Genomic DNA, 72089 nt, shown 5'->3' on the forward strand with positions numbered 1-72089 from the left:
TCTGTGACTTCCGAGGACACGGCCGTGTATTACTGTGCGAGGGACACAGTGAGGGGAAGTCAATGTGAGCCCAGACACAAACCTCCCTGCAGGGGACAGGGGGCTGGGCTGCAGGGGAGACTCAGGACACCAGGGGGCGCTCAGGACACCAGGGGGCGCTCAGGGTCCACGAGGCTGTGCTCCTATCACCTGGGGCACTTGTGACATTTGAGATCAGGAAGGAGCCTGAGGGCAGGTGTCACAGGGAAGGAGGGACAAAGGGAGAGAGTGTCCTGTCACCATGTAGCCACCTTAATTTTATTAAAAATATGTACCACTAGAGACCTCACCACTGCATCTACTCTAAACCATGACATACTGTATTAACTATTCAAACACAGTAGATATTTACACATGGCATATATATATATATATATATTTTTTTTTTTTCTTCATCTCTTAAATTGGGTCTGTATTGAGAGTAGGAGTCACAGCTGACACTGAAGCAAATTCTCAGCATGTAGGTTCCTGTCTTGGTAGTCTTAGGAATCTTCAGCTAAAATAATAATAATAATAATAATAATAATAATAATATAGCATAATAATAAATTCCACATGTTTATTTGTATAATATTAGGAAGAGTTAACTTTTGGCATATAAAATTAATCTGAATTGGAATGTAAATCTCCAATGTTGTTTTCCCACAGACCCTGAGAACATAAACCACAGTTTGCCATGTACAATGTGCACCTTTTTGCCCAAATGTGTGAGGGAAAAACAAGGATGAGCATTATACACGGGAAGGACTAACTCCGTATCTGTATGAATGTCTTTGATTCTTTTATTTATGTTTGTGAATTAATGGTGTAACACTACAAATCCATAAAGCTATCCTTATGGAAAATAACACTCTGGAATAGGACAGTCAATGTTGCTGAACTTACGACGAACTTGCAACGACGAAGAGATCCTGGCCTTCTGTGACGCATAAATATCATAGAGTTGTTGCCAGTACATAAAAGTTCTTGTACCTTGTATCTGTTCTGTGTTTTGCAATTATTTGTTATGTGAAATTTCTTGTACCATAATATGTTTTTAAAATGCTGAAATTCCTCTGTAATACAAAATCAAGTACCTGTAAGTAAACAAAGAAAACTGTGAATTAAAAAATTAAAACAAAAGATTTTTCCCTGAGAGTTTGGACCAAAACATGGATGCACATTATACACAGCAAAACATGGTACATCCCTATTCGCTCAGCACCTTCAGGGATGCTGTTTCCCAGGCCGAGTCCCCAACCCTATGTAGAGTCTCGTGTCCTCAGGAGAAAAGAGAAGAAAGAGAGGAAAGCCTAAGTGTCTGTGGATGAAGCAGCTGGTGCCTCATTTGATTTTCTCCATCTTATGTGGCCTCGAGGACCAGGTCCCTGGGATTCCTACGAGACAATGACTAAATAAATGACTTTATTTTATGCCATGTTATTATTGTCATACACACAGTCACACACACACACACACAAGTACACACAGATGTGTTTAATGTACGTGTTACTAGAAGATATATTCTTATAAGAAGAAACAACAGTAATTGATTTGACAGCTGTGGAGTCTAGAAAGTTCAAAATCAAGAGTCTGCCTGATTTAGGTCCTGGTGACAGGTCTGACCTGGCTTGCAGCTGACCATGTTCTCACTGAGTCCTTACACGCCTTCAATGATGGAGGGAGATCTCTCTTCCTCTTTGTACAATGCTCCAATCCTATAGGAGTTCTACCACCACATTCTGACCTCGTGTAACCTTATTTGCCGACTCAAAGCCCTATTTTACACACCGTCATTGAGCATTAAGACTCCAACATACAAATTTGGGAGGACCCAATGCGACCCAAAATATCCTACAAATTATATGCCCGAATATATGATCGCCAAAATATATGTCCTCCCCACATGACAAAGACAGTAACTTTACCCAACAATCCAAAAATTCGTACTCATTTCAGCACCAGCTCTAAGGCTAAGGTCCAAAGTCTCACCTAAGTGTAGTGTCATCAGATCCTGGTGACGTGACCTGTGATTCATCCTGAGGCAAAATTCCTCTCCAGCTGTGAACCTATGAATCCAGACAAGTGACATGATTCCAAAATGTGATGGTGGGTCAGGCATAGGGGAGACATTCCTGCTCTGAAAGTGATGAACAGGAGAGAAGGAAGGACTGATGGGCCCCAACCTGGTCCAATGACTTCCAGGCATCCCATGTGATATTAAGTTTGGAAAACAGTCCTCTTTGGCTGGATGCCCCTCATTCTGTACCCAACGGGGTGGCGGTCCCATGTCCTGACTCCACTGAAGTGGTGTCTCACTTTATGGACCGACTAGGGCTGTCTCACCACGGCTGTGAATGCGGGGTCACACGTACCAGAATCTGCCTTGGGGGTCCCACCCCAAGGCTGTGGTTCCTGGTTGTGTCACCTTTTGAAATAGAGAAGATCATTTAAATCTTTGAAATCAAAGAGTCAGCCCTGATGACCTCTAAGGGTCATTATTTCCTTTACTTACATGATATTGCATCTTCACTGCCAATATGAGTTATGATCTGTTCTGTAGAATCCAAATAAACCTTCTTTCTGCCACACCCCTTGTCCCTGTGTATGATTAAATGACAGTGTCTGCTGGTATAACCCCATCTCTACTCCTGGCTTATACTGAGACACCTGATGAAACCAGTGAGGCGTGCCCATGATTTTATTTATCAAAGGGTTTTACAGCAACAGTTTTTGTGCCATCTTCACAGCAAGCTTTCTTGATTTTGGTTATATGGATAGGCTGACGTTGTTTCAAATCTCCAAATTCAGATTAGCATTTGATTAATACTGTCACCATTTACCCATCAGTCTCTCCTCACCTTTTACTAGAAGCAGTAAGAGGAGCCAAGCCCCTCCTACACTTTGCTTAGAAATCTCCTCAGCTGAACACCCAGTCCCATTGCTCACAAGGTCTACCTTCCACATAACACAGAAAACAGCTCAGCCAAGCTCTTTGACACTTTACAACAAGGATCACATTCCTCAGGGACCCATAACCTGCTCCTCATTTCACTCTGAGCCTCAGCAGGGTGGCTTCTTAGGTCCACATTTCAACCCCCACTGTGTTCATGACGACCTACGTATTCTCCTAGAATATGGAGCCTTCTCGACAGCTCTCCGGTCTTCTTTCTGAGCTCTCAGCACAGTCACCTTTAACGTCCCGTCACAGCAATCTTGGAATTTTCACGTGGGCACTTGAAAAGTCTTCCACCTTCTACCGATCACCTGCTTCCCAAGTCACCAACACCTTCTTAGGTCTTTGTTACAGCAACTCCCCACCCTCAGTACCAAATATCAATCTCCATCTGCTAAAGCTGCCATAGCAGAACCAATGACCAGGTGGCTTAAACAACAGACATTTATTTTCTCACATTCAGGGCCTGGGAAGTCCAAGGTCAAGTTGCCAGAGAATCAATTACCAGTGGGAACTTGTCGTAATGGCAGACAGCTGACGTCTCACTGTAATCTATGTGGTGGAGACAGAGACAGACATCTCTCTTCCTCTCCCTCTTCTTATAAGGCCCAGATTCTAGGGGATGAGGACCCCAACTTTATGACCTCACTTCACCATAAGTACTTCCTATATTCCCTTCTCCCATACAGGCCACTGGGTCTGAGGGCTTCCACCTGTGAATAATAGGGGGGATAGAATTAACTTCATAACAAGGTTCCCAGTTACAAACATCTGTGAAGCAGGTTTCATGACCAGAAGGAAATAAGTCACATTCCTGATCACCTGACACAGCCACAGGTTTCAAAGGCAGAGCTAACGAGACGTCCTCACACTTAGATCAGAGCCTCTCAGATGGGATTTGGGGCCCCGTGTCCAGTGCATCCTGGAAGCCAAGGGCACCTCCATCTCCCCACCCTGCTCTGCACCCACCTGGGAAACAGTGTTTTCACTGCTTGGCTTGTGATTAAGGAGTGGGAGCTCCTGTCCCTTGTGTGAGGATGCAGGGGCACCTTTTGGGTCCAGCCAGGGCGGATGCCCTTCCACATGTGACATCACCTGAGCCTTAACAGGTTCCTGGCCTGTTGTACTTTCCATGTTCCAGCTTCCTGGGAGGGACTTGAAATTGCACACTTTCGGTGACGTCATGTTCAATTCTGTCTATCCAGGTGCTTACTCTTAGTGAGGTGAGATTCCCACCTCTAGTAACAGGTCAGAGATGACCTGTGAAGGTCCATCTGCTTTCTGCACCAACATAAAGATCTTGGAAATAAACACTCCCATTCTTAGAAGAGAACCTAGTAACAATAAACATCAGTCTGTCTCCTGAACCCATCACAGAATAAAATTGCAAGAACAGTGTGGGGACAGAGCCCCAGAAAGCAGTTTCTCGGCCTCACAGGAAAGGTGCTGGCTCAGGTAGTTGGCCATCAACTGTGATTGGCCATCAGCTGTGACTAGTTGACTGTCAACTGTAACCAGTGAGCCATTGGCCAGTAATATAACTGCTGTGGCTACACATAAAATAGGGCTGGAGATGGTGGCTGAGCTAGCAAGAGCGGATTGCTGTTAGCAAGTGGGGTCGGTTGGCAGGCAGAAAAGCGGACAGCAGGTCGTATGTCGTGTGAATCCAGCCTCCAGCGAGACTATAGTGGTATGACTCCCCTACCTATGGCTCCTGGGTGTTCCTTTTGGCCTCACCATGTCCTGCATTCTTATGTGGGGAGCAGGACTAGAGACCCCACAGCAGGACAAATGGTGCAGAGCAGGGTCTCCCACATGACAAACAGCCTCCACTGTGATAACTGGAAACACAGGCACATCCCGAGTCCAGGTGACTCTGCTCACCTGGAGCAGAAGCTGCTGGAGGCTCAAGCTGGTAGGAGCACTTCCAGGGGAGTATTCTGAGTGGATGGAGCACACGGGTGGGCTCCTGTGGGGGAGGGGTCCTGGGGCCACACCCCACACTTCTGGGGGCTTTCCCTCCAGACACCTCCAGGTTCTCCAGGGAGGATGCATGTGGGTCCCCTCACGTCCCTGACAGGGGGAGGGGAGGACTAAGCTAAGAAATCCACCCAGAACTTCCCTCAGGCAGACCCTCCAGGGGAAAGACATTTCCAGAACCCTATTCTGAGTGGTGGGTGGGAATTCTTACCTATGACAGACCTAGGGAGGGGGCACAGTTACCAGGGTAACAGAGTCAGGAAGAGACTGTGGGTGCTGCAGGGGGGAAGGGGGGTCACAGGGAAGTGAGCTGACCACGGGAGAGCCCTTGAGGAGGTCACAGCCAGACCCAGGGGACCACCTCACAGGTGTTTAATCCCAAGGATACATAACACACACACACACACACACACACACACACACACACGAGGAGCCTCACCTGAGTCAGCTGACAACAGTGCTGCCTCCTCCTCCTCCAAATTCTCAGGTGCCTCCTCCTGCAGATGTGGGTTCTCCAAGGGACGCCCTCTGCAGGTGCCGTGAGTGGGCAATAGTGTGATTGGGCCTTGATTCTAACAATCTGGGGGACAAGATTGGTCCATCTCGTGGGTCCTCTGCAGGGGTCCCATGGGCTGTGAGAAAAAGCAGAGCCAGAATGTAGGTTCTTCCCAAGTGTGTGCATGTGTCACATTTCCTGGGGTTCTATTGACAAGAGAAGTCACACACCCAGGCCTTGGGTCAGATTGGGGGATGGCCCGTGTATTACATACAGGGCGAAAGGACAATTAGGGGTTCATTACTGCTAAAATCGTCCACTCTCTATGTGTGTCTAATCTATTCATGAGCAGAGGTAGAGTGGGCTGTGAGATAATGTGGGATTCTCAGATGTCACCTTCAGCCAGAGGAATTTAAAGGACGTAAGAGGCCCCCAAAGTCCCTTAGTTTCTGGACTCAGGACTGTGTCAGTGCATCTGGCAGCCCCAGGGAATGGTCTCCCTGGTGGTTATGAAACTTTTGTTTAAGGTCTCCCTGCAGTGTCATTGGGGTTTAGGGAGGCCAATTCACTGTTTCCAGAGATGAGGTCAAAGCTTACGGTGTCCCTGAGGCAGCATTGTGAGGTCAGGGCACAGACATTTAACACTGGACTAGAGACACTAGAGGTCATGTCCTGTGAGCTCTGACAGGACCCTCCCCTGCAGGGCACAGGCTGGGCTGCAGGGGGCGCTCACGACCTACCCAACTCCTGCTGCAGCCTGAGGAGCAGGTGGGGAGGGAGCGAGAGAGGGGCTTCCTCTGAGGGCCCAGGGCTTCCTTCCTCTTTATAAAAACATGTAAAACAAGATTTGGCCAAAAACTGCTGAAGTGTCAGTAAATATCCCACTGTATTGGGAGAATTTACGAAATATGAGGGGTAATAAAATCAAACTTAAATTGGGGTTTACATGACAACAAGATGTCTTACAGCAAAAATCTGAATGGCAAAAATGGCTTTACTAACTTGAAATTTTAAAAATTGGGCACACATACTGAACCCCGGATTGAGACATTCAGATCAAAGCCCAGAACAGGGTAAGATGGCAGCCATTTCATTCAAAAGGTTTCTGAGCGGGACTTGACCTCAGTGGGAGGAGCTCTGTCTGCACAGATTCAGAGACTTGGCAGGGGACACATATACCCCAACAAGGACTAGGACTTGGACCCTCAGACGCCCACTGAGCATGGTCCTGTGTCATTGAGCTTCTCTCAGTTGGGCCAAGTCTTCAGCTATGAAACCCTCTGCTCATGAATATGCAAATGAGCCCAGGTGGGCGGGGTTAAATACGGACATGTCTGTGCCCTGAGAGCATCGCCCCACAACCACACGCTACAGACATCCTGACAGCACAGCCCTCACCATGGACTGGAGATGGACAGTCCTCTTCCTGGTGGCAGTGGCTACAGGTAAGGGGCTCCCCAATCCCTTGCTGATGAGGGGACCTGGGCCAGTCATGGGGGATCCACCCACTCCTGTCTCCTCTGCACAGGTGTCCACTCCGAGGTCCAGCTGGTGCAGCCTGGGGCTGAGGTGAGGAAGCCTGGGGCCTCAGTGAAGGTGTCCTGCAAGGCTTCCGGATACACCTTCACTGACTACTATGTGAGCTGGGTGCGACAGGCCCCAGGACAAGGGCTTGAGTGGATGGGATGGATCTATGCAGGCAGTGGTAGCACAAACTACGCACAGAAGTTCCAGGGCAGAGTCACCATGACCAGGGACACATCCACCAGCACAGCCTACATGGAGCTGAGCAGTCTGAGACCTGAGGACACGGCCGTGTATTACTGTGCGAGGGACACAGTGAGATGACCCACATCCTGAGAGTGTCAGAAACCCTGAGGGAGAGGGCAGCTGTGCGGGGCTGAGGAGATGACAGAGGCAGCTGGGCACAGCCTGTCTTTGACTTAGGGTTATGGACATAGAGACGAAGGAAATGCTTCCGTTAATTATCTATGAAAGATTTTCAGTTCTATGTTAGCAAACCAACTCCCAGGAGGAGAAAAATAACTAACCCTTCTGTAGTGATTTCTTATTTTCATGGTGTAAGTGTGACCATCATGGTGACTTGAAACATGACATCCATGGACTGAGTCCTCAAAAGATGCCGGAATCTTCTCCTTTGGGCAGTCGCAGGCGGCTCCCTGTCTGTGGTCAGAGAAGATAAACTGCATTACAGTCTAAGGGTCACAGCAGGAAGCAGAATGGAGGACAGAGAACACAGAAGCCCTGACGTATGTCCCCGCCCCTAATAGTCATGAGAACACAGGTATCCACAGTCGTATGTGGACATGTACGACCTGCACGTTGGTGTCTCTGGAAACTGTCCCAAAACATCACACACGGGTTTGAAAGGCAGACTTATCCTCTTACTGTTCAGGAAAAGAGCTGAACTGGGTCTAAATCAGTGTCCCCAGGGCTGTGCGTCTCCCAGAGGCTGCAGGGCTCGTTCCACCATCAGAGCTGCATCCCTTATATTTGGGGCTCATGGCAGGTCCCTACACGTCCCATCCATCCCTGTGTGGCTTTTGTCCCTGGAGCAGAATCTCCCCCTACTTTGTTGTCCCAAGGACGGTGTGTGGGCATCAGTGTCCATACAAGAGGTCCAGTTGGTCTCTCCATCTGAAGATTCGTAATGTATCACATATTCAAAATCCTTTATCATATAAGGTGATAGTCACTATTTTGGGGCTCTAGGCCTTGATCCCTTAGGAGCACTCACCCTAGAGCAAGGAGGGCCCAGTTTACAGGGAGATTTATTTCCTTCATTTGAGGACATACTGAGGGTTCAGGTGCTGTTCTTACTCTGCCTGCTTTTCAGTAACTCATTCTAAATAGTTACACCCCATTGTGGGGTATCCTGGGACCTGCCCTGGCCCCAACAATTTTCCTCCTCTGAACGTCCCTGGAAGTCTTATAGTGAGAGCTGAACTTCTGGCTGTGGAGAGAGAGAACGGGAGGGAAGCTGAGTGCTAAGACATCTGCAAAGGAGAGAAGGAGACAGAACAGGATGGACAAACAGGAAAGGACACTTTGCAGCTCTTTCCGCAAACCCATCAGACCAGTCCCCGTCCCTGGGGACAGGCCAGTCCAATGACACCTCTGTGTCACTGATCTGATGGAAAGTGTGAACGGTCCTTTTAACAGATTGAGTGAGTTTCCCTGTGTCCCGTTCACTTTACGGAAAAGCAGCATTTTCATCAGTGACCACACAGGCTCCTCCTCCTGGGTGGTCAGTGTACCTGAGGCACCACAGAGACTCAGGGGTTCACGTCCTGCAGTTTGCACAGTGGTGGGGAGCTCTCGTTCCATTGCCCTGGAGAGACTTAAGGTCACTTCTTCCAATTCATAGTCTCCAAACTGTGGGAATCAGACCCTCAGCGCTGAAAAGAACTTGGACTTGGGATACACAGGTGGACGTCCTACCATTCTCACCTGGCAGGTGTGTGGGGCACAACATATGAACACAGGGGCCTAAATGTGTAATGTGGCTGCTTTCAGGGTGGCGTGTGGAGGGACAGAAGGAGCCAGATACCCAAGTCCACATTGTTCTGTTTTGTTGGGATCCCTTTAATACTTTAATCACACACACAAAAAATAAGGACCTTGGATCAAAGACAGGGTCACAGTAGAATCTGTAGTTCTCAGGATCTGAAGTCTTACAAGAGTCATGTCAGTGTCTCCAGCCTCCACGTACTGTGTCAGTGTGTGAGAGCAGAACGGGTGTGAAATAGCTGCTGTAGAGGGCCTGTCGTCGGCCTGTGGCAGCTGTAAAGCTGGGTCCTGCCGCCTGGCTGAGCTAGTGCACATGTTTGGTGCACACACACACACACACACACACAGTACATGTTAACAGGCAGCTAACTTGGGAGCAGCTGGAATAATGAGTCATTTAGGGGAGCAGGGGAGCCACCAAACACCTGGTGAGCTGGCAGGCACCTGGGCCCAGAAGGTGGTGCTACAGTCACTTAGCCCTGGGGAGGTTTGGACATGCCTATTGTGGACTCAGACCACTGAGTTTGATTGTAATGCTGTCCTGATATGTCACCAGGAAAGTCCAGTGTCATATCTGCTTCCATTGCTCAGGGAATGTTTTTCTTATGGGTCTTTGTCTGAGTAGCTACAGTCTTTGAGCTTGTGTAGAATTCCCTGTGCCCGAGTGACTGAGCAGCAGAAGAGGCCTAGTGATGTCTGTGTTGTCATGGATACCACACCCTGTCTGTCACCAGCATGTCCCCGGTCCCCCAGGTGTTCACATCGGCAGCAACAAAGCCTGCTGCTTTTGCACTATTGAGGTGTCGACATAACCAGCAATCACATTGGTTAGTTAATGTCACCAGGGTTTGGTAAACTGGCATAAGAGGGCGTTTGGTGTCATCACAACCTATTGAAAAATAGACAGTTAATAAAAGCGGGACACAGGTTGTAAAGGAGTCATAGTGGAAACGCAGAGATGAAGGTGGATAGAAAGAGACACGCACTCCCCAGGCAGCCTTACAGCCAATGACTAGTAAGTGTGGGAATGTTAACTCATAAGAGAACGGTTTCCTACATTTTCACAGAGTGTCCATGATGGTTATTTTAAGGAAGAAGTGAAAGCCAAGTCTCTCGACCTGTGACCTTGGGAAAGCTGTCACATCATGGAGCCATCTGCTCTGTGGCCTGGCCAGTGGGCCTGGCAGTGCCAGGATTCAGGTCACCTGCAGGGACAGGCTCCAGTGGTCTTGGGGTGATGACCTGGGTCTATTTAGAGTGGGCGGCATGGATGCAGGAGGCCTTCCCTGTTCCTTGGACGGCAGTGCAGGTGGTCAGCAGCCCCTCGTAGGTCCTCCCCAGGGAGCTGACCTGGTGTTTTCTTCTAAAGACCTGACGGACACCTGGTCCTGGGTTCAAATGGACAGCAAGCCCTGCCGGTCAGGGGAGGTCACACCTCTTACCTGCTGGCGACACGCCTCACACACAGTAGGTAGCTGTGCACTTAGCCCTTCACTGCATCCGATCGTTCATTAAGCTCCTATCAGGTTCACTTAATCCAGGAATGGAAGGTAGACAGGAGCCCTGGTTCCCTGAACACTATTTCAATGGGATCAATCCATGTCCCCTCAGTATCAGTCATGTTTGCTTTTGTTCTGTTTGTCAAGGCAGGTCACACACCCAGGCCGAGTGTCAGTGTGGGGAGACAGCACATGTGCTAGCTACAAAGAGGAAAGGGAAATTTGGAGTTCCTTAACACGAAATTCAGCCTCTGTATGTGAGTCTGAGTGTGTGTGTGTGATTCTGTGAGGGTGTGTGTGTGAGTGTATCCCACTGACGACCAGATGTGGATGGGCTATCAGCTCCATGAGTCTGCACCTGCAGATATATGTCAGATGTGACCTTCAACCAATGGAACCCAAGGGCGATAAAAGGCCCCCAAGTCCCCTGAGCTTCGGAACTCAAGACTATGTCAGTGCATCTGGCAGCCCCTGGGAAAGGGCTCCCTGGGTGTTTCATAAAGCCCTTGCATGGACACAACCTTCAGAGTCATTGGGGTTTAGGGAGGACAATTCACTGTTTTCGGAGATGAGGTCAAAGCTTATGGTGTCCCTGAGGGAGCATTGTGAGGTCAGGGCACAGACATTTAACACTGGACTAGAGACGCTAGAGGTCATGCCCTGTGAGCCCTGACAGGACCCTCCCCTGCAGGGCACAGGCTGGGCTGCAGGGGGCGCTCAGGTCCCAACAGCAGGGGCTGCAGCCCCAGGAGCAGGTGGGGAGGGAGCAGGGCACGGGCTTCCTCTGAGGGCCCAGGGCTTCCTTCCTCTTTATAAAAACATCTAAAACAAGGTTTGTGCAAACACTGCTGAAGTGTCTGTAAATATCCTACTGGGAGAATTTACCGAACACAACGGGCAATAAAATCAAGTTTAAAATGGGGTTTCCATGACTTCAAGATGTCTTACAGCAACAATCTGAATGATGAGGATGGTTTTACCAATTTGAAATTTTCAAAATTTGGGGACACACCCTGACCCCCAATTTGAGACACTTAGGTTAAAGCCCAGAACAGGCTCGGGTGGTCTCCGTGTCATTCAAAGGGGGTTCTCAGTGACGATCGCATCCTGGGCGTTTGTTCCTCAGTGTGAGGAGCTCTGTCTGCACAGATTGAGGGACCTGGCAGGGGACACATATCCTCCATCAGGGATTAGGACTTGAACCCTCAGACGCCCGCTGAACATGGTCCTTTATCATTGAGCTTCTCTCACGTGGACCAAGTCTTCAGCTATGAAACCCTCTGCTCATGAATATTCAAATGAGCCCAGGTGGGTGGGGTTAAATACAGACATGTCTGTGCCCTGAGAGCATCGCCCCACAGCCACACGCTCCCCTACAGACGTCCTGACAGCACAGCCCTCACCATGGACTGGAGATGGACAGTCCTCTTCCTGGTGGCAGTGGCGACAGGTAAGGGGCTCCCCAGTCCCTGGCTGATTAGGGGACCTGGGCCAGTCTCGGGGGATCCACCCACTCCTGTCTCCTCTGCACAGGTGTCCACTCCGAGGTCCAGCTGGTGCAGCCTGGGGCTGAGGTGAGGAAGCCTGGGGCCTCAGTGAAGGTGTCCTGCAAGGCTTCCGGATACACCTTCACCAGCTATGCTATGCACTGGGTGCGACAGGCCCCGGGACAAGGGCTTGAGTGGATGGGATGGATCAACCCTAACAGTGGTGGCACAGGCTACGCACAGAAGTTCCAGGGCAGAGTCACCATGACCAGGGACACGTCCACCAGCACAGCCTACATGGAGCTGAGCAGTCTGAGACCTGAGGACACGGCCGTGTATTACTGTGCGAGGGACACAGTGAGACGACCCACATCCTTAGAGTGTCAGAAACCCTGAGGGAGAGGGCAGCTGTGCGGGGCTGAGGAGACAACAGTGAGAGCTGCTCAAAGGCTTTCTTTGACTTAGGATTAACGATACAGAGATGAAGGAACTGCTTTGATCAATCATCTATGAAATATTTTCACTCTGTGTTGGCAAACCAATTTCAGGAGGAGAAAAAATAACTAAACTTTCTGTAGTGTTTTCCTATTTGTATGGTGTAAATGTGACCATGAATGTGGTTTTGAACATGACGTCCCTGAACTGGGTCCTCAAAAGATGCCAGAACCTTCTCCTTTGAGTAGTCGCAGGCGGCTCCCTCTCTGTGGTCAGAGAAGATAAACTGCATTACAGTCTAAGGGTCACAGCAGGAAGCAGAATGGAGGACAGAGAACACAGAAGCCCTGACATATGTCCCCGCCCCTAAGAGTCATGAGAACACAGGCATCCACAGTCGTGTGTGGACGTGTAGGACCTGCATGTTGGTGTCTCTGGAAACTGTCCCAAAACATCACAACACGGGTTTGAAAGGCAGACTTATCCTCTTACTGTTCAGGAAAAGAGCCGAACTTGGTCTAAATCACAGTGTCCCCAGGGCTGTGCGTCTCCCAGAGGCTGCAGGGCTCATTCCACCATCAGAGCTGCATCCCTTGCATTTGGGGCTCATGGCAGGTCCCTACACGTCCCATCCATCCCTGTGTGGCTTTTGTCCCTGGAGCAGAATCTCCCCCCTACCTTGCTGTTCCAAGGATGGTGTGTGGGCATCAGTGTCCAGTAACAGGTTCAGTCCGTCTCTCCATCTGAAGATTCATCATGTATCACATTTTCAGAATTTCTTCTATTTTGGATTCAAGAACTTGATATCATAGGAACGATCCATGGAGCAAAGAGAGCCCCTTACAAACGGGAGATTTATTTCCTTCATTTGAGGACAAAATGGAGGGTTCATGTGCCCTTCTTGCTCTGGCTGCCTTTCAAGTCACTCATTCTAAATAGTTATACCTCATTGTGGGATATCCTGGGGAGCCTGCCCTTGGCCCCAACCTTTCAACCATTTCCTCCTTTGAACAACCCTGGAAGAGTCGTGTAGTGATGGCTGAACTGCTGGCTGTGGAGAGAGAGAACGGGTGGGAAGCTGAGTGCTAAGACATCTGCAAAGGAGGAAAGGAGACAGAACAGGATGGACAAACAGGAAAGGACACTTTGCAGCTCTTTCCGCAAACCCATCAGACCAGTCCCTGTCCCTGGGGACAGGCCAGTCCTATGACACCTTTGTCATTGATCTGATGGAAAGTGTGAATGGTCCTTTTAATAGATTGAGTGAGTTTCCCTGTGTGTCGTTCACTTTACAGAAAAGCAGCATTTTCATCAGTGACCACACAGGCTCCTCCTCCTGGGTGGTCAGTGTACCTGAGGCACCACAGAGACTCACTCAGGGGTTCACGTCCTGCAGTTTGCACAGTGGTGGGGAGCTCTCGTTCCATTGCCCTGGACAGACTTAAGGTCACTTCTTCCAATTCATAGTCTCCAAAGAGTGGGAATCAGACCTTCAGCGCTGAAAATAACTTGGACTTGGGATACACAGGTGGACGTCCTACCATTCTCACCTGGCAGGTGTAGGGGGCACAACATATGAACACAGGGTCTAAATGTGTAATATGGCTGCTTTTAGGGTGGAGTATGGAGGGACAGAAAGAACCAGAGACCCAAGTCCACGTCGTCCTGACCGTTTCGGTGGGATCCCTTTAATACTTTAATCATACACACAAAATAAAGGTCCTTGGCTCACAGACAGGGTCACGACGGAATCTGTAGATCTCAGGATCTGAAGTATTTCATGAGTCATATCAGTGTCTCCAGCCTCCATGTGCTGTGTCAGTGTGTGACAGCAGAATGGGGGTGAAATAGCTGCTGAAGAAGGCCTGTCGTCGGCCTGTGGCAGCTGTAAAGCTGGGTCCTGCTGCCTGGCCGAGGCAGTGCACAGGTTTGGTGCTCACACACACACACACACACACACACACACTCAGTACATGGTGTCAGGCAGCTGACTCGGGAGCAGCTCTAATAACCAAGTCCCATGGGAAAGGAAACATTGAAAGGAAGACATTATGGTGACATTTAGGACATCAAGGGTAATACGATGACAGCTCTGATGGCCATTCCAGAAAAAGAGTTCCAAAAATGCTTTGAAGGGTGGACGATGTGCTGGCATCGGTCATAGCTTCCCAATGGGAGCACTTCAACGGTGACCGTAGTGATATTCAGCAATGAGGGATGTAGCACTTTTTCTAGGATGAGTTCATAACTTAATTGTCAGACCTCGCATGCGTTTACACCTGACATTCAATAATTACACATTCCTATAATAAATTCTGCTTTTAAAAAAAAACAAAAATAAATAAAAAACAAAGATGATGCCCAATGCTGAGTTATCTTTCCAGTCAGAAATTAAGGGGGGGAAGGAAACAACACTTATTATAGAAAAATAAATAAATATATAAAAAATAAAAATAATAAAAGGTCAGAAGCGTGACTTATATGTCACATTAGTGGGTGGTCACTGTATTAATAGAATCTTTTTTAAAAAGTACATTTTTTAACAAACTAAGGTGAATGAAGACACAACTAAAATCATTTGAAAATAAAATGATAAATTTGTACTAAATACGTAAACCTGTAACAGGGTCACTTATTATCATTATCAAGAATTATGTGCTATGCATGAGTGTATCTGCTATACTTGTGGACAAACTTGACCAGGCGTTAGTATGGACGGGCCATCTCAACAGAACCAAAGAGCTGTTCGTCCAGACAGTGGGGAGATTACTGAGCCATCTGAGAAGAAGGCAGGACCTTGTGTCCACGGCAATGGAAGAACGACCCTGAAGGGATGGTGGAGGCCACGGGGCTGCCCCTTCCATCACAGGCCAGACTGAAGAGCCTGCCTCCCAGAACAGTCTCAGATAGGGCCCAGTGGGCCAGGTCCTCCTCACAGCAGGGCTCTGCTCAGGCACTCCCTAGCGGGGCCCCTGGCTGGACGTGGGACTTCCAGCCTTTAGAACAGCGAGAAATGAACTTCTATCGAAATAAGCCACTCAGTCAGTGGTACTTTGTTATAGCGGCCTGAACAGACTAAGACATCCTGTGATGTACCTTCTCTGATGGATCTAAGCAGAGTTGCTGATTTTCAGTGCTTCAGCTCCTTATTTGTGGCGTGGGTGGGAGTCGTGACCTCCAAGTCTCCAACACACCTGACCAGAAACCAGCACTCTTCATGTCACATCTGAAATACGAGGCTTTTATTTGTTTTTCTCACATTTATTACTTGTCCCTTCCCAGACGCTGGTGCACAGCGTCTGACCCCCCACCCCCAGGCTTGCTTCTCCAGGTCCTTGCTCCTGAAGCAGCACATGCATTGGCTCCTGGGGAGACAACACGTCCAGTGCCCTCCAGGGTCCTGACATTGGGCTCCTGTCTGTGCACTCTGAGAATGGGGACCAGTGTGCTGTAGGTCTAGTGTGACCCCCCCACATGCCAGTGAGAGGTCATTGTAGGCTGCACTGACCTGACAAGTGTCACCTGGGTCGGATCCTCCCCAGGAAAAGCCTGAACCCTTCTCACAATGGCATCTACAGGCTCCAAGTGCTGGGAGAACAGGGAAAACCAACGTGCAGACACATTTCAGCTGCTGCTTCGACGTGCTTTTGTTTCTGTTCTGTTTCTCAAAGCAAATCACACACCCAATTCTAAGGTCAGTGTGGGGGCTCTGCTCATGTGCTAAGAACAGGGAAGAGGAAATTATTGGGCCCACTTTGCAAATATCTGACACAGAGTATATGAGTGTGTGTGTGTGTGTGTGCGTGTGAGTCTGTGTGTGAGTGTGTGTGTGAGTCTGTGTGTGTGAGTGTGTGTGTGAGTGTGACCTACTGATGACCAGATGTGGAGTGGCCTTTCAGCTCCGAGTCTTCACCTGCAGATATAGCCAGACGTGACCGTCAACCAGATGAACCTAAGAGAGATTAGAGCACCCAAAGTCACCTGAGCTTGTGGACTCAGGGCTGTGTCACTGCTACTAGTAGACCCAGGGAAGGGGCTCCCTGGGGTTTTCATCCAGACCTTCCATGGGGACAACCTGCAGAGTCATTGGGGTTTACTGAGGCCAATTCACTATTCTGGAGCTGAGGTCAAAGCTTGTGGTGTCCCTGAGGGAGCATTGTGAAGTCAGGGCACAGACATTTAACACTGGACTAGAGACGCTAGAGGTCATGCCCTGTGAGCTCTGACAGGACCCTCCCCTGCAGGGCACAGGCTGGGGTACAGGGGCCGCTCATGACCCACCCAGCAGGGGCTGCAGCCCCAGGAGCAGGTGGGGAGGGAGCGGGGAAGGGGCTTCCTCTGAGGGCCTGGGGCTTCCTTCCTCTTTATAAAAACATGTAAAACAAGATTTGGCCAAAAACTGCTGAAGTGTCTGTAAATATCCTATTCTATTGGGAGAATTTAACAAACTGATGGGCAATAAAATCGATTCAAAATGGGTTTTCTAGGACTTCAAGATGTCTTATGACCAACAATCTCAATGAAAAGGATGGTTTTGCCAATTTGAAAATATCAAAATTTGGGGACACACACTGACCCCCTGATTGAGACATTCAGATCAAAGTCCAGAAAGGGCTCAGGTGGTCTCCGTGTCATTCAAAGGTGGGTTCTCAGTGAGGAGCACTTTCTGGATCTTGTTCCTCAGTGTGAGGAGCTCTGTCTGCACAGATTCAGGGACCTGCAGGGGACACATATCCTCCATCAGGGATTAGGACTTGGACCCTCAGACGCCCACTGAGCATGGTCCTGTGTCATTGAGCTTCTCTCACGTGGGCCAAGTCTTCAGCTATGAAACCCTCTGCTCATGAATATGCAAATGAGATAAGGTGGGCGGGGTTAAATATGGACATGTCTGTGCCCTGAGAGCATCGCCCCACAGCCACACGCTCCCCTACAGACGTCCTGACAGCACAGCCCTCACCATGGACTGGAGATGGACAGTCCTCTTCCTGGTGGCAGTGGCTACAGGTAAGCGGGTCACCAGTCCCTGGCTGATGAGGGGACCTGGGCCAGTCTCCTGTGTCAGGTGGGGACATAGCTGTCTGCTGACCACCAGGCACCACTAGCAAGTCAGAAGCTTTATGACACAGGACACCCCAATAGACCACATTTAGAGAGAATGACGGTGGACACCTCATGGGTGCCTGTGTCGAGACACTGGTCAGGGAGCACAGTAGGTGTGTTGGTCACTTCTCGTGTCACAGTGACCAGTCTATGTGCAAATTCAGATATTCATGAGCTAAAGTTATGGGAAAAACATGAAGTACAACTGACAGGGAACCCACAACTGAAAGATTGTTTAGGACATTGAATTAAAAATACCACAAGGGTATAAGAGCTGAGTGTACTGTGGGGAGCCATGGTTAAAGCTAATTGCAAGCCTTAATGGCTCTGCTAATGCATAACCGGTTTGTGCTCCTGAGGCATTGTCTTTGCCTGCACCTGGAGGGTGCTTACGAACTGTTAAGGAATGTTGTGGGAACAACCAGTTTTAAGACATAGTGATGCTAATCAGGATAATTGATGGATTCTGTCATGGGACAATCGTTTTGGGGAGTTTCAGTGATTAAGTAAGTTTCTGTGAAAAAGTTAAAAAATCAACTGTTAATGATGTAATGCATTTTTGTGATTGTGAGCTTGCACGTACTCAAAAGGTATAAATTCAGCAGAAAAAATAAACCTGGTGCTTCAGGACCACTGAAGACCGGCCGCATTAGCATGTGTGTGAGTGCCTTTTTTCATTCCCACTCCCCTTGTCAGGAACCGTTAGACTCGTGGCGGCTGGCTCGCCACAGTGTACTTAAGACGTTGTACAAACAATAGCGAAGAATTGAGTATTACTCTCAGTACACACTTTTAAAATATAACTTTCTCACTTTATATTCACTCACATTCTCTAAAAGTTTCAATCAATTTAATTGTAGAATTAAAGAAATAACTACAAAAAATGAACATACAGAGGGTGCCAAAAAAATATATACACATTTTAATAAAGGAAAAAAGAGCATTAAAATTGTAGTACTTAACATATACCAATAATAAAAGATAAATACAAGCCATGTGTGTACATTTTTTGGTAGCCCCGATATATCAAACGAAACAGCTATCGTCAAATTATTACAATTAAAAAGAACTGTGAGTGCTAAAGGTGTTCACATCATCTGTCTCCATATCCTATTCTCTTCTTTGAGCGAAACACTGAGCTTAGATGTCAGCCTTTCATCCCAAACTCTTTGATGGAAGGAAAGGAATCATGACAACGTGCCTGCCTCATGCAGCCTGTGTGGCTCAGCGTGACCACTAGGGGACAGGTCACTTCCACAATCTTGCACCAGGACACCTGGTGGGATGAGCCCAACTTGGTATCACAAGAGGAAGAGACAATTTATTCTTGCAGAACGAGGCTAAAGATGTGGGAGTCATTTTGAAGCCATTTAACTGAAGAGACTGAAAAACAGGATTTGTGCATTACTGAGAGTGTCTGCTGTGCTCTCAGTGTCACTAAATTCTTAAACTTTAACAAGGGCCCCTCACACTGATTTGCACGGGGCCCTGACATGGCACAGGTGGTCTGCTGGTGACTTCGGCTTTAGACCCACGTAAAGGTCTTTGCTGTAAGGCCTCACCATACTCAGGAAGACGTCCATTCAGAAGGGTCAATGCAGGTGGGTGTGATCAGAAGTGCTGAGATTTTCCATATAGGGAACCCCGTGTGTTTGGATTTCTCTCTGGGTTTCCTGGTCCAATTGACGAAGGAGATTTTAAGCTTCCCACAGAAGTGGCCTCTCGTTACTCTGAAGAACATTTCTGTGTCCACTCCTCACAGGGACGGCCCAGCATCACTAACCCAAGGTGAACAGGATTAATTCACTGTGTGGTGTAGACTGTTCCACCTGTTAGATCTGTTTTTATAGAAGCTAGCCTTCTCTCGTCCACCCCATTGTGTCCTGGATAAATATGGTTCATCTTCTTTATCAAATAGAAATGAATCATGGGGGAGGGGAAGAGAACTCACACACTAGACCCACGAGTTTATAGGAGCCCCCGCCCAGCACACAGTGTCCAGCCTACAGCCCCACCCACACGCCCACGTGAAGCCTGAGCCCGAGCTGACAAGCAGAGGGGAGCTGAACCCCGAGTCTGGAGAGGAATTTGGGTGCTGGTACCTGGTGTGCTCAGGGGTCTGAATAGGAGATTCCTGGGGGTACGACTCTGTTTCCCAGGCCTGTCTCCATGGTTCATGGTAGAGGATAGAGGACGATGGTTTTCCCGCATAAAATGGGGACAGAACAGGGCAAGGAGCAGCTGCTGGGAATGCAGACAGGCACCTCCTGCATCGTGTGTGTTCATGCATTTTATCACCTTATCTACTTATCATGTTTCCACATCTTTACAGACCTTTCCTGCTGGGGAGAGACAGCCCCTCGTGGGTCCCCAGTCCTCAGGGCAGCACAGCCCAGGCTGGAGCAGGCCTTTCACACACACACTAACCCACCCAGAGCACCGCCTCGCTCTGGCCCGCACACCAGGACACACTTCCTCTGCCTTCATCATCCCAGGCCCAGGTGCCCGGCACAGGGAGACGCCCCTCATCTCTGAGCTACTGACATTACTCACCTGGTCCATCCAAAGCTGATCACCTGCCTGCCCCTCCTTTCCCAGGGAAAGGCCAGTGAGACCAGGTCCTCAGCTGCCCCTCGCTCCCTGTCTCCTGCCTGCTGACCACCCTGGTCCTTCCATGTGGTCTCACGTGGCCCCGAGCTTCCTGTTTGTAGGACCTGTGAGTGTGATAAACTCTGTTTGCCCCTGGTCCCCTCCTGTGTGTCCTCTGGTGGCCGTGCCTGACTGACATCTCATGGAAGAATGCAGACACTTGGTACTAAAGCAGGAAGGTCTGGTATTGAGAGGGGTCTTAGAGATGTCCCGTAACTGCCTGTCTTCACAATTGGCTGTCTCGGTTGGCCTCTGTCATCTGGGAAACTTTGGTGTCACGGGGAGTTTCCTGTGTGTGTTCTTTGCTGCTCTCTGTGACCTCATTTGGAAAGAGTCAGAACCTCCTATCCTAAACTGTTGTCAAAGGTAGGTGTCTCTCTCCAGTCAGGGTGTTGTGGGGTATCCTGGGGAGCCTGCCCTGGGCCCTAACAGTTTCCTCCTCTGAACGTCCCAGGAAGTCTTGTGTAGTGAGAGCTGGACTCCTGGCTGTGGAGAGAGACAACGGGTGGGAAGCTGAGTGCTAAGACATCTGCAAAGGAGAGAAGGAGACAGAACAGGATGGACAAACAGGAAAGGACTTTAATCACACACAAAATAAAGGACCTTGACTCACAGACAGGGTCACAGTAGCATCTGTAGTTCTCAGGATCTGAAGTATTTCATGAGTCATGTCCACCATGGACTAGAGATGGACAGTCCGTTTCCTGGTGGCAGTGGCTACAGGTAAGGGGCTCCCCAGTACCTGGCTGATGAGGGGACCTGGCCAGTCACTGGGGTTCCACCCCTTTTTGTCTCCTCTGCACAGGTGTCCACTGCGAGGTCCAGCTGGTGCAGCCTGGGGCTGAGGTGAGGAAGCCTGGGGCCTCAGTGAAGGTGTCCTGCAAGGCTTCCGGATACACCTTCACCAGCTACTGGATGCAATAAGTGTAACAGGCCCTGTGACAGGGGCTTGAGTGGATGGAATGCATCTATGCAGACAATGGTGTCACAAGCTATGCACAGAAGTTCCAGGGCAAAGTCACCATGACCAGGGACATGTCCACCTGCACAGGCTACATGGAGCTGAGCAGTCTGAGATCTGAGGACACGGCCGTGTACTACTGTGCAAGAGACACAGTGAGATGTCCCACATCCTTAGAGTGTCAGAAACCCTGAGGGAGAGGGCAGCTGTGCGGGGCTGAGGAGACGACAGGGACAGTGAGACTCCTGACTTCCTCACACAGAATCAGGAACATGAGACGAGGAGTGAGACTCTCACGGGCACCTCAGTCATTCAGGGGAAGGTTTCCAGTGTCCAAACATCCTGAAGGAAGAACTAGAGAAAGCCTCTTCTGAAAGGACCTGTCATGTGTCATTGTGCTTGCAGAGGGCACATCTGGAGCCTCCGTGTTCTCTGAGTGAGGGAGGTTATTTCAGGCATCACCTGGGATCACTTGGTGGGACGATCTGGGATTGGCCTGCAGTGTCTCCCTATAACTTTCTCTCACTTTCCCCTATTTGTGAAAAATGGAAATGAGTTTGGGAGAAAGTGTACATATAGAATTCAAGGGTGAATTTCTGCTCCTCACCTGTGATCAAGCACCACACACATGACACGTGATGGACCATCATGGCACGTGGTGACAACATCATGGGTGACAGGTGTGTCAGGTCTAGCACAGTATACATTAGCTCACAGTCCCCTCAGCCTTTCCTGCAGGGGTGAGTTCCTGAAGAGGCTTCTCCCCTCAGACCCTAACCTGCAGGTGTCCCTGCCCTGGGGAGTCCTGGGGGTCCTCACACAACAGGGAGCAGCAGGGGGAGACCCTGGATGATGTGAAACTCAGTCCAGCCTGTTACTTTCCCAGGACAAATGAATCTAATTACCTCACACTCGGGGCTCAACTCTAGTCACATTTATTCCCTCACAGTCTGGAGCTCAGAGCATGTAGGCAGTTTCACTGTGAGACATCAAGGTGTTGGCAGGACCACACATGCCCTGGAGGGTCTGGGGAAGCGCTGTGGTCTGACAATGAGTGTGTTGAAATCCTAAACACCAGAGAGGTTGTGTTAGCAGGTGGGGACTTGGGCGGGGGCTAGGTCATCAGAGCGCAGCCCTCAGGAAGAGCCTCTATAATGAGACCCAGACAGCTTACTTGTCCCTCCCACCCTGTGAGGACACAGCAGGAAGCCACCAGATGTGAACCAGGCAGAGGGTCCTCACCAGTTGTCACCATGTGGGGCCTGGGTGTTGGATTGTCACCTGCAGAACTGAGGGGAATAAATGTATGTTGTTTATAATGTACCAGGATATGGAACTTTTTATAGCAGCCCAGATGGAATAGAATGGTAAAGACTGTTTATTTTTATTTTCCAGCTTCTAGAGGTGCTTTCCTTGATCTCATGTCCTCTTCCTCCAACGTCACATCAGGAGGAGGTCACCTTCCATCAGAGGTCACATTGCTTTCTTCTCCTGGATCTAGTCTCCCTCTGCCTCCCTCTGCTATGAACACTGTGGTTGAATTAAGAGTCACTCAGAAAACACAGGAAAAGCTTTCCTTCCCATGGTGCCTAAATAAACCAAGTATGACAAAGGCCTTTTCCCATGTTACGTTCACAAAGTCCAAGCATGACTCAGACCATCTCAGTGCTCCCTCACCTTCCTAATATTCACTTCCAGGACCCAGGCCAATTACAGCTACAACATGCCAACAGCCCCTCAAAAGCTCATTCATGAAAACATGAAATCCAGTCTGAAATGTACCGGAGTGCGATAATCTCAAAAGTCCCAAATATCACCTCGGAATCAGTTATGGGTCATAATTTGGTGGCTCTATCCTGGGGTAAAATCCTCTCTGTCTGTGACACTAGAAGACAAGTTGTCTCTTAAAATACAACAGCAGGGCAGGCAAAGGGTAAGAGTTACGGACGCTTACATTCCAAAGAGATGAAATGGAGGGGTCAGGTAATGAAAAATTCTGTGCACAGGAGGGTACACAGCACTTGTGCTCCAAGCGTCCCACACTGATGCTGGATAAAGGGGAGGGGACACAGTCTGTCTGCAGGGGCTTTGGGACAAAGGCGCACGCGCACCACCAGGGGGCGCTCGGGACGCGCTCAATTCACGTCCTGGGAGGAGTTGGCTGAGGGCTGCTCTCCTGTCAGGGTTTGGTCTCCGTGCTCCTTAAACCTCCTCCTGACATTCACGCAGCAGAAACTGTTTTCTAAACATTCTGGAAACACAAACGTGTCCTCCAGTTTTTATGTATTAGAACATTATTGACTATATTCCCCATATGACACTACACATCTACGTGACTACTTTCCAAATTATAGCTGACATTCTGTACTGTTTTATATTAGTATCAGGTGTGCAGCATAGTGGTTACACATTATATACTTTATGAACGAACCCTTAATAAGCGACTACCCATCTGACACTACACAGTCTTCACAATCCTGCTGACTGTATCCCCCGTACTGTACTTTCCTATTTAGAATACGCTGTCGTCATGGTGATGTGCACAGTTCCCAAGGGCCAGGCTCTGCGATGACTTCCTCTCCTATAATCATGTAACAGCCATGAGTGTGGGACAGCAGTGACTTCTATGTCATAGATGAATAATCACCTTAAATAACAGCATTCCTCCTGATGTTGGGTATTCCTAATTTACTTCACCAATTATTCTATTATATTAATTGCTGAAGCTGTTTCATGACAGTCTAGTCAGAGAGACTGTGGAAATGGCCCTTGTGGTTACTGAAAACCCACAGCCTCTCCATCAGCTCCATGACTCTCTCTCTAACTTCTCAGCATCTCCAAGTCCCAGGGATAGAAAAGCATCCTGTCAACACGTCCGTCTTCTTGGTCTCCCTGAAGGTCAGGAAGCCAGAGGTACCCAGGGGCGAGGGCACCACCACCACGTGTACACCGAGTGCACTCTCACAGGATGTGCAGCCCGGGGCCCCTTTCCCAGGGGCACATGTGTCCCCAGACCCCAGGATCATCTCCCAGGAAGAGGAGCACATCCACCCCTCACTGCTGTCCAGCTGCCCGTATAGCTCAGCATGTGCAGCTCAGGAGGCAAACACTGAGGTCTGGGCCTGACGGTGATGGGAGGTGAGGGCAGGTGTCCTCCTCCTCAGTGTCCTGGTGGAGACCCAGGGGGCTGTTTCCTCAGGGTAGTGACGTGGTGTGGGGATGCTGCAGGCTGGTGAGGACACACCATGCCGTTGTCAGAATTGACATGGACTTTGAAATTCAATTAGGGATCTAATTTATAATACTGACAGATTAGGGATTCTGGTGGATTGTCAGTCAGAGGAGAATTAAGGGAGTTATTTTATTTTTCTGCTTTGAGGAACATGCATGTGGAAATTTCACTAGATACAATGTGGCTGACAATATACATTTACATCTTCCCACTACTATGTCCACACACCAGTAGATTTAGTTATCAATCACTCAATTATATTGGCACTTGTCCGTATGTCATCAAAACAGAGCAGCTCCACATATACCCTCCTTTGTTCACTAAGAGTTAAACATGTTCGTTCCCCACTGTGAAGTCACAGTTCCACACCACTGACAGGGTCCCTTGTCCCTGCCATGGTGGCTCTTTCCCTGCCTGCTGGTCTCCTGCACGAGAAGCCCCCTGAGCTGGGCATCACCACAAGTCCCTCAGGTGGGACACTGGGAATGACCCAGTGAGAGGACAATGGGTGGGGTTGTTCCTACTCGTGCTCCTGCTTCCAGGTCCAATAAAATGCCTATAGATTCAGGTAAGACCTGCATCGTGCTGAACTCTGCCTTTTACTATGGAGAAATATGCATCATTAAAGCTACTATAAGTAAACAAATAGACAATTGGTAAGGAAAGACTTACATGCAGCAGAGAACAATATGCAAAATGTCACACTTATGAAGTTAATGTGCATGAACCCCGATTCTCTACATTCTTAGGTAAATACTACAATGCAGAAAATCACACATGTTCTCATTATAGGAAAGAGGTTCTGGAACCTCACCTGGCATGTCCATCCCTGCCCTGGAGTGGAATAGGGGAGCAGTGGGTCCATGGGGAGGGTACTGGGTCTCCCTCTCAGCTGATATGTGCCCTTGGACACGTCACACGGCTCCTCTGGGCTGCCGTGTGTAGCTTTATCTGTGCAACATGAAGGTGGATTGATACCTCGGTCACTTGTTCTGGGTGCTCACATACAAATGAAATGAGGTAATGGGTGCTGAGCACTCACTCCAGCACCGTCATGTATAGAAATCATGTTTTCCTGAACTCTCACGTGGCCACCAACTAACCAGGACACTCACGCCTGCATGAGGCCCTGTCTGTGTGTAGGTGTCCAACCCTGAGCTCCCTATATGGAAGGAGGACATGCAAATAGGGGCCCCTCTGCTGATGAAAACCAGCCCAGCCCTGACCCTGCAGCTGTGGGACAGGAGCCCCAGCCCCGGGATCCCCAGGTGTCCCCATTCCGTGGTCAGGACTAAGCACAGACAACACACCATGGAGTTTGGGCTCAGCTGGGTTTTCCTTGTTGCTGTTTTAAGAGGTAATTTATGGAGAACAGGAGACTCTGAGTATGTGAGACAATGTGAGTGAGAGAAACAGTGGATGTGTGACAGTTTCCTGACCAGGACGTCTCTGTGTTTGCAGGTGTCCAGTGTGAGGTGCAGCTGGTGGAGTCTGGGGGAGGCTTGGTGCAGCCTGGGGGGTCTCTGCGCCTCTCCTGTGCGGCCTCTGGATTCACCTTCAGTAGCTACTGGATGTACTGGGTCCGCCAGGCTCCAGGGAAGGGGCTGGAATGGGTCTCACGTATTAAACCTGATGGAAGTGAGAAAAACTACGCCGACTCCGTGAAGGGCCGATTCACCATCTCCAGAGACAACGCCAAGAACACGCTGTATCTGCAAATGACCAGCCTGAAAGCCGATGACACGGCCGTGTATTACTGTACGAGCCACACAGTGAGGGGATGTCAGTGTGAGCCCAGACACAAACCTCCCTGCAGAGGACAGGGGTCAGGGCTGCAGGGGGCGCTCAGGACACCAGGGGGCGCTCGGGACACACCCAGCACAGGGACCAGCCCCAGGAGCAGGTGGGGACCTGGGGGGGGGGGAAGGGACTCCCTTTAGAAACATGTATTTCCTCTGAAATTTCTCAGCTGCCCCAGGGACAAGTCTTGAATCACCTTTCTGACTCTAATGTCTTCTATTCTAGCAGCCAACACATGGAAACAGTGTTTACAATGACATGTCACCAGTCCCTGGGGACCTTTACTTCACCAAATTCCCGAGCATCCTAGTTTTGTCACAGAGAGACCATCCTGAACACAATCATCTCCCCTGTGGCAGGGAAACATTTCCCACAAAGAGAGACCCCAGAACATTCCAGACCCCTGTGTGCTGAGCTCAGGCTCTCTGCCTCCACACGCCCACAGTATCCCCACATGGGCACGTCCTTCCCACAGGTGCACCTGGCCCCACATGGGCACGTCCTTCCCACAGGCACACCTGGCCCCACAGGGGATCAGCCTCCAGGACTGTTTACCCAGGATCCTCTGTCCTTGCTACAGCATTTCAACAATAACCTACTGTCTTCATATTTCAGATGGAAGTTGAAACCCACCCCAACAACACCTTCTGTCACCTGCTGTCCTAACTCTCACTCACTCTGTCCCAGACCCTGAGCTCCATGGGGCTGGAGCTCTGCTCACACTCCCAGCTCTGCCCACAGTACCCGTCACAGAAGGGAGATCCAGTAAATACATGGGCATTCACGTGTCTCCACGTCATCTAATCCATCTAACATGTGTGTCCATTTGTGGGCACCACAGGGCAGGATACACTCAGGTGGTTTGAAGGTGGCCCTGCTGAGCCCATGTGTCATGGAAACATCTGACTCATGGTGACATAGGCACTATTGCAGGACAGGCCTGTGTCAGGTGGGGACACAGCTGGCTGCTGACCAACAGGCACCACTAACAAGTCAGAAGCTTTATGACACAGGACACCCCAGTGGACCACATTTAGAGAGAATCACGGTGGACACCTCATGGGTGGCTCTGTCGAGACACTGGTCAGGGAGCACAGTGGGTGTGTTGGTCACTTCTCTTGTCACAGTGACCAGTCCATGTGCAGAGTCAGATATTCGTGAGCTAAAGTTATGGGAAAGATGTGAAGTAGGACTGACAGGGAACCCACAACTGGAAGATTGTTTAGGATATTGAATTAAAAATATAGCAAAGGCATGTGAGCTGAGTGTACTTAAGGAGTTGTACAAACAATAGCGAGGAATTGAGTATTACTCTCAGTACATATTTTTAAAATATTGTTTTCGCACTTTATATTCACTCATGTTGTCTAAAAGTTTCAATCAATTTGATTGTAGAATTAAAGAAATAGCTACAAAAAATGAAAGTACAGAGGGTGACAAAAGTCTATACTCATTTAAGAAAGGAAAAAGACGATTAAAATTGTAGTAGTCAATGTACCCCAATAACAAAAGATGAATAGAAGACATGTGTACACATTTTTGGCACCTCTGATTTATTGAACTAAGAAGCTATGCTGAATTTTTGCAATTAAAAGGAACTGTGAGTGCTAAAGGTGTTCTCATCATCTGTCTTCATATCCTATTGTCTTCTTTGTGCAAAACACTGAGCTTAGATGTCAGTCTTTCATCCCAAAATCTCTGATGGAGGGAAAGGAATCATAACAACTTGCCTGCCTCGTGCAGCTTGTGTGGCTCAGCGTGACCACCAGGGGACAGGTCACTTCCAGAGTCCTGCACCAGGACATGTGCTGGGGTGAACCCAACTTTGTAATATAAGGAGAAGGGACACTTTCTTTTTTAAAAAAAAATTTATTGGAGTGACAATTGTTAGTAAAGTTACACGGATTTCAGGTGTACAATTCTGTATTACATCATCTATAAATCCCATTGTGTGTTCACCACCCAGAGTCAGTTCTCCTTCCATCACCATATATTTGATCCCCCTTACCCTCATCTCCCACCCCCAGCTTACCCTCTGGTAACCACTAAACTATTGTCTGTGTCTTTGAGTTTCTGTTTCTCATTTGTTTGTCTTGTTCTTTTGTTGCTTTTGGTTTATATACCACTTATCAGTGAAATCACATGGTTCTCTGCTTTTTCGGTCTGACTTATTTCGCTCAGCATTACACTCTCAAGATCCATCCATGTTGTCACAAATGTTCCTATATCATCTTTTCTTACCGCCGAATAGTATTCCATTGTGTATATATACCACAACTTCTTTATCCATTCATCTATCGAAGGACATTTTGGTTGTTTCCATGTCTTGGCCACTGTAAACAAAGCTGCAATGAACATTGGCGCACACGTGTCTTTATCTCTAAATGTTTTCAGATTTTTTCGGTAGATACCCAGGAGAGGGATTGCTGGGTCATATGGTAATTCTATTCGTAATTCTTTGAGGAACCTTCACAATGCCTTTCATAACGGCAGCACCAGTCTGCATTGCCACCAACAGTGTATGAGGGTTCCTTTTTCTCCACAGCCTCTCCAACATTTGTTACTACTTGTCTTGTTGATGATAGCCATTCTGACTGGGGTGAGGTGATATCTCATTGTGGTTTTGATTTGCATTTCTCTGATGATTAGTGATGTTGAGCATTTTTTCATATGTCTATTTGCCATTTGTATGTCCTCTTTGAAGAAATGTCTCTTCAAGTCCTCTGCCCATTTTTCAATTGGGTTGTTTGTTGTTGAGTTGCATGAGTTCCTTGTATATTCTGGATACTAGCCCTTATCGGAGGCACTGCAAAAATCTTCTCCCATTCAATTGGTGGCCTCTTTATTTTGTCAATGGTTTCTTTTGTGCAGAAGCTTTTAAGTTTCATATAGTCCCATTCGTTTATTTTAGCTTTTACTTCCATTGCCTTTGGAGTCAAGTTCATAAAATGCTCTTTGAACCCAAGGTCCATAAGTTTAGTACCTATGTTTTCTTCTATGCAGTTTATTGTGTCAGGTCTTATGCTTAAGTCTTTGATCCATTTTGAATTAACTTTGGTACATGGTGACAAATAGCAGTCCAGTTTCATTCTCTTGCACGTGGCTTTCCAATTCTGCCAGCACCATTTATTGAAGAGGCTGTCTTTCCTCCATTGTATGTTTTTTAGCTTCTTTGTCAAAAATTATCTGTCCATATTTTGTGGGGAGCCATGGTTACAGGAAACTCTGAGCCTTATAGAATGGCTCGGTTTATGCTTAACCTGTTTCACAGGCATTATCTCTGCCTGCACCTGGAGGGTGCTTGCAGGCTGCAGGAATGTGGAGCAGTTGGACACAGAAGACATGGCTATCAGGGCAATTGATAGGATAATTACTTTTGGGAGTTTCAGTTATTTTGTATCCTCTATGTAAAAGTTAAAAGTTACATTTGCTAAGGTGATGCATACTTTCTTTGATAAGTTGCACTCAAACTGCATATATGGTGAAGAATAAACTCAGTGCTTCAGGATCACTGAAGACATTAGCATTTGTATGAGTGTCTTCCTTCCATTCCCACTCCCCCATTCAGGTACTGATCGACTTGTGGCGGCTGGCCCGTCACAATATTTATGTGGTTTTATTTCTGGGTTCTCAATTCCATTGGTCTATGTGTCTGTTTTTCTGCCAATACCATGCTGTTTTGATTATTGTGGCCCTGTAGTACAAGCTAAAGTCAGGAGTGTGATAACTCCAGCACTGTTCTTAAGATTGCTTTGGCTATTGGGGTCTTTTGTTGTTCCAAACAAATCTGATGATTTTTGTTCTATTTCTTTAAAATGCCATTGGATTTTGATGGGGATTGCATTAAATCTGTATATTGCTTTGGGTAATGTGACCATTTTAACTATGTTGATTCTTCCAATCCATGAGCATGGAATGTCTTTCCATTTCTTGGTGTCTTCTTCAATTTATTTCAAAAATGTCTTATAGTTTTCAGCATATAGGTCTTTCACATCCTTGGTTAAGTTTATTCCTAGGTATTTTATTATTTTTCCCTGAATTGCAAAAGGAATTGTTCTTTGTATTTCTTTTTCTAAGATTTCATTGTTAGTATATAGGAAAGCAATGGACTTTTGTACATTGATTTTGTAGCCAGCAACTTTACTGTATTCGCTGATTGTTTCTAATAGCTTTTTGTTGGAGTCTTTAGGGTTTTCTATATATAGCATCATGTCATCTGCAAAGAGTGATAATTTAACTTCTTCATTCCCAATTTGGATGCCTTTTATTTCTTTCTCTTGCCTGATTGCTCTGGCGAGGACTTCCAATACTATGTTGAAAACAGAGAGATAGGGACAGCCCGTTCCTGAATGTAGAGCAAAGGGCTCCAGTTTTTCTCCATTAATTATGAGATTAGCAGAGGGCTTGTCATATATGGCCTTTATTATGTTAAGGTATTTTCCTTCTATACCTATTTTATTAAGTGTTTTAATCATAAATGGATGTTGTATCTTTTCAAATGCTTTTACTGCATCAATTGTTATAATCATATGATTTTTGTCCTTTATTTTGTTTATGTGATGTATCACATTGATGGATTTGCGGATGTTGAACCATCCTTGTGCCCTGGGATGAACCCCACTTGGTCGTGATGAATAATCTTTTAATGCATTGTTGTATTTGATTTGCTAGAATTTTATTTAGGATTTTTGCATCTGTATTCATCAGAGATACTGGTCTGTAGTTTTTTGTGCTGTCCTTACCAGGTTTTGGTATCAGGGTAATGTTGGCCTCATAAAATGAGTTAGGGAGTATTGTCTCTTCTTCAATTTTTGCAAGAGTTTGAGCAGGATTGGTATTAGATCCTCTTTGAGGTTTGGTAGAATTCACTAGTGAAGCCATCTGGTCCCGGACTTTGCTTTTGGGAAGGTTTTGGATGACTGATTCAATTACTGGTGATCGGTCTGTTTAGATTTTCCAGTTCTTCATGGTTCAGCCTTGGAAGGCTATATGTTTCTAAGAACTTGTCCATTTCTTCTAGGTTGTTGAATTTGGTGGCATATAGTCCTTCATAGTATTCTTGGATGATCCTTTGTATTTCTGTGGTGTCCGTGATGACTTCGTTTCTGATTTTGTTAATCAGAGTCTTCATCATAGTGAGTCTAGCCAAGGGTTTGTCAATTTTGTTAATCTTTTCAAAGAACCAGCTCTTTGTCACATTAATTTTTTCTATAGTCTTTTTGTTCTCTATTTCATTTAGTTCTGCTCTGATTTTTGTTATTTCCTGTCTTCTGCTGACCTTGGGTTTCACTTGTTCTTCTTTTTCTAGTTCTTTAAGGTGTAACATGAGGCTATTTATTTGGGAGTTTTCTTGTTTCTTTAGATAGGCCTGTAATGATATAAATTTCCCTCTTAAAACTCCTTTCGCTGCATCCCAAAAATTTTGGTAGGATGTATTTTCATTGTCATTAGTTTCGATGTATCTTTTGATCTCTCCTCTAACTTCTTCTTTGACCCAGTCGTTCCTCAAAAGTATGTTGTTTAATCTCCATGTATTTGTGTTTTTTCCTGATTTCTTTTTGCAGTTGATATCCAATTTCAAAGCCTTGTGATCAGAGAATATACTTGGCATGATTTCAATCTTCTTAAATTTGCTGAGGCTGATTTTATGTCCCAATGTATGGTCTATCCTTGAGAATGTTCCGTGTACACTAGAAAAAAATGTATAGTCTGATGTTTTAGGATGAAGTGCTCTATAAACGTCAATTATGTCCATTTCATCTAATGTGTCATTTAGGGCTGCTATTTCGTTATTTATTTTCTGTTTGGATGATCTATCCATAGCTGTCAATGATGTATTTAAGTCCCCTGGTATAATTGTGTTTTGGTCAATTTCTCCCTTTAGTTCTGTTAGTAGTTGCTTGATATAATTCGGTGCTCCCTGATTAGGGGCATAAATATTGATGACTGTTATGTCTTCTTGTTGTACAGTCCCCTTCACCATTATGAAATGTCCATCTTTGTCTCTTTTTATCTTTTTCACCTTGAAGTCTGTTTCATCTGATATCATTATGGCTACACCTGATTTTCTCTGGGCACCATTTGCTTGGAGCGTCAATTTCCACCCTTTGACTTTGAGTCTATGCTTGTCCTTGTAGCTGAGATGTGTCTCTTGGAGACAGCATATGGTTGGGTTTAGTTTTTTGATCCAATCTGCTACTCTGTGCCTTTTTATTGGTGAGTTCAGTCCATTTACATTTAGGGTGATTATTGATATGTGAGTATTTTCTGTCATTCTATCTTTAGTTTTCTGGTAAGGCTGTGTCTCCATTGTTTCTTTGCCTTTTTGTTGTTGTCTATTATTTCTGTGTGGTGGTATTCTATGATGCTTCCCTCTGTTTCTTCCTTTATTACAGTATATATTTCAGTTCTGGATCTTTTCATTGGTTACCCTTTAGATTATATAAAACAAAGTTTGATATTTAGAGTATTCCATTTTCTTCAGCAGCTTACTTTCTCCATTCCCATATTCTGGTTCAGGCCTTTACTCTCCCCTTTTACGTTTTGGTTGCCACAAATTGTCCCTGTTGATGGTGGTAATAGCCTCCTTTAGTATTTCTTCTAGTGCAGGTGTATTAGAAAATTCCTCAGCTTCTGTATGTCTGGAAAGGTCTTTATTCCTCCTTCATATCTAAAGGATATCTTTGCTGGATATATTATTCTTGGCTCATAATTTCTCTCTTTCAATAGTTTGAATATTTGGTTCCACTCCCTCCTGGCTTGTAGAGTTTCTGCTGAAAAATCTGATGATAATCTAATGGGCTTTCCTTTGTAAGTTACCATCTTCTTTTCCCTGGCTGCCTTGAGGATTCTTTATTTGTCATTGATTTTAGACAGCTTCAATACAATGTGCCTTGGAGACTTTTCACTTTCTTTCTGAGCTTTCTTGTTGCCTTGGTTGTTCATGGCAATTACTGATTTACTATTTCTCTTCCTAGACATCTACAGGAGTGGCTTCTGCAACAGGTTGACAGGAAGAGGTCTTTATTTTGTTTTCCAGTACTTGTTGGTAGAATGTTTTATTTTTTCTCTGACTGCAGCCTATTTTTCTTCTCCCACACGGTAGTGCTATGTTTTCTCTGCACTATTCCAACTTCTCACGCAATGGGGGGATTCCCTGGGAGACAGGCTTCTCCTCTGTTAATACTTTGCCTGGGTCACAGGGCGCAGTATCCCAGTGGGTATGCGGAGAGCTTTTGATGTTCCAAAGCTCTTCCTGCACCAGATTCTGAGCCCATGAGGTTCAGCAGTTCTGTTTACTCCTGCAGGGGTATGCCCAGATAGGTAGAGCCAGGGGCCGGGTGAGTTGTGAGAGGTGGCTCAGAGCAATGGCGGCGACCACCTCCACAGCCGGTCCAGCTTCCACAGCTCCCTCCCCTTTGCGGGAACCAGTTGGGCTGCGAATCTGTGTCTGTGGTCGACAATTCTCAGAACAGCAAATATTCTATTCTTTTGATCTGACACTGCTACTGCTCTGTTTCCATCACCGGGCAGGTGGGGGGCAGGGCGAGCTCTGGGAGGGCAGGGAGGGGGCGGTTAGTCTCAGTGCCTAAGGCTCCTCTCTGCTCGGCAGTGAGTGCTTAAACCATCGCTTTCAGCCTTCTTCCCTCAATCTTTTCTCTGAGGTCTCTGCCGTGACCGTTGGGTTCAGCCCTGTTATATGCTGCCCCCTCAGCCCTGTGGGCCATAAGCAGAGCCCTAGCAGTCCGAGTTCTTCCCTCTCCTGCAGCTGCGGTAGCTCCAGGAAGCAGCAAGCTGGAGCACTGAGCTAGGTCGCGGCTGTGTCTCCACACTTCTCCCTTCCCTCCCACTCATGATTTGCCCACCTGTAGGTGACTTGGTAGTCGGCCTCTTCGTCTTGCCTGTCTGCTGTGCAGGGGGTCCTTTGTGGAGTTATATTTGTTCGATTCGTTGTAAATTCCAGGGGAGATTTACAGAGACTCACCTCACGCCGCCATTTTGATCGACATTTAATACAATCAAATTTAAAATGGATTTTCTAGGACTTCAAGATGTCTTTAGAGAAACAATCTGAATGACAAGGATGGCTTTACCAATTTGAAAGTTTCAAAATTTTGGGACACACCCTGACCCCCAATTTGAGACATTTAGATTAAAGCCAAGAACACCCTCAGGTGGTCTCCGTGTCATTCAAATGGGGTTCTCAGTGACGATTGCGTCTTGTGTGTTTGTTCCTCAGTGGGAGGAGCTCTGTCAGCACAGAATCAGGGACCTGGCAGGGGACAAATATCCTGTAACAAGTATTAGGACTTGGACACTAGGATGCCCACTGATCATAGTCCTGTGTCATCAAGCTTCTCTCAAGTGGGCCAAGTCTTCAGCTATAAATCACGCTGCTCATGAATATGCAAATGAGCTGAGGTGGGCGGGGTTAAATATGGACAAGTCTGTGCCCTGAGAGCATCGCCCCACAGCCACATGCTCCCCTACAGACGTCCTGACAACACAGCCCTCACCATGGACTGGAGATTCACAGTCCTCTTCCTGGTGGCAGTGGCTGCAGGTAAGGGGCTCCCCAGTCCCTGGCTGATGAGGGGACCTGGGCCAGTCACGGGGGATCCACCAACTCCTGTCTCCTCCCCACAGGTGTCCACTCAGAGGTCCAGCTGCTGCAGCCTGGGGCTGAGGTGAGGAAGCCTGGGGCCTCAGTGAAGGTGTCCTGCAAGGCTTCTGGATACACCTTCACCAGCTATGCTATGAATTGGGTGTGACAGGCCCCAGGACAAGGGCTTGAGTGGATGGAACAGATCTACCATGAATATAGTATCATAAGCTACGAACAGAAGTTCCAGGGCGGAGTCTACCTTCCACATAACACAGGAAACCAGCTCAGCCAAGCTCTTTGACACTTTATAACAAGGATCACATTCCTCAGGGACCCATAACCTGCTCCTCATTTCCCTCTGAGCCTCAGCAAATGGCTTCTCAGGTCCACATTTCAACCCCCACTGTGTTCATTATTATCTATGTAACTAAACCAATGACCACGTGGCTTAAACAACAGAAATCTGCTTTCTCACATTCTGAGGGCCCAGAAGGCCAAGGTCAAGTTGCCAGATGAATCGATTACCAGTGGGAACTCGTCATGATGGGCAGACAACTGACTTCTTGCTGTAATCTCAGATAGTGGAAAGAGAGTGACATCCCTGTGTCTCTCCCTCATATAAGGCCACCAATTCTACTGGATTAGGACCCCAACCTTATGATCTCACTTAACCATAAGTACTTCCTACAAGCCCTTCTCCCAGTACAGGCCACTGGGTCTCAGGGCTTCAACATGTGACTGGTGGGGGGAGAGAATTCACTGCATAGTGAGCTCCCCAGTTGTACATATCAGTGAAGCAGGTTTCATGACCAGAGGGAAATACGTCACATTCCTGATCATCCTGACACAGAAACAGGTTTCAGAAGGCAGAGCTAACAAGACGTCCTCACACTTAGATCAGAGCCTCTCAGGTGGGATTTGGGGCCTTGTGTCCAGTGCCTCCTGGAAGCCAAGGGCACCTCTATCTCCCCACCCCGCTCTGCACCCACCTGGGAAACAGCGTTCTCACTGCTTGGCTTGTGATTAAGGAGTGGGAGCTCCTGTCCCTATGTGAGGATGCAGGGGCACCTCCTGGGTCCAGCCAGGGGCCCGGATGCCCTTCCAAGAGTTACATCACCAGAGGCTCAACAGGTTCCTGGCCTATTGTACTTTCCGTGTTCCAGCTTCCTGGGAGGGACTTGAAATTGCTACGACTTTCAGTGACGCCATGTTCACTTATGTCTGTCCAGGTGCCTTTTACACTTAGTGAGGTGAGATTCCCACCTCTAGCAACAGGTCAGAGATGACCTGTGAAGGTCCATCTGCTTTCTGCACCAATATTAAAGATCTTGGAAATAAACACTCCCATTCTTAGAAGAGAGCCTGGAAAAATGAAGATCAGTTATGTCTCCTGAGCCCATCACAGAACTAAAATTGCAAGAACAGCCTCCACTGTGATAACTGGAAACACAGGCACATCCAGAGTCCAGGTGACTCTGCTCACCTGGAGCAGAAGCTGCTGGAGGCTCAAGCTGGTAGGAGCACTTCCAGGGGAGTATTCTGAGTGGATGGAGCACACGGGTGGGCTCCTGTGGGGGAGGGGTCCCGGGGCCACACCCCACACTTCTGGGGGCTTTCCCTCCAGACACATCCAGGTTCTCCAGGGAGGATGCATGTGGGTCCCCTCATGTCCCTGACAGGGGGAGGGGAGGACTAAGCACTGAGAAATCCACCCAGAACTTACTTCAGGCAGACCCTCCAGGGGAAGGACATTTCCAGAACCCTATTCTGAGTGGTGGGAATTCTTACCTATGGCAGACCTAGGGAGGGAGCAGGGCTACCAGGGTAACAGAGTCAGGAAGAGACTGTGGGTGCTGCAGGTAGGAAGGGAGGGGTCACAGGGAAGTGAACTGACCATGGGAGAGCCCTTGAGCAGGTCACAGCCAGACCCAGGGGACCACCTCACAGGTGTTTAATCCCAAGGATACATAATGTCACACACACACACGAGCAGCATCACCTGAGTCAGCTGACAACGGTGCTGCCTCCTCCTCCTTCAACTTCTCAGGTGTTTCCCCTCCCATAGACATGGGTTCTCCAAGGGACACCGACTGTAGGTGCCGTGAATGGACAATAGTGTGACTGGCCCTCATTTCTGACGATCTGAGGGACAAGATTGGCCCATCTCATGGGTCCTCTGCACGTATTCCATTGTCTGAGGAATAGCAGAGCCAGGGTGTAGGTTCTTCCCAAGTCTGTGGGTTTGACACATTTCCTGGGGTTCTATTTACAAGAGAAGTCACACACGGATGCCAAGGGTCAGAGTGGGGTAGGCCCATTTACTAGGTACAGGGGACAAGAACAATTTGGGGTTCATTACTGCTAAAATCATCCACTCTGTGTGTGTCTAATTTATTCACGAGCAGAGGTAGTTTGGTCTGTGAGACAACGTGGGGAATCTCGGATGTCACCTTCAGCCAGAGGAATTCAAAGGAAGTAAGAGGCCCCCACAGCCCCCTGAGCTTCTGGACTCAGGACTGTGTCAGTGCATCTGGCAGCCCCAGGGAAAGGTCTCCCTGGTGATTTTATGAAATCTTTGTTTAAGGTCTCCCTGCAGTGTCATTGGGGTTTAGTGAGGCCACTTCACTGTTTCCGGAGATGAGGTCAAAGCTCATGGTGTCCCTGAGGCAGCACTGTGAGGTCAGGGCACAGACATGTAACACTGGACTAGAGACGCTAGAGGTCATGCCCTGTGAGCCCTGACAGGACCCTCCCCTGCAGGGCACAGGCTGGGCTGCAGGGGGCGCTCAGGTCCCACCAGCAGGGGCTGCAGCCCCAGGAGCAGGTGGGGAGAGACCGGGAGAGGGGCTTCCTCTGAGGGCCCAGGGCTTCCTTCCTCTTTATAAAAACATGTAAAACAAATTTCGGCAAGGACTGCTGAAGTGTCTAAAAATCCTATTCTACTAGGAGAATTTACCGAACACAATGGGCAATGAAATCAAACTTAAAATCAGTTTTCTATGAATTCAAGACGTCTTACACCAACAATATGAATGACAAAGATGGCTTTACTAACTTGAAATTTTAAGAATTGGGGACACACACTAACCCGGATTCAGACATTCAGATCATAGACCAGAACAGGCTCAGGTGGTCTCCGTGTCATTCAAAGGGGGTTCTCAGTGAGGAGCACTTTCTGGATCATGTTCCTCAGTGTGAGGAGCTCTGTCTGCACAGATTCAGGGACCTGGCAGGGGACACATATCCTCCATCAGGGATTAGGACTTGGACCCTCAGACGCCCACTGAGCATGGTCCTGTGTCACGGAGCTTCTCTCACGTGGGCCAAGTCTTCAGCTATGAAACCCTCTGCTCATGAATATGCAAATGAGATGAGGTGGGCGGGGTTAAATACGGACATGTCTGTGCCCTGAGAGCATCGCCCCACAGCCACACGCTCCCCTACAGACGTCCTGACAGCACAGCCCTCACCATGGACTGGAGATGGACAGTCCTCTTCCTGGTGGCAGTGGCTACAGGTAAGGGGCTCCCCAGTCCCTGGCTGATGAGGGGACCTGGGCCAGTCACAGGGGATCCACCCACTCCTGTCTCCTCCCCACAGGTGTCCACTCCGAGGTCCAGCTGGTGCAGCCTGGGGCTGAGGTGAGGAAGCCTGGGGCCTCAGTGAAGGTGTCCTGCAAGGCTTCCGGATACACCTTCACCAGCTATGCTATGCACTGGGTGCGACAGGCCCCAGGACAAGGGCTTCAGTATATGGGATGGATCAACACAGATACAGGAAAGCCAACATACGCCCAAGGATTCTCAGATCGGTTTGTCTTCTCCATGGACACCTCTGTCAGCACAGCCTATCTGCAGATCAACAGCCTGAAGTCTGAGGACACGGCCGTGTATTACTGTGCGAGACACACAGTGAGATGACCCACATCCTGAGAGTGTCAGAAACCCTGAGGGAGAGGGCAGCTGTGCGGGGCTGAGGAGACGACAGAGGCAGCTGGGCACAGCCTGTCTTTGACTTAGGGTTATGGATATAGAGATGAAGGAACTGCTTTCGTTAATTATTTTTGGAATATTTTCAGTTCAGTGTGGGAAACCAACTCCCAAGAGAAGAAAACGTATTAAACTTTCTGTAGTGTTTTCTAATTTTCATGGTGTAAATGTGACCATCATGGTGACTTGAAACATGACATCCGTGGACTCAGTCCTCAAAAGATGCCAGAATCTTCTCCTTTGAGTAGTTGTAGGCGGCTCCCTGTCTGTGGTCAGAGAAGATAAACTGCATTACAGTCTAAGGGTCACAGCAGGAAGCAGAATGAAGGACAGAGAACACAGAAACCCTGATATATGTCCCTCCCCTAAATAATTATTGGAGAACGCAGGCATCCACATCGTTTGTGGATGTGTAGACCCTGCACATTGGTGTCTCTGGAAATTGTTCTAAAACTTTGAAAGACAGACTTACCCTCTTACTGTTCAGGAAAACAGCTAAACTGGGTCTAAATCACAGTGTCCCCAGGTCTGTGTGTCTCCCAGAGGCTGCAGTGCTTGTTCCATCATCAGAGCTGCATCCCTTGCTTTTGGGGCTCATGGCAGGTCCCTACACGTCCCATCCATCCCTGTGTGGCTTTTGTCCCTGGCGCAGAATCTCCCCCCACCTTGTTGTCCCAAGGACGGTGTGTGGGCATCAATGTCCATACAAGAGGTCCAGTCAATCTCCATTTTAAGTATTTCAATGTGTCATATTTTCAATATTTCTTCTATTTCTTGGGTTAAAGACCTTGATACCTGAGGAGCCCACCCTTGGAGCAAGGACAGCCTCTTACACAGAGGAGATTAATTTCCTTCATTTGAGGACAAAAGGGAGTGTCCACATGACCTTCTTGCTCTGCCTGCTTTTCAGTAACTCATTCTAAATAGTTACACCCCATTGTGGGATATCCTGGGGAGCCTGCCCTGGGCCCCAACAGTTTCCTCCTCTGAACATCCCTGAAAGTCTCGTGTAGTGAGAGCTGCACTGCTGGCTGTGGAGAGAGAGAACGGGTGGGAAGCTGAGTGCTAAGACATCTGCAAAGGAGAGAAGGAGACAGAACAGGATGGACAAACAGGAAAGGACACTTTGCAGCTCTTTCCGCAAACCCATCAGACCAGTCCCCGTCCCTGGGGACAGGCCAGTCCAATGACACCTCTGTCATTGATGTGATAGAAAGTGTGAAGCCTCCTTTTAACAGACTGAGTGACATTCCGTGTGTCCCGTTCACTTTACAGAAAAGCAGTATTTTCATCGGTGATGACACAGGCTCCTCCTCCTGGGTGGTCAGTGTACCTGAGGCACCACAGAGACTCAGGGGTTCACGTCCTGCAGTTTGCACAGTGGTGGGGAGCTCTCGTTCCATTGCTCTGGACAGACTTAAGGTCACTTCTTCCAATTCATAGTCTCCAAAGCATGGGAATCAGACCCTCAGCACTGAAAAGAACTTGGACTTGGGATACACAGGTGGACATCCTACCATTGTCACCTGGCAGGTGTAGGGGGCACAACATATGAACACAGGGGCCTAAATGTGTAATGTGGCTGCTTTCAAGGTGGCGTGTGGAGGGACAGAAGGAGCCAGATACCCGAGTACACGTTGTCCTGACAGTTTTGGTGGGGTCCCTTTAATACTTTAATCACACACACAAAATAAGGACCTTGGCTCACAGACAGGGTCACAGTAGAATCTGTAGTTCTCAGGATCTGAAGTATTTCATGAGTCATGTCAGTGCCTCCAGCCTTCACGTGCTGTGTCAGTGTGTGAGACCAGAACGGGTGTGAAATAGCTGCTGTAGAGGGCTTGTCGTAGGCCTGTGGCAGCTGTAAGCTGGATCCTGCCACCTGGCTGAGCCAGTGCACAGGTTTGGTGCACACACACACACACACACACACACACACACACACAGCACATGGTATCGGGCACCTGACTCGGGAGCTGCTGCAATAACTGAGTCCCATGGGGGAGGGGGATGGGCCACCAAACACCTGGTGACCTGGCAGGCACCTGGGCCCAGAAGGTAGTGCTACAGTCACTTCGTCTCCTTGGGAGGATTGAACGTCCCACCTGGGGTCTCAGACCACAGTGTTTGATTACAATACTGTCCTGATACGTCACCAGGAACTTTCAGTGTCATATCTGCTTCCAGTGCTCTGGGAACGTTTTTCTCCTGTGTCCCCTCTGGGTAAGTACAGTCCCTGACCTTGTGTAGAATTCCCTGGGCCCGAGTGACTCAGCAGCGGAAGAGGCCAAGTGATGTCTGTGTTGTCATGGACACCACACCCTGTCTGTCACCAGCATGTCCCCAGTCCACCAGTGTTCACATCGGCAGGAACAAAGCCTGGTGCTTTTGCACTATTGAGGTGTCGACATAACCAGCAATCACATTGGTTAGTTAATGTCACCAGTGTTTGGTAAACTGGCATAAGAGGGCGTTTGGTGTCTGGAGAACCTGTTGAAAAAGAGACGGTGAATAAGAGCAGGACATGGATTGAAAAGGAGTCATAGTGGAAACACAGAGATGAAGGTGGATAGAAAGAGACATGCACTCCCCAGGCAGTCACACAGCCAATGACTAGTAAGTGTGAGAATGTTAACTCATATGAGAACTGTTTCCTACATTTTCACAGTGTGTACTTGAAAATTATTTTAAGGAAGAAGTGAAAGCCAAGTCTCCTGACCTGTGACCTTGGGAAAGCTGTCACATCGTGGTGTCATCTGCTCTGGGGCCTGGCCAGTGGCCCTGGCAGTGCCAGGTTTCAGGTCACCTGCAGGGACAGCCTCCAGTGGTCTTGGGGTGATGACCTGGGTCTATTTAGAGTGGGCTGCATGGATGCAGGGGCCTTCCCTGTTCCTTGACGGCAGTGCAGGTGGTCAGCAGCCCCTCGAAGGTCCTTCCCAGGGAGCTGACCGTGTGTTTTTTTTCTAAAGACCTGACGGACACCTGGTTCCCTGGTACAAAGGGACAAGAAAGCCTGCTGGTCAGGGAAGGTCACACCTCTTACCTGCTGGCGACACGCCTCACACACAGTAGGTGCCTGTGCACTTAGCCCTTCACTGCATCCGATTGTTCATTAAGCTCCTATCAGGTTCACTTGATCCAGGAATGGAAGGGTGACAGGAGCCAGCAGACCCTGGTTCCCTGAACACTATTTCAATGGGATCAATCCATGTCCCCTCAGTATCAGCCATGTTTGCTTTTGTTCTGTTTGTCACAGCAGGTCACACACGCAGGCTGAATGTCAGTGTGGGGAGACAGCCCTTGTGCTAGGTACAGAGATGAAAGGGAAATTTGGATTTCTTTGACACGTAATTCAGCCTCTGTGTGTGTCTCTGTGTGTATGTGTGACTGTGTCCTACTGAAGCCCAGATGTGGAGTGGGGTTTCAGCTCCGTGAGTCTGTATCTGCAGATATAGTCAGATGTGACCTTCGAACAGAGGAACCTAAGGGAGATAAGAGGCCCCCTAGGACCCTGAGCTTCAGGACTCAAGACTGTGTCAGTGCATCTGGCAGCCCCAGGGAAGGGGCTCCCTGGTGGTTTCATAAAGCCCTTGCAAGGGGACCACCTGCAGTCAGTGCAGTTTATGGCGTCCATGAAGGAGCATTGTGAAGTCAGGGCACAGACATGTACCACTGGACTTGAGAAGCTAGAGGTCATGCCCTGCGAGCCGAGACAGGACCCTCCCGTGCAGGGCATGGCCTGGGCTGCAGGGGGCGCTCACAACCCACACAGCAGGGGCTGCAGCCTCAGAAGTCAGAATCTCCACCTGCTCCAGTGTCAGTTTATGTTGCAGATGTGACTGTGGGAAGCAGAATTAGGGCGTCTGTAAGGCTGGCAGTTGTCAGCAACGTGTGTGTGTGCACGTGGGAAATTCAGTGTTGTGTCCAGACCCTTGCAGATCAACAGTTGTATTTTCAACTCACTTATTTAGCTGCTTGAATTATCATACAATTTGATCGTGACATTGGTAGAGTGATACAGACATTTAAATAATAATTGAAATAGGTAATCAAGCCTTCCAATAAAGAAAAGCCGAGGACCAGATGGATTCAAGGGATAATTTGCAAATCTTCAATGAACAATTGTACCTTTCAATCAGTTCTTCTCAACGTCTTCCAAGAATTAAAAGATGAGGTACATTTCCAGACTCATTCATTGAGGTGAGCCTTACACTCAAACGAAAGCCAAGTAATGACACTACAAGAAAAGTAAATGACAGGACAACATCCCTGATGACCATAAATGCAAAAATCCGCAACAATATACCAGGAAACTTAACAACACAATAAAGGATCCTTTACCATTATCAAGGGGAATTTATTCCTGGAATTTATGGATGGTTCAACGTACGTAAATCAGTAAATGTAATACACCACATTCACAGAATGACGGGAAAATTATACCCTCATAGAAATAGATATAGAAAAATAGGAAAGGCATCTGAAAAAATTCAAAATCCCTCCATGATAAAAAGCTTCAACAAATTAAACATATAAGTGATGCACCACAACTTAATAAAAGCCACATACAAGATGCAAACAGCTACCATCACGCTACACAGAGAAAATTCAAATGCTGTTCTTCTAAGATCAGGACCCAGACAGGGTCCCCACTGTGACAGCTTCTGTTCAACACGGAGCTGCAAGTCCTGGTCAGAGCAGTCAGGCAAGAAAAGAGATGAAAGCGTCTAAATCAGAAAGCAAGAAGTCAACTTTTCTGTGTTTATCTGTGTTCAGAGATATGATATTATTGATAAGAAACCCTAAAGACAGAACCAGAAAACTAATAGAACTAGAAAGTGAATTATAAAACGTGCAAGATACAAACTCCACACACACATGATCTTGTGCCTACACACCATCAACACATTAACTTTATGACTCTAGATCACGTGTGTGAACATTTCAGAGGAAAGTAACAAAGACAACTTAAAGTGGCTGAACAACAGGGAAGACCCCAACCTGATGACACGAGAAGCCTGGACGTGTGTGGCCTCTGTTGGTTAATTCAACCACTCATGTTCCAAGTAGTTTTCCCCCCAGTTTTGCACATTGATACACCAGTGAGTCGGCTTCATGTTCCAGGTGACTCCCATCATGTGAGGACATGGGGACAACATTTTCCAGGGTCACACGCAGACAGGGAAGGGACTGGGGGTGGGAAGAGATGGTTCTTGGGAAATGAACTTCTGAAGAACCAGGAATGTATCACAGACCCTCGCTCCTGTTCCCTGACTGGCACTATGTCACATGTCACTGAGACACAGACACCTGATGGGGAAAATAAGACTCATCGACGTGGGCGTCCATTTTCTCATATAATTGATCAGCTTCAATAACAGGAGGTGATTTGAATTATTCAGCGGTTCTGTCATCAGTGGACAAGGAAATACGATGCTCTTTATATAACCAGTGATTTCATGATAATGGTTAATCCGTCTTAGAGATTGCCATCAGACGTTCACTAGTTTAAAGGCACAGACGTGCAATGAGCAGTGAATAAACCTCAGAGTTCTAGGGCACAGTGCCGTGAATGTACACAGTACTGCATTATATTCACCATCTTTCTGACAGAGGACTCCTGAGTTATTCTGAGCACTAAAAGGGAATAATCGTTAATGTGATAGAGGTGGTAATTATGACTACAACAGGAATCACATTACAATATATAAAGGTATCCAATTGCCATGTTGTACACCTTAAATTTACACAATACATCAAATATATTTCAATGAAATTATTATTATTTTTTTAATTTTATTTTATTAAATTTATTCGGGTGACAATTGTTAGTAAAATTACATAGATTTCAGGTGTACAATTCTGTATTAAATCATCTATAAATCCCATTGTGTGTGCATCACCCAGAGTCAGTTCTCCTTCCATCACCATATATTCGGTCCCCCTTACCCTCATCTCCCACCCCCCACCCCCCGAAATTATTTTTAATAACAGAATTTCCATAACCTCTACTCCTTATTATTTATATGTACCTACTACAGAAAATGCCTTGTTATGACTGAGTTTCATCTCTGTCCACAACATTTGAAGCTGGTCTTACACGGGGTCTAAAGAACAAAACAAAAGTGGGGATAGTGACACTGCTATATAGACAGCCCCAGACTCCAGAACTGAATACACCCCGTGGCACGGCTCTGCTTCTCTGTGGGGGTCGTGCTTCTGTTTCCCCAGTGAGCCTACAGACACTCCCGTCTCCTCAGACACTTGGTCCGCTTGCTCCAGGTTCAACTCTACTCTTAGTTTATGCTGTGAGCTCTTTACAGGGAAATAATTGTCAGATGCAACTACCTGTGTCCCCAGCCTGCACCCACCTGTGTCTATAACTCTTCCTCTGGTTGTCATGGTTGGTTCCCCTTGCTGTGATCTGTACTGGTGACCTTCATGGCATTTCACTTTAATTTTACCCTTTCTCTATGTTTTCTATTATGATTTGTTTGCTGCCTGGTCTTTCTATGAGCATTGCAGCATGATCTAGTGTCCAGCGAGGTGGTCCTGACATCACTGGGCATGTCCACCTGCCCTGGAGTTGGTTCAGGGGAGCAGCTGGGTCCAGTGGGAGATTCACCTGCTCAGATACGGGGGTGAATTCTTACCAGACATGTTCCTGTGAACAGATTACACTCTGTGACCATGTCCTTTATGTCAGCGTCCAACCCCAGAGCTCCCTACATGGAAGGAGGACATGCAAATAGGGGCCCCTCTGCTGATGAAAACCAGCCCAGCCCTGACCCTGCAGCTGTGGGACAGGAGCCCCAGCCCCGGGATCCCCAGGTGTCCCCATTCCGTGATCAGGACTGAGCACAGACGACACACCATGGAGTTTGGGCTCAGCTGGGTTTTCCTTGTTGCTGTTTTAAGAGGTAATTTATGGAGAACAGGAGACTCTGAGTATGTGAGAGAATATGAGTGAGAGAAACAGTGGATGTGTGACAGTTTCCTGACCAGGACGTCTCTGTGTTTGCAGGTGTCCAGTGTGAGGTGCAGCTGGTGGAGTCTGGGGGAGGCTTGGTGCAGCCTGGGGGGTCTCTGCGCCTCTCCTGTGCAGCCTCTGGATTCACCTTCAGTAGCTACACCATGCACTGGGTCCGCCAGGCTCCAGGGAAGGGGCTGGAGTGGGTCTCATACATTAGTGGTGATGGAAGTAACAAATACTACGCCGACTCCGTGAAGGGCCGATTCACCATCTCCAGAGACAACGCCAAGAACACGCTGTATCTGCAAATGACCAGCCTGAGAGCCGAGGACACGGCCGTGTATTACTGTGCGAGGGACACAGTGAGGGGAAGTCAGTGTGAGCCCAGACACAAACCTCCCTGCAGGGAACAGGGATCTGGGCTGCAGGGGCACTCAGGACACCAGGGGGCGCTCGGAACTCACCCAGTAGAGGGATCAGCCCGAGGAGCAGGTGGGGACCTGGGTGTGGATGGGACTCCCTTTAGAAACATGTATTTCCTCTGAGATTTCTCAGCTGCCCCAGGGACAAGTCTTGAATCACCTTTCTGACTCTAATGTCTTCTATTCTAGCAGCCAACACAGTAGAAACAGTGTTTATAATGACATGTCACCAGTTCCTGGGGACCTTTACTTCACCAAATTCCCGAGCATCCTAGCTTTGTCACAGAGAGACCATCCTGAACACAATCATCTCCCCTGTGGTTGGGAAACATTTCCCACAAAGAGAGACCCCAGCACAGTCCAGGTCCCTGTGTGCTGAGCTCAGGCTCTCTGCCCCCCACATGCCCACAATGTCCCCACAAGGCACGTCCTTCCCACAGGCGCACCTGGCTCCACAGGGGATCAGCCTCCAGGACTGTTTACCCAGGATCCTCTGTCCTCCCTACAGCATTTCAACAATAACCTACTGTCTTCATGTTTCAGATGGAAGTTGAAACCCACCCAACATCACCTTCTGTCACCTGCTGTCCTAATTCTCCCTCAATCTGTCCCAGACCCTGAGCTCCATGGGGCTGGAGCTCTGCTCACACTCCCAGCTCTGCCCACAGTTCCCGTCACAGAAGGGAGGTGCAGTTAACACGTGGGCATTCACGTGCCCCCACATCATCTCCTAATTCATCTAACGTGTCTGTCCATTTGTGGACACCCCAGGGCAGGTTACACTCACTGGGTCTCAGGGGGGCCATACTGAGGCCACATGTCATGGAAACGTATGATTCATGGAGACACAGTCACTATTGCAGGACAGGCCTGTGTCAGGTGGGGGCACAGCTGGCTGCTGACCCGTGTGATTCTCTAACAATGCAGAAGCCTTATGACACAGGACATCTCGATGGAACCTCCTGTACAGAGCACCATGGAGGACACCCCATGGGTGGCTCTGGTGACACAAAGGACACAAGGACAGAGAACAGGGTGGATGTGCTGGTCACTCCATGTCTCAGTGAGCAGCCCATACGTAGATCAGAGATTCGTGAGCTAAAGTTATGGGAAAGACAGGAAGTAGGACTGAGACAGGCCCCCAACAGGAAGTACGTTCAGGAGGAAGATTTAAAATACAGCAAAGGCTTATGAGCTGAGTGTTCTTAACAAGCTGGATAGAGAATAGAGAGCAACTGAGTATTACTCTTATCTACTTATCATGTTTCCACATCTTTACAGACCTGTCCTGCTGGGGAGAGACAGCCCCTCGTGGGTCCCCAGTCCTCAGAGCAGCACAGCCCAGGCTGGAGCAGGCCTTTCACACACACACTAACCCACCCAGAGCACCGCCTCGCTCTGGCCCGCACACCAGGACACACTTCTCTGCCTTCATCATCCCAGGCCCAGGTGCCAGGCACAGGGAGACGCCCCTCATCTCTGAGCTACTGACATTACTCACCTGGTCCATCCAAAGCTGATCACCTGCCTGCCCCTCCTTTCCCAGGGAAAGGCCAGTGAGACCAGGTCCTCAGCTGCCCCTCACTCCCTGTCTCCTGCCTGCTGACCACCCTGGTCCTTCCATGTGGTCTCATGTGGCCCTGTCCTATTTGTAGGACCTGTGAGTGAGATAAACTGTGCTTTCCCCTAACCTCCTCCTGTGTGTCCTCTGGAGGCCGTGACTGACTGACATCTCATGGAAGAATGCAGCCAATTGGTACTAAAGCAGGAAGGTCTGGTATTGAGAGGGGGTCTTAGAGACGTCCTGTAACTGCCTGTCTTCACAATGGGCTCTCTCGGTTGGGCTCTGCCATCTGGGAAAACTCAGTGTCACGTGGGGTATCCTGAGTGTGTGTCTGTGCTGCTCTCTGTGGCCTCATTTGGAAAGAGTCAGCACCTCCCGTCCTAAACTGTGGGCAAAGGTAAGTGTCTCTCTGAAGTTTGGGGTGTTGTGGGGTCTGAGCAATTGCCCAGGGGCCTCTGGAGCTGAGCCCAGACTGAAAACCTCCCTGAGCATAAAAGAGAGAGAACAGGCTCAGCCCTGTCCTGGGACGGGCTTCATTGACCTTTAACCTATGTTACAAAGGGCCAGCGGTCAGCACACCCCAGCCCTGGGCATCAGAATAGACAGTGGGGAACGAGGAAGCTGCAGGTCATGAGCACATGTCCCTGAGTCATCAGTGACCCCACAGCCGACACCCACATGTCCCTGACCTTCATCTGAAAGGGATGGGTGTTCCCCAGTCCTCAGACCAGGATGTGGGCTTCCTGGGACCTACAGATGATTGACATGGAGACAAAGGTCTGTCTGCAGCCCTTCTCAGGATGCTCCAGAATCCAACCCTGCCAAAGTGTCCTGTTATTTTAGTTACTACTGAAGAGTTTCTGAAAGTGGGAAGAGACGTGTGATGTGGCTACAATAATCAAGACTGTGTGGCATTGGTGGAGGGAGAGACACACATCAATGGAGCAGAATACGTGGGACCTTGGATAAGCCAAGGGCTTCCTGATGTGACACAGACAGTACAGCCCTTAGGAAAGCAACAAGAAGTAGGACTTTGGAAAGGGCAGGTTTTTATTTCAGGATTATGTTTACAACAAAGTTGATAAAATATTATATCTCAATGATGTCTATAAATATTTTGTAACTAAGTATATTTAGTCTGTTGTCAGCATGTGTCTGCACATAATGCTAATCACGTTAATGATTATTACAAATATACATAAGTTTTAAAACCTGGTGATCTACTCAACTAGTCCAGCATTTAGTTTTATACTCAGAGAAGTAGGGCTTGTCTTTGACCTCAGGCTCCAGGGTAAAACCCTCCTGGGGCTGTGAGCTCCCAGCTCTCTCCTCACACAGGCTGAGGTCTCTGGGGAAGGCAGAGCTGTGGTCTAGAAGAAGATGACACTGCTGGGTCTTCTCCTGTGCCTGGTGACAGCCCCCCAAGGTGAGGGTCTCAGGTGTCAGACACGGGTCTGTGGGATGGATGTGACTGCACGTGAGTGACAGACTGATTCTCCTTGTCCCCAGGTGTCCTGTCCCAGGTGCAGCTGCAGGAGTCGGGCCCAGGACTGGTGAAGCCCTCGCAGACCCTGTCCCTCACCTGCACTGTCTCTGGTTACTCCATCACCAGTGGTTACTGCTGGAGCTGGATCCGACAGCCCCCGGGGAAGGGACTGGAGTGGATCGGGTACATATATTATGATGGGCGCACATACTACAGCCCGTCCCTCAAGAGCCGCACCTCCATCTCCAGAGACACGTCCAAGAACCAGTTCTCCCTGCAGCTGAGCTCTGTGACCACCGAGGACACGGCCGTGTATTACTGTGCGAGGGACACAGTGAGGGGAAGTCAGTGTGAGCCCAGACACAAACCTCCCTGAGGGGCAGGAGGGCTGGGATGCAGGGGGCGTTCGGGACACCAGGGGGCGCTCGGGGCACCAGGGGGCGCTCCAGACCCGCAGAGAACAGCTGTGCTCCTGGGTGGGGAAGCGGCTTCTTGTTTGGAGCAGGGATTTCCTCTCAAACCTCTCAGCTGCCCCCGGGGACAACACTTGCTTCTTGTTTCTGGCTCTGTTTTCTCTTACTCTCGCTGCAGACAACAAGTGAAGAAGGGACACTGTCTGTTTTCAGATGACATATTGCAGTGACTTGGGACCACTCCTTCACCAAGTTCCTGGGTGTCCTTTATTTATTGATAAGACGACCATCCTGAAGGCTCCTCTAGAAAGGAGCAGATGAGCTCTTTACAACTTTACGTAAAACGTCGTGTTAAGCTCTTCAATACACAACAAAACGTGCCCCAGAGGGTGTCTGCTCACATAAGCAGTGACCAGGTTTCATGCTGTCTCACGCTACTTGATCAGCACACACACACGTGCACTTACACTCACACATGCTCACAGACACAGACACACTCACACACAAGCACAGAAAACTCACACACCCACAGGTTTTAGAAAAATAAATACATTCAAACATAACAGTCATACAAATGTGTTCAGAGGGCACATGATGTCGCATATGATTTCCTCTAACCTGTGCCCAGATACCTTCCACATGTTAATGTACCATCAGCAATACTTTTGGAGCAGATGGTACTTCCTCCTAATATTGTTACTACATTTACTTTATAGATGACCTTTTACTAGAATTTGTTTCATTTTTACCCCATACAGTAACAATTACTTTTTTTGGTTTAAATTAATTTTTTTATTATTTATTTAAATAAAAAAAAATTAAAATTTATTGGGGTGACAATTGGTAGTAAAGTTACGTAGATTTCGTGTGTACCATTTTGTAATCCCAGAGTAACAATTATTATAAATAAAATAATGTCTCCATATCTTCAGAAGTGATTACCACATAAAGTTTGATAACATCCATCGTCTCATATGGATATAAGAAAAGAGAAGAAAACAAAGAACAGAACAAGGAGGGAAAGTGTGTTTTCCTTGTGCTGAGTACTTTGAGGCTCGACTCCCTCACCAACGTCACACACACCGCACAGCAGTGTGAACTGCAGGCAGCGAGGTGTCCATTACATCCCAGCACTCACTGCTCCTGAACTGGAAGTTGGTACCTTTTCCTCACCATCGTGCACGTCTCCCACTGCCCGACCCCATCCATGGCCATGACACACACGATCCCTTCTGTATGCTTCTCTTTGGATTCCACACATAAGTTAGATCGTACAGTGTTTGCCTTTCTCTGTGTGACTTACATAGTTTACCATTATGCCTTCAAGGTCCATTTATGTTGCTGCAAATGGCAGCATTTCCTTCTTTTTATGGCTGAATCGTATTCCATTGTACATAGTTTATTCATTCATTTGTGATGGACACTTAGGCTGTTTCCATGTCTTGGCTACGGTACATAATGCTTCAGTCAACATGGGAGCACAGATAACTCTGCGACATGGTGACTTTGTTTCATTTAGAGAAATACCCAGAGGTGGGATTGCTAGATAATATGATAGTTTTATTTTTAATATTTTCAGGAACCTGCATGCTGTTTTCTGTAGGAGCTGCACCCATTCATTTACCACCAATAGTGCATAAGGGTTCCCTTTCCTGCACATCTGTGCCACCATTTATGATTTCTTTTTTGTTGTTGTTAATATGGATTTTTTACTTTTTTGTAATTTTTCTGTTTTGTTTTCTGGGGTACAGTTTTAGAGGTTCTTTTACAATTTAGACATTATCACACTATCAGATATATAATTTGTAATTATTTTCTACCATTCAGTAAGTTGCTTTTCATGATGTCCATTGTGTCTTTCTAATGCACATACGATTTTGAGTTTCATCTATCCTGATTTGTCTATTTTTGTGCTTGTATCCTGTGTTTTGATATTACATTGAATAAACTATTGCCAAATCCATTGTCACAAAGCTTTCCTTTGTGTTTTCTCTAGGGATTTTATGTGTTTATGTCTTATATTCGCGTCCTTAAACCATTTTGAGTTAATTTTTGTATATAGTATATGACAAGGTTCAGTCATATTGTTTTGCAGGAGGATTTCCACTGACCCAGCACCATTTCTTGCTGACACTGCTCTCCTTCCACCAGGTGATCAATCAATGCAGGAAAATTAAATGACAAAATTCAACATGGTTTTTTATTTTAATATCATGCAACACCCTGGGAATAGAAGGAAACTGTTACATATAATAAAGGCCCTATATGAAGTGTATACACAACTTCATTCTCCACAGGGAAAGAACAAAAGCTTTCCCTCGAAGACGAGGAATAAGACAAAGATGCCACACTCACCACTCCCATCCATCACAGGGGTGCAGGTCAGACCCAAAGAAATTTCACCAAAAAACTTAAATGAAGGCTCCAAATTGGAAAGGAAGACGTACAACTAGCATTGTGACACAGGACATGGTCTTATACGTGGAATACATTTCACCCCGTTTATTAAATGGAGTTTTCCCTTTGCAGAAGAGTTTAATGTGTGTGTGGATTTGTTTTCCGTTGTATGTGAGTTTGCGCATTCACTGGACACAGCAGTAATTTAATGCAGATCTGAGTGAACCGTTTGTGCATGTGTCTGTCCCTATGTGTGTGAGTCCACTCATGTGTGTGTGAGGGTGTGTGTGTGTGGGAGGGGCCAAATTGCAGGGTAATAATAGTTTCATTTGTCTCTATCACCAGTTCATCTTTTGATAATAAAAAGCTTTATTTGAGAAACTCTCCTTGTTACATACACTTATTTCGCTTCAAAGAAATCAATTTATTCGAAGCAATTCATTCTTCATCATAAATTGAGTGTGTAACCAAATGTAGGTCCATATACTCTTCCCAGGATTCTGAAACATGGATTGACCCGAGTATATATGGGGCTTAGTTGTTGCTGGGTCATTCTGTGAGAGGCAGTGACGTAAGTCCAGGGCTTATCAGGTGTGACCTTGACTGACACTTTCAGCCCTTTGCAGGCTTCCTCCAGGCTCTTCCTGACGCTGAGAGCACTGTGCCTGTGCAGTGTTCTAATAGCACTGTCACTCAGGCATGTTTCATGCTCTTGGCCCCGAAACCTGAAGCAATAGACCCCACACAAACCACACGTGTTTAATCACGACAGAACTGTGGGTTCACAGCAACACTGCAGGACAGGGAGTGACCACAGTTATGGAAAATCATGGAGCTCAGAACGGCCAGCGTGGAGGGGCACACAGAGCACCGGATGCCCTAGAATGTCCTGGGTCATGGGTGAGAAGAGGGGAGGCCGACGTGAGGTCACTGAGCCCACAGAGGTGACTGTGACCCTGACGAGGTCCATGTCGGGACCACCCTGTGGGGTGCACACACAGTGGGAATACGCCCATGAGCTGCACTTGTTCACACAGGAAGTGTGAGTGATGTGTCCACTGACCCTCCGTCTCCTAACCACAGGGAAGCTCGGACACAACAGCGGGCACAGCCTCCTGCTCTGCCCAGGCTCACACCTCAGCCCTGGAGGCAGGAGGAGCACCGTCCGGCCAGTTCTCCACTCCCCCTGCTCTAGGACAGGACCCCAGGGCGAGGGTCCCTGGAGGGGCATCCACACAGAGGACACTGTCTGTGGGAAGAGGGGTGTCACAGCCCAGACTCCATCCCCACACTGGGCACTTCTGAGGACTTGTCTCCTGACACCCTGTCCTGAGTTGGGTCCCCATGGAGAGCAGACGTGGAGCCCACACCAGGGCTCGCTTCTCCTGCAGCACAGACTCGCTCCCCTACTGCACAGACCTGAGTGTCCCCTAGGCGTCAGCACCATGTGACAGCATGCAAATCTCCCCATCCCCCTCCGTGGATTGAAAAGCCAAGCCCTGGCCTGGGGCAGTGACTGTGCCCCACCATGGACACGCTCTGCTCCACTCTCCTGCTGCTGACCGTCCCTTCCTGTGAGTGCTCTGTGCTCTGGTCAGGACCTCAGGGATGGAGGGACTCCAGTTCTTGTCCAGAAGTAGCTTCACCTTTCTCGTGCTTTCTCCACAGGGGTTCTGTCCCAGGTCACCCTGCAGGAGTCGGGTCCTGGGCTGGTGAGACCCTCCCAGACCCTTACGCTGACCTGCTCCTTCTCGGGGTTCTCACTGAGCACTACTAATATGGGTGTCGGCTGGGTCCGTCAGCCCCCCGGGAAGGCCCTGGAGTGGCTCGCAAACATTTGGTGGGATGATGGTAAGTATTACAGCCCATCTCTGAAGAGCCGGCTCTCGATCTCCAAGGACACTTCCAGAAACCAGGTGATCCTAACAATGACCAGCATGGACCCTGCAGACACAGCCACGTATTTCTGTGCACGGTTGGCACAGAGACACAGCCCAGGGGGCTCCTGTACAAGAACTTGGGCTGGGCCTCAGCTGGGCCCCCGTGTCGGCAGCACAGGAACGTGTGGGCACGTGGCATTTCCTGCCAGGCTCTGGGGTTCCTCCCCACCCACAGCCTCAGAGCCCCGTCTTCCCATCTCTTCTCTCCTTAGAAGACCCATGGCCCTTTGAGTGCTGCATGCAGGTGAGAGGCTGAATTCTCTTTTATCAACAACCTGAGAAGGTCAGGTATGTAGACACAAAGTCACCCACAGGATGCGGCTGTTTCATGGGCTGCTGTCCCTGTAAGTGACAGAATACAAACAAACCCAAAGTCAAGTTTGATTAAAATGCTGGATTTCATGTTGAAGTAGCATTAGCTGATAAGAAATCCGCGTGAATTCCAGAGTTTCATACCCCAGCTTCTCTTGCCATGAAGAAGGAAAAATGGTCCAAACTGCACGAATGAATAACGTACGAAATGACAGCACAGAAGGACTGTGCTCTCCTCATGGGGTGTCTGGCAGTGGCCGTGCACAGATGATGGTCAGAGGTTTCACACGGGAGGTGTGACGCATAAACCTTGCTCCAGGTATTGATTTTGTGCCCAGAGAGCCAGGACAGGCCATGATAGTGATACATTTAAACCTGGAAACTTAGTTGTCGCCGGGTCATTCTGTAGAGGTAGTGACGTAAGTCCAGGAAATGGAAATGCCTAAGTTTGACTCCAGAAGAACATGAATTATATATGATGAGCAATTTGGCAGAAAAGATACAGCAATGCATCTCTCATGACGTCTCAAGTTCAAGTTGAGCATGTAATCAGAATTGTCAGCATTTTATGAAGACAAGACCATGGAAAAGAATCACCAGAGTCTGGAAATTACTAAAGAAATAAATAGTGTTAACATATATGGGTGAGTGACTGTCACCACTTTAAAACATCAGAAAAGAAATTTTTTAGGTAAATTGCAAATTATGAAATTATTTATAGGCAACTAATAATCATGAAAAGTATGCTACGTTTGTCAAAGCAGGTCACACAGCCAGGCCGACTGTCAGTGCGGGGACAGTGCCAAATTGTAGCTGCAGAGACAAAAGGCAAACTGGGAGTTCCAAAACACGAAATTCAGGGTGTGTGCTAGTGTGTGTGTGTGTGTGTGTGTGTGTGTGTGTGTCCTACTGAAGCCCAGATGTGGAGTGGGCTTTCAGCTCCATGAGTCTGCACCTACAGATATAGTCAGATGTGACCTTCAACCAGAGGAACCTAAAGGAGATGAGAGGCCCCCAAAGCCCCCTGAGCCTGTGGACTCAGGACAGTATCACTGCATCTGGCAGCCCCAGGAAGGGACTCCCTGGAAGCTTCATAAGCCCGTTGCTTGGGGACAATCTACAGTGTCATTGGGGTTTAGTGAGGCCAATTCACTATGTCTAGAAATGAGGTCAAAGCTTATGGTGTCCCTGAGGGAGCATTGTGAGGTCAGGGCACAGATATGTAACACTGGACTAGAGACGCTAGAGGTCATGCCCTGTGAGCTCTGACAGGACGCTCCCCTGCAGGGCACAGGCTGGGCTGCAGGGGGCGCTCAGGACCCACCAGCAGGGGCTGCAGCCCCAGGAGCAGGTGGGGAGGGAGAGAGGAAGGGGTTTCCTCTGAGGGCCTGGGGCTTCCTTCCTCTTTATAAAAACATCTAAAACAAGGTTTGTGCAAGGACCGCTGAAGTGTCTGTAAATATCTTATCCTATTGGGAGAATTTACCAAACACAATGGGCAATAAAATCAAATTTAAAATGGGGTTTCCATGACTTCAAGATGTCTTACAGCAACAATCTGAATGATGAGGATGGTGTTACTCACTTGAAATTTTCAAAATTTGGGGACACACACTGACCCCAGGATTGAAACATTCAGATCAAAGCCCAGAACTGGCTCAGGTGGTTTCCGTGTTGTTCAAAGGGGGGTTCTCAGTGTGGATCCCGTTATCGGGGCGCAGGGGTGGGGGGTAAGGGGGCAGGGGCTTGTTCCTCAGTGGGAGGAGCTCTGTCTGCACAGATTCAGGGACCTGGCAGGGGACACATATCCTCCATCAGGGATTAGGACTTGGACCCTCAGACGCCCACTGAACATGGTCCCTGTGTCATCGAGCTTCTCTCACGTGGGCCAAGTCTTCAGCTATGAAACCCTCTGCTCATGAATATGCAAATGAGCCCAGGTGGGCGGGGCTAAGTACGGACATGTCTGTGCCCTGAGAGCATCGCCCCACAGCCACACGCTCCCCTACAGACGTCCTGACAGCACAGCCCTCACCATGGACTGGAGATGGACAGTCCTCTTCCTGGTGGCAGTGGCGACAGGTAAGGGGCTCCCCAGTCCCTGGCTGATGAGGGGCCCTGGCCAGTCACTGGGGTTCCACCCCCTCCTGTCTCCTCTGCACAGGTGTCCACTCCGAGGTCCAGCTGGTGCAGCCTGGGGCTGAGGTGAGGAAGCCTGGGGCCTCAGTGAAGGTGTCCTGCAAGGCTTCCGGATACACCTTCACCAGCTACTGGATGCAATGGGTGCGACAGGCCCCAGGACAAGGGCTTGAGTGGATGGGATGGATCTATGGAGGCAATGGTGGCACAAGCTACGCACAGAAGTTCCAGGGCAGAGTCACCATGACCAGGGACACGTCCACCAGCACAGCCTACATGGAGCTGAGCAGTCTGAGACCTGAGGACACGGCTGTGTATTACTGTGCGAGGGACACAGTGAGATGACCCACATCCTGAGAGTGTCAGGAACCCTGAGGGAGAGGGCAGCTGTGCGGGGCTGAGGAGACGACAGGGACGATGTGTCTCCTGACTTCCTCACACAAAGTCAGGGACCTGAGAGGAGGAGTGAGGCTCTCAGGGGCACCTCAGTCATTCAGGGGAAGGTTTCCAGGGTCCAAACATCCTGCAAGGAGGAACCAGGGAAAGCCTTTCCTGAAAGGACCTGTCATGTGTCATTGTCCTTGCAGAGGGCGCGTCTGGAGCCTCCGTGTTCTCTGAATGAGGGAGGTTAGTTCAGGATCACCTGGGACCACTTGGGGGAGGCAGATTGGATGGCAGGGTCTCCATAGCAAGTTCCCTCTCTTTCCCCTATTTCAGAAAAACAGAACTATGTTTTGGGTGAAAGTGAGTATAGAATGAAGTGTGAATTTCTACTTCCCACCTGTGATCAAGCACCACACACATGACATCTGGGAGGACCATCATGACAAGTGGTGACAACGTCATAGGTGACACGTGTGCCAGGTCAAGCACAATCTATGTCAGCTCACTGTCCCCTCAGCCTTTCCTGCAGGGGTGAGTTCCTGAAGAGGCTTCTCTCCTCAGACCCCAGCCTGCGGGTGTCCCTGTCCCTGGGGAGTCCTAGGGGTCCTCACACAACAGGGAGCAGCGTGGGGAGACCCTGGATGATGTGAGACTCACATCCAGCCTGTTACTTTCCCAGGACAAATGAATCTAATTACCTCACACTTCAGTACTCAACTCTACTCATGTTGATTCCCTCACAATCTGGGGCTCAGAGCATGCGGTCATTTTCACTGGACGATATCAAGGTCTTGGCAGGACCACAGACACCCAGGAGGGTCTCGGGGAGGATGTGGTCTGACAATGTGTGTGTTGAAATCCTAACCCCTAGGGAGGGCTGTGTTAGCAGGTGGGGACTTGGGAGGGGCTAGGTCATCAGAGCGCAGCCCTCAGGAAAGGGAGCAGAGCCTCTCTAATGAGGCTGAGACCACTTGCTTGCCCCTCCCACCCTGTGAGGTCACAGCAGGAAGCCACCGGATGTGAACCAGGGAGAGGGCCCTCACCAGTGGTGACCATGTGGGGCCTGGGTGTTGGATTGTCACCTGCAGAACTGTGGGGAGTAAATGTATGTTGTTTATAATGTACCAGGATATGGAACTATTCATAGCAGCCCAGATGGAATAGAATGGTAAAGACAGTTTATTTTTATTTTCCAGCTTCTAGAGGTGCTTTCCTTGCATCCCATGTCCTCTTCCTTCAATGTCACACCAGGAGGAGGTCACCTTCCATCAGAAGGCACATTGCTTTCCTCTCCTGGATCTAATCTCCCTCTGCCTCCCTCTGCTATGAACACTGTGGATGCATCAGGAGTCACTCAGAAAACACAGGAAAACCTTTGCTTCCCCTGGTGCCTAAATGAACCAAGAATGACAAAGCCCCTTTTCCCATCAAACACTCACAGGTCCAGGCCTGACTCAGACCATCTCAGAGCTCCCTCTGCCCCCCACATATTCACACGCCTCCCACAGGCCAATTACAGTTAGAACCTCCCAACATCCCCCAAAAGCTGACTCATTAAAGCATGAAATCCAGTCTGAAATGTATGAGCACCATCATCTCAAAAGTCCCAAATACAATCTCTGAATCAGTTATGGGTCATAATTTGGGTGGATCTATCCTGGGGTAAAAGCCTCTCTGTCTGTGACACTAGAAGACAAGTTGTCTCTTAAAACACAACAGCAGGGCAGGCAAAGGGTAAGAGTTACGGACGCCTGCATTCCAAAGAGATGAAATGGAGGGGTCAGGTAATGAAAAAGTCTGTGCACAGGAGGGTACACAGCACTAGTGCTCCAAGCGTCCCACACTGATGCTGGATAAAGGGGAGGGGACACAGTCTGTCTGCAGGGGCTTTGGGACAAAGGCGCACGCGCACCACCAGGGGGCGCTCGGGACGCGCTCAATTCACGTCCCGGGAGGAGTTGGCTGAGGGCTGCTCTCCTGTCAGGGTTTGGTCTCCGTGCTCCTTAAACCTCCTCCTGACATTCACGCAGCAGAAACTGTTTTCTAAACGTTCTGGAAACACAGAAGTGTCCTCCCGTTTTTAGGTATTAGAACATTATTGACTATATTCCCCATATGACACTACACATCCATGTGACTACTTTCCAATTATAGCTGACATTCAATACTGTTTTATATTAGTATCAGATGTGCAGCGTAGTGGTTACACATTATATAATTTATGGAGGGAACCCCCAATAAGCGACTACCCATCTGACACTGCACAGTCTTCACAATCCTGCTGACTGTATCCCCCGTACTGTACTTTCCTATTTAGAATACGCTGTCACCATGGTGATGTGCACAGTTCCCAAGGGCCAGGCACTGCGATGACTTCCTCTCCTATAATCATGTAACAGCCATGAGTGTGGGACAGCAGTGACTTCTATGTCATAGATGAATAATCAACCTTAAATAACAGCATTCCTCCTGATGTCGGGTGTTCCTAATTGACTTCACCAATTATTCTATTATATTAACTTGTTGAAGCTCTTTCATGGCTGTCTAGGCAGAGAGACTCTGTGGAAATGGCCCTTGTGGTGACTGAAAACCCACAGCCTCTCCATCAGCTCCATGACTCTCTCTCTAACTTCTCAGCATCTCCAAGTCCCAGGGATAGAAAAGCATCTTGTCAACACGTCCGTCTTCTTGGTCTCCCTGAAGGTCAGGAAGCCAGAGGTACCCAGGGGCGAGGGCACCACCACCACGTGTACACCGAGTGCACTCTCACAGGATGTGCAGCCCGGGGCCCCTTTCCCAGGGGCACATGTGTCCCCAGACCCCAGGATCATCTCCCAGGAAGAAGAGCACATCCACCCCTCACTGCTGTCCAGCTGCCCGTATAGCTCAGCATGTGCAGCTCAGGAGGCAAACACTGAGGTCTGGGCCTGACGGTGATGGGAGGTGAGGGCAGGTGTCCTCCTCCTCAGTGTCCTGGTGGAGACCCAGGGGGCTGTTTCCACAGGGCAGTGACGTGGTGTGGGGATGCTGCAGACGGGTGAGGACACACCATGACGTTGTCAGAATTGACATCAACTTTGAAATACAGGTAGGGATCTAATTTATAATATAGACAGACTGGGGATTCTGGTGGATTGTCAGTCAGTAGGTGTCAGAGGAGAATTAAGAGGTTATTTTATTTTTCTGCTTTGAGGAACATGCATGTGGACATTTCACTAGATACAATGTGGCTGACAATATACATTTAAATCTTCCCACTACTATGTATACACACCAGTAGATTTAGTTATCAATCACTCAATTATATATTCATATTGGCATTTGTCCATATGTCATCAAAACAGAGCAGCTCCACATATACCCTCCTTTGTTCACTAAGAGTTAAACATGTTCGTTCCCCACTGTGAAGTCACAGCCCCACACTACTGACAGGGCCCCTTGTCCCTGCCATGGTGGCTCTTTCCCTGCCTGCTAGTCTCCTGCACGAGAAGCCCCCTGAGCTGGGCATCACCACAAGTCCCTCAGGTGGGACACTGGGAATGACCCAGTGAGAGGACAATGGGTGGGGCTGTTCCTACTCGTGCTCCTGCTTCCAGGTCCAATAAAATGCCTATCGATTCAGGTAAGACCTGCATCCTCCTGCTCTGGGCCATTTACTGTGGACAAATATGTATCATTAGAGCTACTACAAGGAAACAAATGGACAATTGGTAAAGAAAGACTTACAGACAGTAACATGCAAAATGTCACACTTGTGAAATTACATCTCCATGAACCCAGATTCTCCACATTCTTAGGTAATTACTACAATGCAGAAATTCACACATGTTTCATTACAGGAAAGAGGTTCTGGAACCTCACCTGGCATGTCCTTCCCTGCCCTACAGTGGGATGAGGGAGCAGTGGGTCCATGGGGAGGGTACAGGGCTCCCTCTCAGCTGATATGTGCCCTTGGACATGTCACAGGGCTCCTCTGGGCTGCCGTGTGTAGCTTCACCTCTGCAACATGAAGGTGGATTGACACCTCGGTCACTTGTTCTGGGTGCTCACATACAAATGAAATGAGGTAATGGGTGCTGAGCACTCACTCCAGCACTGTCACGTGTAATAAATCATGTTTTCCTGAACTCTCACGTGGCTTCCAACTAACCAGGACACTGACGCCTGCATGAGGCCCTGCCCGTGTGTAGGTGTCCAACCCCGAGCTCCCTATATGGAAGGAGGACATGCAAATAGGGGCCCCTCTGCTGATGAAAACCAGCCCAGCCCTGACCCTGCAGCTGTGGGACAGGAGCCCCAGCCCCGGGATCCCCAGGTGTCCCTATTCCGTGATCGGGACTGAGCACAGACGACGCACCATGGAGTTTGGGCTCAGCTGGGTTTTCCTTGTTGCTGTTTTAAGAGGTAATTTATGGAGAACAGGAGACTCTGAGTATGTGAGAGAACATGAGTGAGAGAAACAGTGGATGTGTGACAGTTTCTGACCAGCATGTCTCTATGTTTGCAGGTGTCCAGTGTGAGGTGCAGCTGGTGGAGTCTGGGGGAGGCTTGGTGCAGCCTGGGGGGTCTCTGCACCTCTCCTGTGCAGCCTCTGGATTCACCTTCAGTAGCTACTGGATGCACTGGGTCCGCCAGGCTCCAGGGAAGGGGCTGGAATGGGTCTCAGTTATTAAACCTGATGGAAGTGAGAAATACTACGCCGACTCCGTGAAGGGCCGATTCACCATCTCCAGAGACAACGCCAAGAACACGCTGTATCTGCAAATGACCAGCCTGAGAGCCGATGACACGGCCCTGTATTACTGTACGAGCCACACAGTGAGGGGATGTCAGTGTGAGCCCAGACACAAACCTCCCTGCAGAGGACAGGGGTCTGGGCTGCAGGGGGAGCTCGGGACACCAGGGGGCGCTCGGGACACACCCAGCACAGGGACCAGCCCCAGGAGCAGGTGGGGACCTGGGTGGGGATGGGACTCCCTTTACAAACATGTATTTCCTCTGAAATTTCTCAGCTGCCCCAGGGACAAGTCTTGAATCATCTTTCTGACTCTAATGTCTTCTATTCTAGCAGCCAACACAGTAGAAACAGTGTTTACAATGACATGTCACCAGTCCCTGGGGACCTTTACTTCACCAAATTCCCGAGCATCCTAGTTTTGTCACAGAGAGCCCATCCTGAACACAATCATCTCCCCTGTGGTAGGGAAACATTTCCCACAAAGAGAGACCCCAGAACATTTCTAGACCCTTGTGTGCTGAGCTCAGACTCTCTGCCCCCCACATGCCCACGGTGTCCCCACATGGCACGTCCTTCCCACAGGCACACCTGGCCCCACAGCGGATCAGCCTCCAAGGCTGTTTACCCAGGATCCTCTGTCCTCCCTACAGCATTTCCACAATAACCTACTGTCTTCATGTTTCAGATGGAAGTTGAAACCCACCCCAACATCACCTTCTGTCACCTGCTGTCCTAATTCTCACTCACTCTGTCCCAGACCCTGAGCTCCATGGGGCTGGAGCTCTGCTCACACTCCCAGCTCTGCCCACAGTACCCGTCACAGAAGGAGGTGCAGTAACTACGTGAGCATTCACGTGTCCCCATGTCATCTCCTAATTCATCTAACGTGTCTGTCCATTTGTGGACACCCCAGGGCAGGTTACACTCACTGGGTCTTAGGGTGGCCCTGCTGAGGCCACATGTCATGGAAACATATGATTCATGGAGACACAGTCACTATTGCAGGACAGGCCTGTATCAGGTGGGGGCACAGCTGGCTGCTGACCCGTGTGATTCTCTGACAATGCAGAAGCCTCATGACACAGGATATTATGGAACCTCCTGTACAGAGCACCATGGAGGACACCCCATGGGTGGCTCTGGTGACACAAAGGACACAAGGACAGAGAACAGAGTGGATATGCTGGTCACACCTCATGTCTCAGTGAGCAGCCCATACGTAGATCAGAGATTCGTGAGCTAAAGTTATGGGAAAGACAGGAAGTAGGACTGAGACAGGCCCCCAAGTGGAAGTACGTTCAGGAGGAAGATTTAAAATACAGCAAAGGCTTATGTTGGATTGAGGTTTGCAAAACCAGTTGTTTCCTAGTAGGGACAGGACTATGGCCACATGTTTGAGATGGATAAGAGTGAAGTGAAAAACATGTTTTTGTGTGAAACTGAGCATAGCAAAATTGAGTGATAAACACATTTACCAAGCAACTTCTGGTTGTGGCCTAAGAGGTAAAAAACTCCTGGCAAACAAGTTCTGGTTACCACCTAAGAGGTAAAAAACTCCTGGAAACAAGTTCTGGTTACCACCTAAGAGGTAAAAAACTCCTGGCAAACAAGTTCTGGTTACCACCTAAGAGGTAAACAAGTCCAAGGAAAAGAGGACAAAAGCAGAACTGCAGAGCAATGCTGTGAGTGGTCTGAGTGGGCGCTCGGCTAGGACCCTCCGTGAGGCTCTGAGCAAGACACTATCCGACAGAGTCCTCTGCGAGGTGCAAGCTGGGATACGCCGGGCCTCTCCGAAGCTCTTCCCTGCAAGACCAGCTCCCCTCAGACTGTCGTGGGCCCAGTTGTCTCCCCCGAACCAGGGGCCTTCTCCACCTCAATTGACTCTGGGACTTGGTTCATTCGTTATTAAATTCGATTCTATTCTGTATAACCTTCTGTGCTTAGCAGAGCATTGGCCTCTGGAGGGACATCGGCTCCCAAATGAAGCTGTGTTACTCACGCTATCTGAACCTGTGTGCCGGGACTTTGTTCCCCACTCAAGTCACAAGTACCATGCAAGGGACGTGGGGCCCTGCTGAGGGGTTAATGTCCCCTTGGCTTTCAGGAAGAGAATGAAGTGTGGTCACTGCCTTACAGGCGCTCGCAACATGGAGATGAAGTTTAATGAACTATGTCTGAGAAGGTGATTCAGTACAGAAGCCACTTGAATGGAAGTAACATCTAAAACCACCGCAAGCAGCTAAAAAAGAGTTTTAAAAAATGGAGACAGAGAGAGAGAGAGAGAGAGAGAGAGAGAGAGAGAGAACACTATGGCCTTACTGTGCCTGTTCGTGTTGGGCAGGGGGTGCCTGGAACCAGAAGAGCGGCCTAGGGAAGGGGACAGATCAGGAGAGTTCAGCTTGTGCGGCATCCGGGAAGGACAGAATTTCAGGGAGAAGCAGGAACCAACCATTGTGGGGAGCCATGGTTGCAGTTAACTTTAAAGCCTTAACAGAATGGCTCGGTTTATACTTAACCTATTTCCTCCCCCTGAGGCAATTGTCTCTGCCTGCATCTGGAGACTGCTTGCATGCTGCTCAGGAATGTGGTGGGAGTGGCCAGTTCCCAGAACTGAAGGCTGATGCCTATCAGGGCAATTGATAAGATAATTACATTTGGGAGTTTCAGTAAATTTTGTGTCTCCTGTGTTAAAGTTAAAGATTCACTGTTAACTAGGTAATGCATTTTTGTGCTTGTTAAACTGCACGTCCACAGAAGGTATAAATTCTGGGGACAAAATAAACTCAGCGTCTTCAGGATCACTGAAGTCCGCGATCGCCATCATCATATGTGTGAGTGTCTTTTTTCATTCCCACTCCCCTTGTCAGGAACCGTTCCACTCGTGGCGGCTGGCTGGCTACAAACCATGACGACCAGTGCAGAGATGAGGATAAGTAGCTGCTGGAGATTCTGCCTCAGTGGGGTTTCAGTTGAGTGACAGGCGTGGACGATGGCTCACTCTGAGTAAGAGAATACGTGGTGAACAAGTGAAAGATGTAAGAGGGTCATTTCCAAGGAGGGAAACCTGATGGTGGGAAAAAAATAGCAGGACAATAGCTGATAATATGGCCAAAACAAGATGCTTCTTTGGTTAGTGAGAGGTGAACATACTGTAAACACAATGGAAAGAACCAGTAATGAATATACAGGCGAAGAGAAGATGTGTGATGGCTGAAGTACTTGTGCAGAGAAAGGCAAGAAGAGCAAAGCTGAAACCAGACTATTCATTCCAAAGAGAAAATAGTGGAATAAAGTATGAGCTCAGTTTAACTTCTAACAGAAGAAATCAAACCATAAATCAACCCTCTCCCCAGGACATGCAGTCCTTCCTATAGGGGTACAGTGAACAGACTCCATAGCAATAAATTCAAGGTAGGGAACTTAAAAAGAGAAAAAAAAGATACTGAGTTCCCTTTAAGATGAGAAATACCCAATAATACTCTAGATAAACACACTTACGTACATTAAAATCAAATTACATTTTGCAGCATAACAGTGAATCGGGTTGTTTTCTAAATGTAGTGATTAAGTGAATCAAGCACAAAAAAAATAAGTCCTCAAGACTTAATTAAAATCCAACTATTGAAACCTCACTAGTTTGTTAGAACAACCCAAAGGCGAAATCACTTTGTATCTGATCTTACCATCTACTGACGTCCCAAAATCTGGCCAAGGAGCTTAGAAAATTCATTACAGGTGAAACATCAAATTTTCAGAAGGTTTCCATGTCTTTTATTATTATTATTATTATTACTATTTCTTTCTTTCTTAAGAAGAATGAACCATGAGTATAAAATATTTATGTATTTTTTACGAAGTTTTTCCCTTTTTAATTGAAGTTGATATTGGTGATGATATGGACACTTCAAGTGTTTAAAGAAAAAAACTGGAGCGTAACTGTTGTAAAGCTGCCGGCAAACGGAGCAGAGAACGGTAGCGTTTACAGGTGACACACAAATGAGTGTCATTCCCAAGATGCACACGAGATGGCAGCAGAGAATAATTTTCCTGATGACATACAGTCTGGTGTAATTCCCACGTTGAACACCAGATGGCAGCAGAGAAGAGTGTTTCCTTGCTCTGCACTGAAATGGGAATCCAGGCCCCTGGAACGAGTCTCACTTTGAGATAAATCCTGTTTCAGGCCCTTCACACGCCTCGTCTCACCCACTGCTGCCATTTTCCAGATAGGGCAGCGGCAAGTATTTCTCCATGTCACAGGTATTTATAATGAAGACTGATTCTAACACAGTTCTGAGTCCAGAAGCGAGGCCCAAATGGGCCCACATGGGCCAGCAGAGCTTGCACACCCGGGGTCCTGGACAAACAGAGTGACCCACATAGTCCTTGCAGCGTTGGGTGGAACCTTGGTCATTTTACTAGAGGAAAATCTGCACATAACCTCATGGTCCAGCTTGCTGTGCACTCACCCAGGCTGGTTTGGGGTGGGACCAGGGCAGGCAGCTGGGGATGGGGACAGGTGGGGAGGGAGGTGGTGGCCTGGCCCTTCACAGGGGGACGAGCAGCACCAGATCCCTGTGACAACGACTCCCCCACAGCCATGCGATGCCTGTGCTCGGGCCTTTTAAAATCTCTTCATCCTCAACCCAGAGCACATCTCTGCTTCTCCCCAGGTGCCCTTCCTCTGAGGTCACAACTGACAGGAGCTTCCTGGCTGCTCAGAATGGAGTCTGGGGTGACACCTTCCTTATGGGGGAAGTGCCTGAGCCCCAGACAGGCGCACAGCTGGCTTCTGTCCCCTCCACATACTAGTGTGTGACTTCAGACAAAGACATGGAAAGTCCGTCTCCTCACCTGTCAGGTGGGGTAACTGCTCCCTCTCAGGTGGCTGTGAGATCAGTGAGGTGAGGCAGGTGAGCTCCTGCCCCACACGTGATGGGCCCTCACTCCCCCTCCGTCTTCCCTTCCCAGTCCTTTCTCTACCTCCATGGGCTGGAAGGATCAAGCATTTAGCAAAGAGTCTCCTGGTGGCAAATGAGCTCTCCTGTTGGTGTCCACACAGCCACAGTCCCGAGTGCTGACTCTGGCATCTGTGCCGGCTTCACCCTCAGGGCAGCGCTCACCACAGCCCCTCCCTGGTCTTCTCACCCCGTCTCCTCTCCAAACGCATGGTCCCCACCTCAGCTCAGGCCAGAGCGCCTCTCACATCTCTTCTCACTGGTCTCCCTGCTTCCCGTCCCTCTCTCGTCCAGTGCAACCTCCACACTGTGACCAGCTTGATGTTTCTAAGTTAGGGATCTAGTCCTGTCACTTCCTGTGTGTGGAACAACCAACAGCTTCACCCCAAACTAGAGAATAAAATCTCCATCTTCGGCACAGTGTCCATTATCTTTATCAGCCTGTTTCTTCTCCTGGTCTCATTTCCTATCATAACAGCCCAGTATGGTCACAGGTACCCCAGCTGTCAGCAATCACCTGTCTGGTTGGATGACAGGTATGGGCTTTAACAGACAGAGGCGCCAGCGCTGAGACTGAGCCTGAATGTGGGAACCTGAATAAAACACAGACTTTAGTAAATAATAATATATCAACATTTATTCATTAATTGTCACAATTCTGGAAACAGAGGAGAAATTAAAAGTAAAATAAGATAAACCTATTGCACCAAAATGGGTGATTTCCTAGGAAAAATGCACCTTAACAAAATGGACGCTAAAATAAGGGAAACACCATTAGCCATCCAGGACCTCTTCCTCCTGCCTGTTCTCCTCTCACTGTTCTGGGGTCCCCTCTCCTGGGACAGGGAAGGAACAGGGACAGAGCTGTCGGGCAGCTCCCCGAAGATCTGTCCCCACCCAGCGTCCTCATCTCCCCCACGCGGGAGTCTCTTGATTCGCACATGTCAGCCCGGACTTATTTGATTGCGAGGCACTGGACACTCTAACTGAAGTAAAATAAATTAATAGTTTTAAATGGTAGAAAACATTAATACTTGCAAGAGGCACATTAAGACTAGGTTTGGACCTGGAAGGTTCAGGTTCTCACAGTCTCGCTGTGTGAGCTGATCCGTCTCCAACACTTTATAGTTGACATTCAATGTGATTCAGCTTCAGGTTACAGCGCAGTGGTCAGGCATCTACACAGTCCATGAAGTGGTCTCCCTAATGTCCAAGTGCCCATCTGACCCCCTACAATATCTTTACAGCATTATTGATTATATTCCCCAGACTGTGTGTCCTGCCCCGTGGCTATATTGTGAATACGAATTTTTACTTTCCAGTCCCTTTACCTTCTCCCACATCCACACCCCCCTCCCATTTTAGATGATGTACGTTTTGCCACAAAATATGACTCTGGTAATAATGAAAGGTGTGCATCCATTTTCCATTACAGGTTAGCATCTAACCATGACATGTGAGGTGGGAGAAGCACTGCAGGAAGATGGATGATGCAGGTCGTCCTGAGGAGCTCACCTGTATGAGAACCTAACGAAGGGGTGTTTCCAGGATGTGGGGAGAGGGAGGAGCCTGTGGCAGGTCCCTGAGTGGGAGCACGATCAGTGGTCCTGGGGGGTGGGGCCCTGAGGCCGGAGAGCAGTGTGAGAGGTGGGTCTGTGTGGGTGGAGGACACAGGGTGAGGTCAGGTCACGAGAGGGTCAGGGCATGACAAGGACCTGGGTGTGTCCTCAAGGGAGATGCCAGGTCTGTGCACGTGTTATCAGCGCCAGGCCCTCTGTGACTGACAGTGGTGCAAGGAGGACAGTCGGGGACGCAGGACATTCCATGGCACTCAACACAAACAGGACTGTGCTGCACACGATTGGACCCGCCCTTCTCGGGAGGCCCTTTGTCACCCTGACCTTTTACCTGAACGTGTCCCCCAAGCAGGTAACCAACCATCCCTCTGATCACACCTGGCGTGTGAATGAGAAGAATGCGGGAGGTTGAGCAGGACCCATTTGTCCAGGTCCCGTGGTTTCTACAGCTCTCGGAAATCTGGGACACAGAGATACTCCAGGCGCTCACCTGAAATGCTTCTCTGGGTATCGTCGCAGGTACAGCTGAGGGAGGGGCAGGGCATGTCCAGTCTGAGCGCACCTCAGGGAGGTGAGGACACACCGCACACTGGGGCTGGCCGGGGCCGTGGACGGGGCTCAGTCCTCTCCTCCACTTGGGAAGGGGAACGGGAGTGGGAGTGGAGAGCACGTGGGTGAGCACTGGGCACTGGTGTGAGCAGCTGGAGGAGACGTTCTCTCAGCTTCTTTCTCTAGGCGGCCACCTGCCTTTTCCATCATGCTGGTCACAGCTGACTGGAGCCCAGGCCCCTAAAGATGTGTCCCGCAGGGCCTGCAGGACAGTGATGTCACCCCTTGTCAGAGACTCCACCCCAATCCCACGTGGCTGCACCAACCCCTCACTCCCAGCACTTGTGTCAATGACGGGATCTCCTGAGACATTTATCATCCTGAGGAAATCTCACATCTTCTCCGTAAATGTCCATAGTCTGTAAGAGACGCCCCAGTTCACGTCATGCAGTATAAAATATTTCTGATCACATTTAGGGGTTTCTAGGACACTGGGGTGTGTGCGAGACTCAGAGAACCAAACCTGGTTTTAAGCATTTACCAGGCTGGTAAATCCCATGACGTGTTTCACCTCAGTTTAGTGACTTCATAACAGATACAACTATTTTGCACTTTGGTTTCCCTTCCTTGTATTCTTATCCCACCATGAGCTCTTGGCCACTTCCCAGGAAATCAGCCTCCAGATTTCCTTCCTCCCACAGCCTCAGGTGATCACGGGAGGCAGGGGACAAACTGACCTTCTGTGACCAGGACGCAGCTCACGCTGTGCACACCCATCTCAGAACCCTTGCTGGTCCAGAAGAACCTGTGAGTCAGTGGGAAAAGAGGTTTCCAGGTGGTCAGAGCATTTTTCTGGTCAAGAAACATGGAAGACCTTCCTGAGTGGCTCACCTGGGGAGGGGCTGCCCTGCCTGGGAGACCTGAGAAGACAGGAGGGACACAGAGGGTCTAAAACCTCGTGACTGCTGCCTGGCAGCTGTGGCCTCTTGGGAGGCAGGTCCTCACCCAGCTTGGCCTGTTCCCTGGAGCTGGACTCTGAGTAAAGGCTACACCTGCACAGTCACCTGCAGGGCCCGGGGTCTCAGCCAGGTCATGAGAAGGGCTGGTCTCCACTTTGCAATCATTCTTTATATTAAAGTTGACATCAAACTTTGATTTTATACAAAACTATGATTATACAATTGGAAATGTTGAATCTATTCAATGTGCTCCTTTGGGTTTGGGAAGACGTTGTGTCATATATTAATGCCCTTTCACATTGATTTAAATAGTTTGTGAGATTAAAACAGTGCGGTCCACTCATCTATCCTGCAAGCATCCTTAGCTCATAATGATGGGACCGTCCTGTGACCTGATTCCAAGGTGCCTCATAAACCAGGTGCTCTCCCATCCCGGACCAAGGCCATGTCAGTCAGAGAGAATCCATGTGCTCAGGACCCAGGAAGACATGATGGGACTGGCCCCACTTGATCCCCACTTATAAGGAAGAGACAGTCCCACATGCAAATTTCTCCTCAGGCTCCAGGGTAAAACCCTCCTGGGGCTGTGAGCTCCCAGCTCTCTCCTCACACAGGCTGAGGTCTCTGGGGAAGGCAGAGCTGTGGTCTAGAAGAAGATGACACTGCTGGGTCTTCTCCTGTGCCTGGTGACAGCCCCCCAAGGTGAGGGTCTCAGGTGTCAGACACGGGTCTGTGGGATGGATGTGACTGCACGTGAGTGACAGACTGATTCTCCTTGTCCCCAGGTGTCCTGTCCCAGGTGCAGCTGCAGGAGTCGGGCCCAGGACTGGTGAAGCCCTCGCAGACCCTGTCCCTCACCTGCGCGGTCTCTGGTTACTCCATCACCAGTGGTTACTGCTGGCACTGGATCCGACAGCCCCCGGGGAAGGGACTGGAGTGGATCGGGTACATATGTTATGATGGGAGCACAGCATATAACCCGACCCTCAAGAGCCGCACCTCCATCTCCAGAGACACATCCAAGAACCAGTTCTCCCTGCAGCTGAGCTCTGTGACCACCGAGGACACAGCCGTGTATTACTGTGCGAGGGACACAGTGCGGGGAAGTCAGCGTGAGCCCAGACACAAACCTCCCTGCAGGGGCAGGAGGGCTGGGCTGCAGGGGAGACTCAGGACACCAGGGGGCGCTCAGGACACCAGGGGGCGCTCAGGACACCTGGGGGCGCTCCAGACCCACAGAGGACAGGTGTGCACCTAGGTGGGGAAGCGCTTCTTGTTGGGAGCAAGGATTTCCTGTCTAATCTCTCAGCTGCCCCCGGGGACAACACTTGCTTCTTCTTTCTGGCTCTGTTTTCTCATATTCTCGCTGCAGACAACAAGTGAAGAAGGGACACTGTCTGTTTTCAGATGACATATTGCAGTGACTGGGGACCACTCCTTCACCAAGTTCCTGGGCGTCCTTTATTTATTGATTGATAAGACGACCATCCTGAAGGCTCTTCTAGAAAGGAGCAGATGAGCTCTTTACAACTTTACGTAAAACGTCATGTTAAGCTCTTCAATACACAACAAAACGTGCCCCAGAGGGTGTCTGCTCACATAAGTAGTGACCAGGTTTCATGCTGTTCTCATGCTATTGATCAGCACACACACACACACTCACACATATGGACTCACACACGTGCACTTACACTCACATATGCTCACAGACACAGACACACTCACACACAAGCACAGAAAACTCACACACCCACAGGTTTTAGAAAAATAAATATTCAAACATAAGCCGTCATACAAATGTGCTCTGAGTGCACATGATGTCGCATATGATTTCCTCTAAAATGTGTCCAGATACCTTCCACATGTTAATGCACCATCAGCAATATTTTTGGGGCAGATGGTACTTCCTCCTAATATTGTTACCACATGTACTTTATAGAAGAACTTTCACTAGAATTTTTTAAATTTTTACCCAGTACAGTAACAATCAATATAAATAAAATTATGTCTCCATATCTTCAGAAGTGATTGCCACATAAGGTTTGATAACATCCATCGTCTCATATGGATATAAGAAAAGAGAAGAAAACAAAGAACAGAACAAGGAGGGAAAGTGTGTTTTCCTTGTGCTGAGTACTTTGAGGCTCGACTCCCTCACCAACGTCACACACACCGCACAGCAGTGTGAACTGCAGGCAGCGAGGTGTCCATTACATCCCAGCACTCACTGCTCCTGAACTGGAAGTTGGTACCTTTTCCTCACCATCGTGCACGTCTCCCACTGCCCGACCCCATCCATGGCCATGACACACACGATCCCTTCTGTATGCTTCTCTTTGGATTCCACACAAAAGTTAGATCATACAGTGTTTGCCTTTCTCTGTGTGACTTTCATAGTTTACCATTATGCCCTCAAGGTCCGTTTATGTTGCTGCAAATGGCAGCATTTCCTTCTTTTTATAGCTGAATCGTATTCCGTTATACATACTTTATTCACTCACTTGTTCATGGACACTTAGGCTGTTTCCATGTCTTGG

The 72089-nt window shown here is 48.6% G+C and overlaps 6 gene segments (V, D, J or C); all 6 read left to right on the forward strand.

Moving 5' to 3' along the window:
• The first annotated feature begins 6834 nt into the window (after positions 1-6834).
• Positions 6835-7505, forward strand: LOC141570801 (immunoglobulin heavy variable 1-18-like). The segment is given in 2 exon segments: positions 6835-6895; positions 6979-7505. Coding segments are annotated over 2 exon segments (366 nt in total).
• A 4329-nt stretch (positions 7506-11834) lies between these two features.
• Positions 11835-12369, forward strand: LOC109439884 (immunoglobulin heavy variable 1-3). The segment is given in 2 exon segments: positions 11835-11930; positions 12014-12369. Coding segments are annotated over 2 exon segments (396 nt in total).
• A 25805-nt stretch (positions 12370-38174) lies between these two features.
• On the forward strand, positions 38175-38795 carry LOC141570487 (immunoglobulin heavy variable 7-4-1-like). The segment is given in 2 exon segments: positions 38175-38269; positions 38353-38795. Coding segments are annotated over 2 exon segments (366 nt in total).
• A 6688-nt stretch (positions 38796-45483) lies between these two features.
• On the forward strand, positions 45484-47800 carry LOC109439933 (immunoglobulin heavy variable 3-30-3). The segment is given in 3 exon segments: positions 45484-45661; positions 45766-46076; positions 47792-47800. Coding segments are annotated over 3 exon segments (498 nt in total).
• A 1178-nt stretch (positions 47801-48978) lies between these two features.
• Positions 48979-49562, forward strand: LOC141570478 (immunoglobulin heavy variable 4-38-2-like). The segment is given in 2 exon segments: positions 48979-49126; positions 49210-49562. Coding segments are annotated over 2 exon segments (399 nt in total).
• Positions 49563-70114: 20552 nt separating this feature from the next.
• The window catches only part of LOC141570479 (Ig heavy chain V region 1B43-like), a 10102-nt gene continuing 8127 nt past the window's right edge, over positions 70115-72089 (forward strand). Inside the window, 2 exon segments of the V gene segment in view lie at positions 70115-70254; positions 70338-70664. Coding sequence covers positions 70209-70254; positions 70338-70664 — 373 coding nt within the window.

This window comes from Rhinolophus sinicus, linkage group LG03 (genome assembly GCF_036562045.2).
Source record: "Rhinolophus sinicus isolate RSC01 linkage group LG03, ASM3656204v1, whole genome shotgun sequence".
NCBI classification, from domain to species: Eukaryota; Metazoa; Chordata; class Mammalia; order Chiroptera; family Rhinolophidae; genus Rhinolophus; species Rhinolophus sinicus.